The 58,118-nt window shown below is 32.5% G+C and overlaps 6 non-coding genes and 2 pseudogenes across 6 annotated transcripts; all 8 read left to right on the top strand.

Moving 5' to 3' along the window:
• Positions 1-11,340: 11,340 nt before the first annotated feature.
• LOC121392097 lies at positions 11,341-11,458 on the top strand. Its single transcript, XR_005960416.1, has one exon. It is a non-coding gene; the product is annotated as a 5S ribosomal RNA (ribosomal RNA).
• Positions 11,459-21,813: 10,355 nt separating this feature from the next.
• Positions 21,814-21,932, top strand: LOC121392091 (annotated as a pseudogene).
• Positions 21,933-22,692: 760 nt separating this feature from the next.
• Positions 22,693-22,814, top strand: LOC121392092 (annotated as a pseudogene).
• Positions 22,815-23,258: 444 nt separating this feature from the next.
• Positions 23,259-23,376, top strand: LOC121392090. The gene has a single exon (XR_005960412.1). It is a non-coding gene; the product is annotated as a 5S ribosomal RNA (ribosomal RNA).
• Positions 23,377-37,036: 13,660 nt separating this feature from the next.
• Positions 37,037-37,155, top strand: LOC121392094. The gene has a single exon (XR_005960413.1). It is a non-coding gene; the product is annotated as a 5S ribosomal RNA (ribosomal RNA).
• A 760-nt stretch (positions 37,156-37,915) lies between these two features.
• LOC121392096 lies at positions 37,916-38,034 on the top strand. Its single transcript, XR_005960415.1, has one exon. It is a non-coding gene; the product is annotated as a 5S ribosomal RNA (ribosomal RNA).
• Positions 38,035-38,167: 133 nt separating this feature from the next.
• On the top strand, positions 38,168-38,286 carry LOC121392089. Its single transcript, XR_005960411.1, has one exon. It is a non-coding gene; the product is annotated as a 5S ribosomal RNA (ribosomal RNA).
• Positions 38,287-38,756: 470 nt separating this feature from the next.
• Positions 38,757-38,875, top strand: LOC121392095. The gene has a single exon (XR_005960414.1). It is a non-coding gene; the product is annotated as a 5S ribosomal RNA (ribosomal RNA).
• The last annotated feature ends 19,243 nt before the right edge of the window (positions 38,876-58,118 follow it).

Below are 58,118 nucleotides of genomic sequence, written 5' to 3'. Positions count from 1 at the left end.
GTGTATATTATAAATCAGTGATTACACTACAGTGCTATTGCTAAAGGGTAAGAGGAATACATAATAGCTCCTGTTATAGAATTCAAACAACATAAGCTATTATATATTGTCCCTATTACACAATTACGGATTGGTGCTATGTTCTTTCCTTTATTTAATAACCCATTAGGTCTTTTCTATTGTAAGGTAATGAAGGCATTAAAGGAACAAGAAGATTCCACTTCTGTCGTCTCAAAGCATAACATGGAAGGACATTAGTAACAATTTTTGAACACACATCCTGAATTACAGAAATAAAGACAAGGGGAGACACATCCAACACCCATCAAGCATTATATGTGGTGTTCGTTAATAAAAAATTCACTGATTACTGTATATATTGTAACTATCAATGCCGACATTGGATATTGATATATAACTATTATTTATATAATATTAATTATTGGATTGTATTTTTATTCTTACCTATATATATAATCATTGCTACTATTTTGTAGTGGCTTTACACAAAGTTATATCATACATTTTTAGCTCTTCTTTTTTGTTATTGTTATCATTGTACTTTGTTTAAAGCATACTAAATGTTAAAAAATATGTATAAATAAGTATTCTGTATTCCTGTTGTACATTGTAATATTAAACAAAAGGACCTACACTTTTCACAATCACAACTGTGATCATGGACATTAAAATGTGATACCATTATCTATACTACTACTATGACTGTGCAAAAAATATACTCCCAATAATTTGTGATATTCTCAATTTTATGTCCACATGATGTAGTATTAAATGTTTAATGGCTGACAAATTTCAAAATTAAGAAAAAAATAATTATTCAAAATAATGAATACGCTACAAAATAATTAAAAAAATTTTAATTTATTACTAAAAAAAAAAAATCAAAATTATAATGAAAATATCTATAAAATGTAAACAATAACTTTAAAGACAAAGTTGTAACATACTTAACTTGAATAGCAAAAAGCTACAAAAGTTTTGCATGGCAATAATAATGAACATGATCTAATGATTAACACATGAAAACTAAATTTAATTAACTATGATAATCAACTCATTAAGGAAATCCAAACTGTTAATTAAATGAGGGACAATCAATTGATTAATGTTTATTCAAATTAGCGTTTACAGACAAAGAATTCCATAGCTTTGTGAAATCAAAGTAGATACTTTTGCTTGAGATGGGATTGGTTCTTTGATTGTATACTGCATGAGAGAACTCCTGCATCTTCCAATCAGTCTTTGGATGTCCGTCTGATTGGAGGTAGAGAGCTGAGAAACTCATACCATTAACTTTGCTGAATATGTACGTCGATAGATGCCAAACAAAAGAAGATATGCCATCTAGTTTGACAAGACCTTTTGAGGCGACATAAACCAGTTAAAAAATCCCGTCTTTCGTATCAAAAGCATGTTCCAATTGTGAAATTGGAATGAATACCATCAAAACGGGACCGCTTTCTCCAGAAAGAGGATCAGCATTTAGGTATATCACAAGGAAGATGCGTTTTGTAGGTTTGCTACGAAGCTCATCTTCTCTATATTTATGTGCATTTTTCCATCTTTTTCCTCTAAGTGTCTGAAACACACTACCTATAAAAGCACAAAAGATTGTCAAAACAATGTTGGTAAATACCACTTAGAATGCAAATATTAGTTACTATAACTAGTATAGGTATATTATATACAAAATGCAGAATACTGATGTTATAACATAGATATTTTCACTCATTGTAAACAATACCACAATACATATACTAATTTCTCTGATGGGGATGACATAGTTGTTGCACTTAATAAGATATCATAGGCCATACCTTCATGAATATTTTTATTATAATCTTTTGTAAACTTTTTATGCTACACTGGCACAGTGATTACTGAAGTGATGAATTTTTACTTAGTGTATGTCTATTCAAGTTTATTCTCTTGTTTTAACTTATGTGACCACCACCTCAGGAAAAATTCCCTTAAAAAATGATCTCTTATTACTCAAATCAATGCAATAATTACAATGGGGGAGAGAGATATGCAATCCCCCCCCCCCCCCCCCCCCCCCCCCCCCCCCCCCCCCCCCCCCCCCCCCAGTATGGACCCCCCCCCCCCCCCCTCCCCCGGTATACTAATATCACACTACCAATGTTATGACACATTAACCACAGGGTCTGCCCATTTCTTCTCGCTTCTACCAACGTAGCCTTATTCAATAGAACAATGCAAGGTACAGCAATAAGTATTGCTAATCTTTGTTATGACAAGAACAGTGTTTTTTATTATAACCATTATAAGCAGTTTATGTAATTTACACAGAATTCATGGATCAGCTTAAGTCCACAAAGTAGTTACATGAGCTAACACATTGTAATTAATTAATCATGATGTGATACCTTGTATCTTATAGACATCACAATTATTAATTAGCAATGTTTTCTTTGAGTAATGGATAACCAGTCAATAGATTTTCAGATGATTGATTTTTATTAAAAAGCACATGAGTGTCACAGTATAAAACGTGAAAATATCAAGTGAAGTCTTTGTCAAAACTACAAAATTATTTTACCTCGTCAAAAAAAACAATATACTATTGTCATTGCAGAATTTAAAACTTTATGTTTATTTGTTTCAACTTACTTGCAAGTATGGACTCCAGTCGTATGCATCAGGTTCATTATCCTCCATAATTCCACTTCTCTTCGAGCCACAGAGATGTATTCAGCAAAGCAGATTTCGTTGTAAATGTGTTGCTGCGCTTACTAAGGAATATAGAGCAGGGCCTCCAACCAAATTCCAAAGTCTTGAAGATCGTCTGTTCAATCTGAACCCATTTAACTGATAGAATCATGACACCTAACACTTCAAGTAGAATGGTAAGTAGCTTATCCTTTTATCAAATGTTCCATCAAAAGTGTCCTAAGGTAGTTCTTGCATAAAATTCAGTCTGATGGTCACACACATCGAGTGAATCGCCATTAGCCATTGTATATATATATATATATTGTAAATTACCATATAATAATAAAGTTGTGAAACTCTTGCTCATAAATATTATCTTCTGCAAAATTTAATAAGGAGAGAAGGGTCAATCCACAAAATGGAGTGACAATTATACACATAGAAGCTGATTAACTTACCACTACAGCATCTGACAATCAAATTAATAAAATCACAGGGGGAAACAATTTCCTATAACACTACATATTGCAAGAATGTGCAAAAATTAGACTTTAAGAGCTAAAAATAGGTCAGAAGTGGCCTTAACTGCCATCTCAATGACGTAAACCAGCCGACCATTATAATATAATATCTAAGTAACCATTAAGTTTGACATTACTTGAGATTACAGTAAACTATAATGACAGTAATAATGTAATCAGTAAGAATAATTGTTACAATGTCTTTTGTCCCTTGACCAAAACAGTCGTACATGCCGTCTCCAGTAAAGTGGTTTTTGATAACCATATACTAATAAACAGTGCTGAAATGCATAACAAGAAATCTTCATCCGTATACATTAACCATCTTTACTTGCGCTAAAGCGACAATCAACTGACGGACTGCTTTTATCGAGAAATAGATTTTGCCAAGTCAATTCACAGTACGCATGCGTAAGAAATATCGCTAGTTTTTACTTTTAAGATCATACGGTAAGCGAGCGCCATGTGTCCTCGTATGACAACAAAGGTCAACGGTAAAACTAGTTTGGCGTGACCTCATTGTTCATTGATGATAGAGGCAACTACTTACTTGAATGTAGACTGTAGTTTTCTTGAGCGAAAAGTGCAAATCTGTATCACAGAGGGTATTGTTATCACCACTTATAAATCGGTTTCCTCCACAAAGAGAAGGTGAACAATCAGTGAAAAGTAATTGCGATGTAGGTGATGTGTCCGTAATGAATAATTCATAAATTAGTACTTTTATGTAGTCTTTTGCACGTGAAGAACCAGACATGACACTGCTGCGCAAGTTAAACAGGTTATATGTGGTCTCAGCACTTTATACATCCTCTGGGTATTGTCAGTTATTACAAAACAAAGCAGGACTAAGAGTTTGAAGTAAGTTAATTACCGAGGGACCAATGTACAGTGATTTGTAACTTAATACTTTTTCATAATGACCTATTATCTTTGTATTTTATTTGTGGGAGTTTATATTAAAGCTGGATTAGTTTGGGATTATGTGTCAGTCATTTTTTATAATTGATCAGTAAGAAAGTTAACTGAATAAACACAAAATAAGATGTACTTGAACTAATCAAAAAGCTGTACTAGTTCTCTAGTATTATAACTACGCTGAACTAAAATGTAAAGTTAAAGTTTACTCAAAAGGTGAACTGATCAGTTTTAAAACTGAGGCTATTAAAATCTTCAAGATCTGTATTACTAACTAGAGCTTTATGAACTACTAAATGCTATAAATGAACACTAAGTTAATAAATAGCCAGTGAAAGTAGTATTAAAGGACTATAAGAATAAAATTTCAACTAAAACTAAGGTAATGCTAAAATATGGGAAGTTAGTGAATTTTATCTGTCAATGTAAGCTATTTGGTAGAATATTATTATATATATATATCAGTGTGGTAGCAAATAATTAGGTTTTATTGTATGTGTCTTTTCTGATCTGATCCTGAAGTGAAGGGGGGATACCTGTACTACTAGTATACATTACATAATTAGATTATACTTCCATAGCTATGCACTCATACTTTATTCTCATACATTAATTTTGTGTTCATAGTTTTCACACCGACAAAGAAACTACAATGTATTACATTTATTGTTTTTTCAATAGAAACAAAATGGCAGTATCTAGTACTTCTGCTGCTCATCAAACAATGTTTGATGCTAAGAATTATCTCCAGACTAGATTCAATGGAGAAATAAATGACAAAAGAAAGTTTCATGGGTTTCTATCTTCAAAAGCTATTGTCAGTGCTATAACAAGTACAGTACAAACTGGGACAACTCCACTGCTTCATTACTGGAATTTGGAGGAGGACCCGCTATTTATTCACTTATTAGTGCTGGTCCACATTTTTCATGATATCACATTTGTGAATTATACCTGCTGCAAGAAAAGAGGTGGAACCTATGGAGAAACAATGACTTAGAGGCTCATAATGGACTCCATATTTTTGAGTAAGTAACCATTTAGATATGTATGTCCACCTTACAAAAGTCAAACGATTTATTAATAATTTATAATGATAAGATGATTGTAGTACATACCTCTTCTCATTTAATGGGAACATATATTTTTTCTATAGTTGGTTACTTCTAAAATCTGATTGTCCACTGTTAAATAATATAGTCACTAATAATAATTGTCATAATCACTTCCTGTCTACAACTTCCAATTAGTAGTATTGTATAGTGGCTAAATGTTGTATCTGAATGCCTACCGAATAAGTAAATTGTTAAATGATCAGACATGTGGTAGAGTTAACTGCAGAGTTAATTATGGGTGTCTCATGATTGTTATGATATAATTTACCAAACTATTTTTTTCATCACTACTATCAAAAGTGACAAAGGACTACGCTCATTTGAATTTAACTAGCTTAATCTTTTAAGACTCGAATTTTGTCTATTATATCATGATCATTAATGGAACTATATACTACTAATAATCAAACCTGACTGTATGAAAAGGTTTACATGTATAGCATTGAAACATCATAAAACAGGTTGAACTGTAATTGAATTGTCATGACATGTGCACAACATCCTCTAAGGGAACAAACACAGTAATGTGTAGTATTTATTTAGTGTGTAGGTTTGTGGTTCATACTTAGAAGGTCAAGATGTCACTCCTGAAGTAATAAAAAAGAAGAGAAACAAGAGGTTACGTAGTAAAATTAAGTCTGTTCTTCAAAATGTGAATATTACGTCTAAAATTTTGGTCTTCCTGAAGTGTCTCGATGTTTTGATGTCATTCACTCAAATTTTGCTCTTGAATGTGCTTTTGATTCTAAAGATGGGCTATAAAAATGGCATAGCCCCCCAACTGAAGTCACTACTAAAATCTGGTGGTTATTTAGCCCTTTTGATCACAGAGGAAGTACATTTATGTTGTTAACAAGAAGGAATTCAAGACCGCCATTTGACATCTGAAGAAATCCATTCAATGCTTTTGCGAGCTGGTTTTTCAGTAGAGATGAGTTGTCGTAAGCCAATACCTCAAGAGAGCACTTACATATCTACAGGGATTGTAAAGCAATGGAGTTGGTTTTAGCCAAACATGTAGACTGAAACACTAATATAGTTGCCCTGTATTTATTCATAGTTTTTTTTTTTTTTTTTTTGTTTTTTTTTCCTTGTGTTGTATTTTTTTTTTTTTTTCTATACTTTTTTTTTTTTTTTTTTTTTTTTTTTTTTTCTTTTTTTTTTTTTTGTTTAAAATTTTTTTTTGTTTTTTTTTTTTTTTTTTTTTTTTTTTTTTTTTTGTTTTTTTCTATAATATAATTAAAGAGTCTGTATGTGCCTGTTTAGTGGAAGCATTATTCCTGATGAATTTTGTCAAGAAAAAGGAAAGAGAGAGACCAAAAAGATTTTGTAAGAATTTTGTTAAGAAAATAAAGATATTGCATCCTTAACATCCATGATCAAAATAATACATTACATAGCTTTCTTGGATGTTATTTGTGAAAGTGAAAGAACATTGACCTCAAGCCATATGTACAACAAAAGTATATGAAACTCTATAGCTACTAACAAATAGGCACTACATTTTGTAAACATAAATCCTTTTAATCCAGCATGTGTCACCTTTCATACAATACTTAGTACTTTGTCTTCAACAAATCACATGTGATGTCTACAAGATCTGTTTGAAATATACATGGATGTAATAAAGTAAATCATGAAACATGTATTTAGAATGGATTTGAGGAAAATATGTTAAAATTATACATGCACAACAGTTGTTTCTTTAAATTTTAGTTGCATATGACTTTCCAAAAAGGACCAAAGAAATTACTGCCTGTAACAATAAGTTTACTTTTTTTTTGCACCTGTGAATACATAGATAGTGACATGCAGGGACACTCACATGGGCTCTAAAACATGAACGCTGAAGGATTATACAAATTAAACAAATGAAGGTGACATTATTATAATGTACAAGATACCATACTGTAATGACAATCACGTATGTATGCGTTAATGTCTTCAAGTACCTTTTCTCTCCATTTACAAAATCTCCAGAGATAAGGAAGTCATAACTAAAGAGAGTAGAATCACAGGATTATGATTTAAACTTATTATATTAGTGAACTATAAAATTATGTTTTGAAATAAAGTACACAAGAAACATTGAATATTATAATTATATATATATAATACATACTGTACTTATATTAAACAAGAAAGAATAGCATGAATAAATAAAATATATTACCATCTGTAGAGACTAGATGCTGTTACTATATCTAGATACAATCCAGTAGACTCAAATGCAATATCGAGCATCCCATCCCTAGAATTTATAATGATGGTCAATAATAAAGTCACATGATACTTAGTGTCAAATATGTGACTTAAATGCAAAAGTGTATGTATATATCACTAACATTATGGAAAATGACATTATAGTGATTGTAAAAAATTCTTTGCTATATCTAGAGTTACATCTTGTTTTTTTTAAATGAGTATTACTAAGTTACAACACAAACTACATACAAACCACGAGCTTGTTGTTTGGTTTTTGACCAGTATCCAAAATTACAAGAAAAATGACATGTTCCTTTTCATTTCATATTTATGGTCCACATTATTTCCCAAATTGAGTGTCCCATATTTTACAAATACTATATGGTACTATAATGATGACTAACAGAGGTTAATATCATCATAGTCTAATGTTTTATACCAAATACAGATGACAATAATAGTGCCTAAATCCTTATCAATATTTTAAACTATATATGCAGAACTATAGGGACATAATTGAAGTTGGCATCATTGCAAAGAAAACACATCATAGACATTCTTTCTTATTAACCACACTAGGGTAAATCTTAGGCTGAAACATGAGATGAACTTCAGCAGAGTGTACTGGGGGGAGGGGGGGGGGGGGGGTCACTTTTTAAGAACCAGAGAGAAAAGCTCCTTCTGTAGTGAACTTTTAATAATTCTGTGGGTGTGAACAAACATGTTGCACTCACTACCTAAGTTTTATCAAAAAATAAAAACAAATTAACAAATTAAAATATCAAAAAAAAATATAACTAATAAGTGTTAGTCCAGCAGTACCATTGTGTATCAATTAATATCTAATGGGCGTCATCATGGTCTCTTGTATTTTGTTTTCACATAATAATCAAATTGAGGTTTTTTGGCCAGCCATTGCCTTATTTCATTGCCTTTGTTTTGACAAGAGGTTTTTTTTTGACAAGAGGGGGTCCTTCCACAGCTTCTAGAATCATAAACCAAGTAGGATTATCTGTATCTGTATACCATGAATTTATAAACCGAAGTAAGTCGAACCTATTTGCCCCAATTTGACCTTGTAATCCAACTAAGTAATTTGAATTCTACATTCAGGGCAGTCCCAATTTCATGCCATTTAGCATCAATATTGGCCAGCAATTTTATAACATGATTAGGATAACGCGGCTATTCTATCTGAATTAGGTTGTTGGGCTAGCCATTCACGTATTTCAATGCCCTTAGCCCTGTTTTTTTGACAAGAGTCCTTCCACGGCTTCTAGAATCATAAACACAAGTAGGATTATCTGTATCTGTATACCATGAATTTATAACCGAAGTAAGCCGAAAACACTATTTGATCCATTTTGACCTTGTAATCCAATTAAGTAATTGAATTCTACATTCAGGGCAGTGCCATTTCATGCCACTTAGCATCAATACTAGCCAATTGTAGGCTTACATGCTGAGGGTTGAACATGCTTGTTTCAACGAAACGGGCAATATTATCTGAAAAATGTAAAGTACAGACTAATAGTAACAACAATAATACAAATATATTTTACATATTATATGATTATCAAAAAAATGCAATTAAGAATTGAAATCAATGATTATTATAGCATTAATTTAGTCAACACTGGCTTCTGTTTCCTTCACGTTGATGGTCAGTAAATTAATGTATAATTTTATACAGAGACAATACACACAAAAAGTTTATGCTCACCTTTTTTCCGCCATTTTTCTGGAGATGTACGAAATTCCACCACCAAACCCATGCTCTCTGCACATTGAGCATGCTCAGTATATCTTCGTGAATTCGACAAATTTTTGCTAGCTAACCTTTGCCAGAAAATGGTGGCTTACTTACGGAAGCCTCAGACGGACATTCCAATTCCTATTTCCAATTTCAATATAAACGGGCTATACGGAGTTTTCATGTCGTCCTCGGCTTCTCTAAATAATCGAACTACAATATACAACCAAAGTCAGGGGACCCAAACCTAACTGGAACATCTAGCTGAGCTCGATTCTAAGAGACGGCTCGTGGTACTCGCGCTCCGCATTTAATTAAGTAACAAGAAAAGCCTAGAAATGGCGCGCATGCCAAAATTGGAATTAGGAATGAGAAATTGGACTCATCAACTGGATCGTTAATTGGAATTTTTAAATACGCCAAGGTCGCGGAAGAATAATAAGAAAGATGAATGGAATGTCCGTCTGCGGCTTCCGTACTTACTTTGATGATACTTGCGCGAGCATTTTTGAAATAAGTATTTCTTATCTTTCACAACTTGTTGCGCACATAAAATGACCAAACATTTATGAATTTCACGACGCCTACCTTTGCAGTGATATCTTTGCCGACTAATTCTTTCAAACGATGAAAGAAAAAGATAGCTCACCGCTAGTAAATGGTAAGTATAATAATATCAAAGAGGTTTTTTAGTTTATGTTTAGCAGTGAAAATGAGAGCGAATCTATTCACGAAAAGCCGCCGGAAGTAGCTAATCTCACGAGCCAGACCAAACCATTGAACGACTCATCTTTTACCGTTGTTCAATCGTCGGGTTTGCGAAGCTAAATATATAGTAGCTCGGTAGTGGCAGCAGTAGTAAGTTCATGATAAGGGTGAGCCTACCGCTAATTTAGAGGCTGATAACTGTTATAAATATGTTTTCTGTAGATGTATGCGACGATACTACAGCAATGACCACATATAGTTTGCCAGTTACAAAAAAATTATGCTAAAAGAAGGAAAAACTTACTAGAACACTATGGGATTAATGCTATACTCTAGATCTTAAAACTTAACAACCTATAGATACTTCTTAATATTAAGATGTATGTTGGACCATAGATACTTAATCCTATTTACCTAAGTGTCTATGGTTTATTATCACAACACACACACATACTGCATAGATCTATAGTGATTATTGTAGCCTTGCATGGTGTTTCTATAAGCATTGAGGGACTTCAAATAATTATACTATCGGTAATGATATTATTAAATACACTGTTGTAGTTAAAATAAATTTAAACAACACTTACAGGTCCATGTTTATATATAAGCTTGTTACATCCAGCTAGCTGAGAAATTACAAGTGTGTTAAATCATGCATATGTATTATTTGTAGCTGTACTATATTGTTTATTAGATTATAAATATTCTGGTTGAAACATTTATTTCCTATTGTAGTCATGTAGTTTCTATCTGGACAACGAAGTTAAGCAATGTTGGATCAGTGCAGTAGTACTGGGATAGGAAACCACCTGAAAATTGTTGGTGCTGCGCAACTTCATTTACTAAATCACTTTTTTGGTTTGTATTTTTCTTTGCCACAATGCTGACATTTTGATGAAAAAACGTGATGAAAAATGGTCTTCAAAATACAAAACATAATAATCAAAAGATTAATTATTAATTGTAAAACTATCATCTATCTACATAGTTTGAATTTCAAATGGCATATATGGCATATTTCAAAAACACGAGACCACAAACTACATGATATATCGATGGAGCCTGCATATATTAGAGGTAGTAAGTACCCTTATAATTAATTACACTGACCAATTATGGTTATCAACCAAGTTTAGCTATATATAGCTTCTAGTCCAACTTGTAGTGTTATACATATATATGCAAGCTGATACTAAGCAATGTTGGAACAACCCTAGAATTAGGATAAGAAACATTCAGATGTACTGGTACTCTAGACGTTTTGTTGACAATAAATTATTAGAAACATTGTTAGCATAGTTTCATGAGTAGATGTTTTAATTGATCGAATAAACTATATATTTAACTAATGATAAGAGCACTGCTTGTTAGACTGATACAATGGACAGTGATATTAAATATCTGTTTTTTTTTCTTTATTGATGTCTGCGGCCATACCACGTTGAAAGCACCAGTTCCATCTGAACACTGAAGTTAAGCAACGTCGGGCCAGCGTAGTACTGGGATGGGAGACCGCCCGGGAATTGCTGGTGCTGCAGACTTACTTTTTTTTTTTCCTACAATCTATTCACTTTTTTCTTCAATTTTTTATGAAAATAGTAATAATTAAAATGTACTTAAAATACAAAACTAAGAGGCAAAAACTAAATTATAATTGTTAACATACTCATAGTGACAATATCATATCATAATGGTGAACTTTGGAAATAATGCCAAATCAACCTACAAATCTGAGAGAGAGATGGGAGAGACATTAACAATTTTGATGTTATAAAATACATTTCAACCAGCTATTGTCAGCAGTATTATATAAACAAATGTCATTTAGTATTTAGGAAAAAATCCATGCCAAATAGCAGACACTAAAAAGTCAATAGAACAGGATTACACCGAGTGAATGTAACAACAGCTGTATTATTGGAAGTACATGAAAATAGCTATAAGAAAGGTACCATCAGTCAATAAAAATAATAAAACAAGTCAACTTGTTAAACAGTTAGTAAATTATCAATAAATTGATAATTAATGCTAATAATATTTTATAAAATTGTCTTTGTTATTTTATGTTTTAGTACCAATTGCATAGTTGTAAGCAAGTTTCTATGACAGACTGAGGACCAGTTCTACTGACACGTAGTAGTTTAATAGATTTAGATTCATATTAAGATTTCTAAAAAACCTGATTGGTAGAATACAATATTTGGATATTTAGCTAATGGACAAGAGTACTGCTTGTTAGACCGATACAATCACAGTGACATAAATATCTGTTGTTTTCATTGATTACTGTCTGCGGCCATAGTCATCGACATGTGCTCTGCACATTGAGCATGCTCAGTATATCTCGTACATTCGACCAATTTTTGCTAGCTAACCTTTGCTAGAAAATGGTGGCTTACTTGATGACACTTGCGCGAGCATTTTGAAATAAATGTTTCTTACCTTTCAACAACTTTTTGCGCATATAAAATGACAAATGGTTATATAATTTCATGACCACGTAACCTTTGGCAGTGATATCTTTGGCGACTAATTGTTTAAAACGATGAAAGAAAAGATACGGTCACCATAGCAATGATAAAGTTTAAATAATAACATCAAACAAATTTATGTTTAGCAGTGAAAATGCGAGTGAAGGAAAACAGAAGTAGCTGGTCTCACGAGCCAGACCCAACCCATTGAACGACGCACTTCATCGTTTTTAATCGTTGTCAATCGTCGGAGTTGATTTTTGTTTGCGAAGCTAAAATAGTAGCTTGGTAGTGGCAGCAGTAGTAAATTCATGATAAGGGTAACCCTACCGCTAATTGATGTTGATAATGTTATAGTATGTTTTTCTGTAGATGTATACGGCAATACTACAGTAATAATCACAGTTTATCAGTTTACAATAAATTACACTAAAAGAGGGGAAACTTTTGAATACAAAATTCCCAAAGTACTAGAGTTTTTTAAACAGGTGCAGAATGTGGCCAACATATTTATCTAACATTTAACATATTTAAGATATTCAACTAATTAATCCAACTACAAAAATAAAGGATTTTATTAGTAGCCTAAAATAAGTCAGTACTAGTCTATAAACAAAAACTACTAACTTTCTGTTGCTCCCATGACCTTTTATCTGAAACATGACTGACTGTATAGTTCAGAGATTTGAAAAATCATTTTATTCCTTTCTTTTCCTTAGGTATATGGCCTTCTCAGAGAGACGTGGTATTTATTAATATATATGTCAGAACTGATGGAGTCTCCTCAATTATTGGTATATCCGTCAGTGAGATTTTAAATACTATAAGATATAATGTAGCACATAGATTGGTACACTATTGATATGTTTGTGGGAAATCCTTATAATTAACATAAGGGTTTTCTGCAAGCCGCCATGCAACAGCTAATTCCAATTAAATCATACTAATGAATATATATATACTAATGCACTTAGTAAATGAATATGTGCTATATTATTTACTAAGATACATAAGAGGATGACATTATAATACCTTGTAATATTAATCAGATAATAACGGATTACTGTATACATCTTAGTTCCATGCTTGAGAATATAAAATTTTTTTTAGCTGATGTTTGTTGCTTTAGTAAGTCATTTTGAGCTCTAGATGTCTGAGAGAGAGAGTACATCTATTTCATATATTTATATATCATTAATCTAGGAGAATATCCTGCTAGTACATGAGGTTCTAACTGAGGTAACGTCCTTCTGATAGACCAGTGGGTGTGGTTAATGTTTTGAGTTTTGGAGATGAAAGGAATTGACGATGAATTACTCTTTTGTGGATGGACCCACCTACAACATGTAATAGGTAATAATTGTCACATGGCAGTCACATGACAACTAACTGAAAAGCACTTCAGAGGAAACAGGTTTAACTGGCACATTGTTGACTTGTGATCTTCTAAAGGTAGCTAGTCTCTCGGATGGATCAGACAAGCAAATTCTTTTCTGACTCTCTCTCCTTAATTTTTTATGTCGCTCAGCTCTTTTCATCATAAGTTCAGCTGTAAGACTAGTTAACAAACACCCTAAGAAATAAAAACTTACAAAAATAGACTGTTGTAGTAGAGTGATTTGTACCATTCATCAACTATCTCATCAAGTTGCCTTGCCTTTGGTTTTGTTGCTTGGTAACATGAGGTTCATGCTCCGCTAAAAACTCTTCTATGGAAATTTCTTGCTCAATTGCACCTGGTAAGGTAAATGTTGGAAGTTATATCTTTAGATCCCACTGAACAATAATAGAAAACTGGTGAAACTAGTCAAACCAGTTTATTGGATACAGATGAAGCAGACAGCGGACTTAATTTGACCACACCCACATTTTATTTTACTAATAAAGACATTGATGATTTTGGATTACCTACCCCTTCTACACAATCACAGAAAGAACGTCAAAGACTTGCTCGTCAATAACAACTTGAGGACATGAAAACAAGTGAACAATCTGATGAACGAAGATGGAAATATTTAAAACAACAAATAGATTTATACATGAGGAAAATATAGACGGAGCAATAGTGGGCACCTCCTGTTGAAAAATCAGATAGACATGTTCAGTGGGTAGATGATGTCAAGTTCCATTGTTATTACTCTGAGCCACCTCTTTACCTCAGTTGTCCTTATATAACATATTTTTTTTTATTGCATTTTTAAAGAACAATATGGACACATATGTTTCGAAAATCACAATTATATTTATGAGTTAGTACGGGTTCGCTCCGGGTTCGCCTACTCTAATTTTAAACAAAAAAGTACGGTACGGATACCAGTATTCTAAATTAATAGAAGTTTTTGAATTTTTTATTGAATTAACATTTCATAAATTTATTAAATCTTAGTTGTTAACCGTTCTACAGTAGTTGTAATCCCATCCAAACATCTTCGAATGTGGGTGAGTAATTTCAAAGAGAAACAAGTCACCAGAGGTTTCGATACAGTATTGCAGCAGTGCACGTCCACCTCGTCAGAAAAAGAAAGCTATAGAGAAAGATCACACATTAAGGAACTCAAAGAAAGATTTAGCATTAATGTAATCTCTTTATCAGACTATGTAGTAGGCATGTCTCAACAACATTAACTTATAAGTTCTTTAATCTTCTACTTTTCTTAACATTAAATTGTACACTCTTTTACTATTTTACCTTAAACTACTTCCTAATTATTTACCTTGTTTCAACCCTTTTGGTCCAGTAGCTCTTGATTGTACAAAACATATTTGTTTAATTAGATTCGTAATCCTCCAAAACCAACTTTTGTGTTCACCTTGAGTTATATCATTTCAAAAATAGAGGTGTACAAAATTTACCTCACGTTCAATAGCTGCTACACTTTGACAACCAGTTTGCCAATATTAGCTCCTTTGAAGAGTGAAAAAAGGCATCAAAAATGGAGTCAAAACTATCAAACACTAATTCTTATATTGTTAGCTTCCCCTAAAGAAAGACAAAGCGCTGATATAACTAGTTCACAAAGAAACAACAATTCCATCATCCAACCTCTTGGATCCATTGTGTCATTTGTTTAAAGACATCAGGCCACTGGTCCAACCACGAGTAACAATAATCCCTTAACTGTCAACTGTTTCCATAAAAAATAATAGTTATCACTGGATGAACTACAGTTGTAAAGATAATACATGTACTAATATAATTAAATAAATTACCTTTAGGAAGTTCTAGAGCACCACAAATGGCAACTCTTCCAAAGTGGTTTATTTGATCAAGAACTGACTCAAAAAAACTCTCCGCCCACCTAGTTTATTTAAGAATCAATCAAAGGTTATATATACTTGTTATTACTCACTCACATTATCAAAGAACAATCAATACTATTGGGACAGCTTTCTTTTTAAGAGCATCAGTAATTGTACTAATAGTTTTATAGTTATAAGCAGCATCAAATCCCAGGCTCTTTATTTAAATAAGATACTTTCTCATCTGATCCATAAAACCAACCACTCGTAATCCTTTGATTTTTGCTATTTGTCCAACAGCTGAACCTATAGCACCTGCCGCTGCATTGACAACTAAAGTCTCACCTGGTTGGCTGACAGATATCAAGAAAACCAAAGTATGCAGTAGCTCTGTTAAAAATGAATGGAATTACAATTGAAGAGAACAGAAGTACATTACCCCGGCATTCCTAGTATACCCAAGGCAGTAAAGGTGGGACAGGATTGGAAGGATCTAGTTTTTCGTAGACCATGGATATGGCAACTGGATACCATCACAGATGATATGACTGGACCAACCATAGTATCCAAAATTAAATTACCAACTGCAAAGTCATTATTTTTTGAGACTGTATAATTCTATGAAGGTAGCAGTAAAAGATGATACATGTTGGATTAGCAGTTTGCTACTTTTCCTACTTGTCCTCCTTTTATTACATACCAACTCCAGTTGTAATTCTACAATCAAGAATCAATAGTTTACTTCGGACAGTTTTTATGTTACCTTTGATAAGGATTCACTGTAATCCATTGCGCCTCCACTAAGGCACTCTGTAATATAATTAACATATGATAAATCTCCTAATGCATACGATGGCAGCCTGCCTGACCTCCATCTTTTAGTGGAGGTAGTTGCTTCTTCAATAATTTCCCAATCTTCTCTCTTTTGTATCCCTTCATAGTTTTTCTTCAGTAACCATTTTCGAGCTATGACAGATGACATAATAATGCAAAGAATAAAACTAGTGGGTTTGCTGTTAGCGGAGATTCTGCTCAATATGATGGGGGCGAGGACAAGGTTGTCAATAATAATACTACTAATTCATTATAACTCTTAATTTACTTTACTCTAAATTGCAACTCATAATTCTTGAATTTACCATAAATTGCAATCTACTGATATAATTCATAATACACTATAGATGTCCTCATTATTTTTAAAAAATATCTTCCAATTATAAATATACAAATCATACATCCATATTAATTTCCTAATTAAATACAAACTATGAGATATACCATAATTGTAAAGACAATGTACTGAAGGCATTTAAAAAATATCTTCCAAAACACTCCATCTCTGTCTGCGTATCTGCCTCTCTATACTATTTTAGGTAATATCTAGTAGCCATTATTAAAGTAATAGCAAGTCCATTAATGCTCCCTTTATCACATACCTAATATAATAACAACTAAATTCACACCAATGATAATATCCTAGATAGCCATTATATAACCATAAACAAAGAATTATTACCTGTTAGAAGGAAGAGACATCTTTATGATAACTGAAAATAATGAATGCTTGCCTAGCAAATATGCGAGAAACATCTAAAAAACAATGGAAATATATTCCACTAGTCAATGTTCATTCATCCATCTATCTGTCTGCGTATCTTATAAGCCTCAATCTATCCATTTTATAATCGTCATGTCATTTAATAAGTCTAATCCCCATCCTCCATTACCTAACAATGAAGTCATGACGTAGCAGTCCATTAATTCTCACCCACTTTATCAAAAATCACTGGACTTATTATTAACAAACGATGTTATAGCAAAATCCACACCATAAGTAACTTAATATAACCAACATTCACAGTAAACAGTGTATAACCCATAATTAAAAAGATCTATATCACAATTGATATGATAACAGTTTAGTGATAATATTTATGAACATAACTATCAAGAGTTGTAAAAATGAAATGCTAGTGGCAAAGGAAGTGTGAAAATATGTTGATCATTGTCATTAATAGAAAGTATTGATGGACCCCCTCTTTCACCTCTCAATCCTGAAAAAAAAGTAAATTTAAAAAAAAATATGGAAACCAAACCAAAAAAGGGTAAAAAACGGATAACGTAAAAGGGAAGTAAAAGAACTCCCACTCTGCTCAAAGATATTCCCAGTTCGTGATAAAGAATCCAGACCTTCCTGTTAAAGAAATGACAACATGAAACTCTCCGAGGTAATGTAATGTTCGTACCTAGGTAACCAGGAGTAGCCACACCATAAAGAGTAACCTCAAATCCAACCAAGACAGCAAAGGGACGTATATAACAAAATAATTAAGACTTAATCTGGTCAAGGATTCCTGAAAAAAGAGAAAAGAGAGGAGAGAGCTAAGTATAAAATATGATGAAAATAACGGTTTATCCTTGAAGAAGAACAAATAAGACTTGAATTTTTAAAAAGTCTTTTATAAGAACCCTCCTGAAATGAAATTTTATTATAAACCAAACCAAGTAAAATTTGTTGTTTTCTGTTTATTCATGATAAAATCAATCTCTCATGATCATCTCTTGATGCTCACTCTCTCCTATCATCATTTCTCAATCAATCTCTCCGATTGCTCTGATTTAGGAAACTCTCTTCTTTATATCCTCAACATTCTTTTTCATCTCATAGTATCAAGATCAGTGTGGGTGTGATTGGCATCTGAGATCTGATGTCTCTCCTGATCAGAGAATTGATCATGTGGATTCCCTTTTCCTCATATGATCTACGCTTGTAAAGTATATAGTCCAAGACAAATATAATAAGTTGAAGTGTGGGTGATTATCATTTGTAAAAGTTTCAGGAAAAACAAGGTGATGGATAAACTTTCTGGCAAGAATGCACCCAAAAGAAAATTAATATCCCAGGAAAGAGAATAAGGAAATTGTTTAGAGAAAATTACAACAGCTGCGTCTAAATGTATTAATAATAATAATACCATTCATTCCATTCATGAGTTCATCCATCCCATCGATCCTACCATTTATGGTAAGAAAATTGAGGTTAATATTGTAGATGGGCGTCAGCAATACACCAGATACAGTTGGTCCTCCTGAATCGATTTATACCAACACCAAATGCAGTTGAGGTTAGTATTGAGTAAGCCAATGGGCTGGTCTCATCAGTAGAAGACTATGACAAAACAGCTTTATAGTAGACAGCTAAAACCTATATAATTTGATAGTCCATGTGCCTGAGTCATGTCATAGTCTGTGACTTTACCATTTGTGAGTCCTACCTTAAAACGCGTACAAAACTGCCATGGCAAAGTTAACACTGAACCCCTAAAACTAAAGACTGATAATCCTAAACAGAATTGAACCCAAATAATAAAACCTGGAAACTCTGACGAGTCCCATGAATTGTACTGATAACATCTGGACCAGATATAAACTGTGTGTAATATAGAAGATAGAGATGATTAATGGATGATGAGCGATAGATGACAAAACAAACCCTTCCAATAAAAATTCCAAAGAACATTGATGAAGCAATAATTCCAGCATATTTTCCTATCAAAGCAACAATGTAATCAATGATGTCAGCCAATTATGATACTGAACATAGAGGCTGGATCTATTTGAGGGACTAAAATTACTACCATAAATGGTAAAAAGGGGAACACAATTGTAATAGAGAAGGCACTAATTAAACTGGAAATGAAAGAATACATTACAAAATATACCCAGTAACCCGCACGCTTACTATACTGCACGATAAATATTCCTATATAGTATTTTAATTTTTTTTGTGTCAAACGACATCTTTTTCTCCGACAACAAAGACCACCTCCATAAAAGAGTGTCTACGACAGTTAGTACTGCTGGGTGATGATTGTTATTTTCTGAAAATATTAGAGGAGAGACAATTTCCATTCTAAAGCAGAGAACAATATTATTGACAGATGAGAGACAATACACTGACTACAACACTTGATTTGATTTTCTAAGAAAACAGCTGCTTTCTTTTCATTTATAGCCATTCTATCGATAGTGACTAGTGAAATTAAACGAGTGGTAGGAATGTTTCATCAAAAAGTTCATGAAGATAGGCGTGGCGATTACAGAGCCATGAATAATATAAGTTTATTAAGATATATGAATAAAACATAAAGACGCGATTGTGCAACATTGAAGAATGGATGACGATGAAGTTCCTGCTGCTTGTGAAGGTAGTAAAAAGTTTCCTGAAGTTGGACACCTGAGTTCTAGGAAATACATGTTTTGCAATGCAATAGTGCAATCACTGATTCATTGCCCAGACTTTCACAGATATTTGATGTCACATAAGGACAGTGGTATGTACTTTTATATTTTTGTCAATGTGGACATTGAATTGTCTGTCTTTTTTTTCAAGAATGCACAAGTATATTTTGTAGGTATGTTAGCTAAAAAAAACAACAACAAGAATTACAAATAGTTTCACTCAATTGCTCCTAAGGATTGTACAAAAATATTAATAGTAAGTCATAATATACAATATTACTATGATCATCTTTCCAAAGAAATATTACCATATTGTCATTTTAATAATCAAGAGGATGCCCATGAAACTTCTATTGGAATTCTTAAGAGCCTAGAAGATGCAGACATTAAGTAATTATTATTTCCAAACAATAATGTAAACACAATATTAACATAATGTTCTATGTAGTTCTCAAATAAACATTGCATTGAGACTGGCAGGTGAGTAAATGATTTATATGTTGATGACATTAAATCCTTTAAAAAATACAGTTCGATGTGTAGATATGTAATGCAGTAAAATAACAGAAGCGTATCAGTCTCACATTCAAATTGATACACAGTTGGTTAAAATACAACAGCTAGCTGTGTTGAAGTAACTGTTTTTTCAGAGTGAAAATGTACATAAAGGTATTAGTAAAAATCACAAAGAAGAAACGTTGTCTCTTGATGATCTTGTACGGTACATTTCCTAGCATTTTCAGACTGATAGTAATATTAGATGTGGAGAAAGATACTCAAGCTGTTTTGAAGCATGACATATCCCACCTGCCATCAACGCTAATAATTCATATCAGAAGGTAATAATTTATGAAATTAGATGACTAGTGTTACCACTAAATTAAATGTAAGGTTTACTTGGGAGAGTACACATACTAAGAAGATAGTCGGGCATGTACATATTACTGAGGTCAGTAGAAGTCCATGATAAAAAGGTGTTTCTATCACTGAAGTTACGAGATGACATAATTAACTTGTTCATATTTAGGCAAACACAAAACGATATATTCTGTCCTCCATTATTGGTGCACATTGGCTCTACCCCACACGCAGGTCATTATGTGTCATATGGCTCGTACAGCTGAGGATGGTAATGAGTTTGATGATGCATTGGTGAGTTTTTTAATTCAGTATCAATATCATAAAATTTCATGATAGGTGACACCAACAGACCTGGCAAATGTTTTAACAAAGGAAGCATATATTCTATTCTATACTGAGGTTTTGTGGCTGAGGTTTAAGTATCTATGGTTATTATCACAACAAATACACATACATTATTGTATAGATCTATAGTCTGTTATGTAGCCTTGCATGGGAGAACAATGTTTGGAGTGTTTTCTATAAGCATTACAGGGACTACAAAATAATTATACTATCAGTAATAATATTACTAAATCTACTGTTGTAGTTTAAATAATTATTTTTAACTACAACACAAACACTTACAGGTCATGTATATATCAAGCTTGTTACACACAGCTAGCTGAGGAATATACAAATGCTTGTATTTTTGGAGCTCTACTATATTGTTTTATTAGATTAAATTTTTCTGTTGAAACATTATTTCCTGTCTGTAGCCACACTGTGTTGAAAAACACTAGTTATCAACCATGTTTAGCTATAGCTTCAAATCAACTTGTAGTGTTATACATATATATGCAAGCTGAGCTAAGCAATGTTGGACACCCTAGAATTAGGATGAGAAACATTCAGGATGTACTGGTACTCTAGACGTTTGTTGACAATCACATTGTAAAAACATTGTTAGCATAGTTCATAATAGAGTTGTAATTGATCGAATAGACTATTTGGATATTTAGCTAATAGATAAGACCACTGCTTGTTAGACTGATGCAATGACACTGGTATAAATATATGTTTCTTCTTTCGCGTATATTGTTGTCTGCGGACCATACCACGTTTGAAAGCACCAGTTCCATCTGAACACTGAAGTTAAGCAACGTCGGGCCAGCGAGTACTGGGATGGGAGACCGCCGAGGAATTGCTGGTGCTGCAGACTTTCTTTTTTCTTCTACAAACCCATTCACTGTTTTCTTTCTTCAATTTTTTATGAAAATAGTAATAATTAAAATGTATTTAAAATACAAAACTAAGAGGCAAAAAGCTAAATTATAATTGTTAACATACTCGTAGTCACAATATCATATCATAAAGGTGAACTTTGGAAATATGCCTAATCAACCTACAAATCTGAGAGAGAGATGGGGAGAGACATTAACCATTTTGATGTTATAAAATACTTTTCAACCAGCTATTGTCAGCAGTAATATATAAACAAATGTTCACTTAGATTCAGGAAAAAATCCATGCCAATAGCAGTGGTACTATAAAAGTCAATAGAACAGGTTTCCAGCAATGTGAATGTAAACACAGCTGTATTATTGGAAGTACATGAAAATAGCTATAGGAAGGTACCATCATTCTAATAAACAAATAATAAACCGTCAACTTGTTAAAGCCAGTTAATAAATTATCATAATTGATAATTAATGCTAATAATATTTTATGAAATTGTCTTTGCTATTTTTATGTTTGTAGTACCAATTGCATAGTGTTGTAAAGCAGTTCTCTATGACAGACTGAGGACCAGTTCTACTGACAGGTAGTAGTTTAATAGATTTAAAGATTCATATTAAGGTTTCTAAAAAACCTGATTGGTAGAATATAATATTTGGATATTTAGCTAATGGACAAGAGTACTGCTTGTAGGACCAATACAATCACAGTGACATAAATATCTTTTGTTTTCATTGATTACTGTCTGCGGCCATACCACGTTGAAAGCACCAGTTCCCATCTGAAAACGGAAGTTAAGCAACGTCGGGCCAACGTCCAGTACTGGGATGGGAACCGCCCACGGGAATTGCTGGTGCTGCAGACTTTTTTTTACCAATACATTTTTTTCGTTTTTTAGTAAATACAATGTAAAGAGTCAAAAGCTAATGATTTAATTGTGCTCCTTGATGTTTTGATGGATCGTATACACCATTTTGTTTTTTAAGACCACAGACGGCTTTGTACTGGGATGGAGACAACCCGGGAATTGCGGGTGCTGCAAACTTCTTTTTCTAACATTTTTTACCAATACCTGTTGAAAAATGTATTAATTAAGATGACTTTTAAAAAATTACAACGTAAGAGGCAAAAGCTAATGATAAATTGTGCTCCTTGTTTTGATGGATCAATATGCAACAAGAAAAACATTTCACCAGATATATATCATTTTTTAGACCTGTAATTTGTTAGATAAATGTCCGTCCATTAGATCACCCATAACCATGTACACACAGTGACATAATAATATCTCTTGTCTTTCCTTAACCTTGTCTGCGGCCATACCACGTTGAAAGCACCAGTTCCCGATCTGAACACTGAAGTTAAGCAACGTCGGGCCAGCGTAGTACTGGATGGGAGACCGCCGGGAATTGCTGGTGCTGCAGACTTGTTTTTTTTTTTTTTTTCTTCTTGTAAAATACTCTACAAACCCATTCACTTTTTCTTTTAAGCTTCAATTTTTTATAAAAATAGTAATAATTAAAATGTAAAAAAGTTAAAATACAAAACTAAGAGGCAAAAGCTAAAATTATAATTGTTAACATACTCTTGATGCATAGATAATGCCTTGATAGAAACAGTCATGACAAAACATCTGTAATCCTTGTACATCGGTTGAAAGCACCATTTTAAGATACAGGTTATGGAGAGAGCCGCCCCGTAATTGCTTCTAGAAACTGACAACACTTTTTTCTTCAATTGTACTGTGACTAAAATAACACTAAGAAAAACTTTCCAAAATTGAGGCATATTTTGATATCCAGAGATATATCGTGTTTACAATTGTAACTTTACGTCAAATACCAGTTAGTCATGACCTGTTTTATTAACTTACCAAAACATGTAAACATGTAGAGAAACTAAAGGATAGAGTACAAATGGTTTGTTATTTTTTTGTTCTTATGTTATAGTCTCTTAATAGTCAGAACTGTTGGACCTCAGTGATGTATATAAAATACAAATATTAGTGTTATGGAACAAGTATCTACTAATTTGGATATTCTGACACTAGCCATATCACATGTAGTGTTTCAGTTTTTGAAAAATGTTATTAATTGTGATCTTAAAAATCAATGACATACCTTTCTCACCGTATATGACTCTATTAAGGCATCTATTTGTATCCTAACCTCATCATTTACCATCAATCATCATCAGTCCCATCATTTACTTTGGTTCTATTTAATATTATCATATAGTAATGTGTGTGTTTCTGCTTGGTGCCCTTAACACTAACTAATTGCTATTGGCTATCATTTTGACTTTAAAAAATTATTTTATTTCTGATAGTAGAATTATAATAGCTAATGAATTACTTGATGAATGTTCAATATAATGAAAATAATTATGTCAACTTAAAAACTAAAATCTAGCTGCAATAAGTGAATCCTTCTATCCCTCTTTAAATACTCACTGTGGAGTCCCATAAAGTGCATTTGTACCTACACAAATACCTACTGGACTGTGACCATTGACAATCTGAGTAAAAATTACATTAGAATTATATAGAATTTATTGATGCATTAGTCAGTAAAGATAGATGTACTATCACTTACTTTTGCTACTGCATACATAGATATATGGGTGTCGAATTGTATTCCCTTTAATAACAGTACTACTGATTAGTTAAGATATTTTTGTCACTTATTTGGCATCATCTTTGTTAAGAATGTACAATAGCCAATAATATATGTATTGAAATAATACCTTTTTAGGAGATAGAGAACAGCTATTTTCATGAACTGCATTCTGGACTACAATCTTACTTCATAAAAATCTTATCTGTAAGTCTCGATCTATTCTCACTGGAGCTATAACAATTGACAGTCTGATCCTCTTCACCATCTGCAGGCAGTGTATTTTTGAGAGCTATACCCACTCCCTTTCTAGATACTTCCTCATCTATCACTTCTGCTGTTCAGGAGTGTGAGGGTGTTTCTTCTTGACTTCATACTATTGTCTGTAATGTCTATGTTGAGAGAGAGGAGTATTGTTGAATTGATGAGCTGGAAATAAATGTAAAAGGAAAACTATTATTGAGTGAAAAGTGGACATGACTGGGATGTTATGGTAATGAAGGTGGTGGTAATGATAGTTTTGGTACAGTAATTGGTACTTGTGGACTTGGAAGTGGGATATGATTTCAAAGTGAAGTGTGATGTCAACATTATTGTTTGAGAAAATCTTGACTATTATTAATTTTGGAATGTAAAGGGAAAGTGCCAAGTGTTAGAGATCAATTCATATTGAAGTAATCATGTAGATAATGACTTCCATTGATCGAAAAATTTCTTTTATAATAATTGATTCATTAAAGGTGATATATCCTTCATTCTGTAAACTATTGACCTCACTGCACTCTATATAGTTTCCTTTTCTTTACTGTATAGTTTAGATAATGAGGTGGCATGTTCTCAATTCTCAGTATACGTACTATTATATAGTTTTCATTGTTATATATCATTAAACACAAAACATGTCAATCAATGTGGCCCAACCATTTATTTGACAATATACAAGGTTACAAGGTCAAATCAGTAAATGCATACCAATACACACAACACAGTTAGTTATATATAGTTTAATTTATATATATAAGCTTATATTAGTGTAATAATATAAAAAATGTCTTCATAATGAGGATTGCATGTATCTAGCATTAATAAAATGAATCATTTTGTGTTTCTATTAACTAATTTAGTATAGCCAAGAAAAGTAAGGTATATATAATTGTTGAGTGTGACCATTATAATAGAGAACACAATTTAAAATTATATAATCATGTATTAATTTTTATTAAGATTATCAGAAATAAATTTTCTAAGAATAGTGTACAATGTATGCATTTACAATACATTAGAGTATTCACTATCATTCTTGTACATGCACATATTTGTAGTGCTAATTTCATTCCTATTGATTAACTCAAATGTACACATTCTTAATAAATAGATATACTATCTATTGTTTAGGAATTCATAAAAATATAGTTGCTATTAGGCAACATTAATGTAACTATATAATCTTTTAAGATTAGGATATGAGATTGTGTAAGTATAAGGATATCTTTAAAATGGATGCATTAAAAAAATAGCAAGTAATTTACCTTATTACTATAAGCATTAATCACTGGCTAAGGTGTTTCAAGAGAATTCTGTTGATTTTCCTTTGCATCAACGGTTTGATTCTTTGTCTTGTTCATATTTTAAGTGAAGGGGCTGGTCAATTTAATGAAATTAAAGCCATATTACTGAATGTAATGTTAGAATGAAGTATCATGAAGGAAGCCAATGTATACACTGTATCACCAGTGTTTTTACATATCAAATATGAACAGTGAGAAAGAACAATCATAGTGAATAAACACACACATCATATTAACTTAAGATGGCAGTGTCCATTTAATAAAGAACTACACCCATTGTTGTGTGACTTAACTATTTAAATACTATTAACATTATAAGTACTATTATCACAATACAATAAATTAATGAATCAATGCAAAGCATTACCATTAGTACAATTAAATTATGCTTGGGACAAGAATGTAACTAATATGATCTGTTGATGTTACCATCATCTGAGCACAAAGCACAGCATGAGTACAAAGTTTTGATATCTACAAATTTTAGGACTAGGGTTGAGTTCAACATCTCCTGATATGATGATGAGAAGTAAGAGAAAGAGCGCTAATGAAAGATTAGATCTCTAATTCTCCTTACTACCACTGTTGTCAGCAGGTGGAGCATCTTTAGTATGAAACACTACTGTATGATATCAGATGACAAGGCCACACACTGCAAAAATAATATGGTTATTTAAACAACAAAATTTGTACCTAACATAGATTGATTACTATGAATGTTGAATTTTTGGTCAATTACTCACTGTATAATTAGTTGGTATGTTGTACTTTTACAACCAACAAATTATACAGTGAACAATTCATGGAAATTCTATATTCCATAGTAATCCACACATGTAAAGTACAAAGTAGTTCTTATTCTAATTTTTACTGTGGCAGTCTTATACTAGCTCTCCATTGACAGACATCAGTCATTACTATATCGTTAAATAAGAGAGATTATCATACAATGATAGCTATTAAAATGATACATTCAATTGAATGTTTTCTTTTCTCTGCCAGTATATCAAAAAGAATAATATAGAAAAAAGTGCTTCTAATGCTCCAGTGGTTGGACATGAAGAGACTTAAAGAGTGATGTTTGTAATACATGCCACTGCTTAACTCAGTCCCTATAGAATGGAAATAGATGTAACCGAAGCAGTCAAGCAATAATCAATAGTAACCACTCTAGCATGCAGAATGTCAGACTATATATGAAGTCCTTTTCATGCTCATTGAAGAAGATTTTTGAAGACAATATTGATCATGTGATGTATTTATGATATATCCTCTTAAAGATGGTATTGAGATTTTCAACAAAATGTAGCATGTGTCAATTGACGAATTAAAGCTATATTATGTGATGTAATGTTAGAATGAAGTGTCATTGAAGGAAGTCAATGTAACACTGTATCATCAATGTTTATAAACTTACAAGAAATAAATATAATAGGGTAAAAACACCCACATCATATTAAGATGGTAGTATCTATTAAAATTTGATTGTGTCAGAGGACCTGTGTCAAATAAATGAAGTAGATATACCAATAAATATCTATAAGTATACATCTGCTAATATGGGAAATATAACATAATTTTCATTGCTGTAAGCAATGGCTGGACCAAGATAGCTAAGAAATATAGCAAGGATTATAAAGGAAGTAATGAGGTCTTCATTTATTGGATTTGTGCATATCATATTCATAGCCAGACCGTCCCAAAGGTGATTGTTCATTATATAATAGACTTGTAGTTGTTATGGTCAGTTTTGAGCTATATATTCATAGTCTCATAATTACATACAGTTAAACAGTATTATAACAAATGATTTTTTTTGTCAAAGGGCATAATGAATATTGGAATTATAATAATAATGTCAACAATTCTTCCACTGAGTGGTTTATAGTACTTGTTCCAATGTGATCACACTTGACAATATTCCCCGAAGCATTTATCACATGCTAAATGTAAGAAAGATTTGCATTTTATAAATATACAATGATTGATCAAATTAGTACATTATGATAATGTAAACTTATATTTATAGAACAAACACTATGTTAATAAGACATCCAATTTATACTAGATTATTGCAATACAACGAGTATAGTGAGAATGATAAAATTAATTAATTTACAAAATAGTCAACATACCCGAATGGGTGCCACTTGGAGAACAAGGTCCATTACGAGCCAAACAATACCTTGTGCACTGTATAGAAAAAGATAGGTCATAAAATTAAATATTGACTTACTGTAGTGTTTATATAATAATCCACACCACAAATGTAAGATATATAGCAAGAATAATATAAAGAAGCTGCATTGAGAACTTCATACTTCTTATGCCGTATGTCCTGAAAGTTGTTCAGTATTGATTACGTATGAATTATGGTCTTGAGTAGTTTACAATGTCCTTTTTAAATTCAAAGAATGTGAACATCATGTAATTATCCAAAACTGATGCTATGTAAACACTTGTTAGTTTACTTATTATGTGTATGCTTAGTTGCATTAGCAATATGGCTGCCTGTGCTGTTGGCGTTGTTGTTGCTGGTAGTAATATCAAATGTAATGTTTTTTGTTTGGTCATCTTCAGTGATCCTTGTGTTCTTCCTTGTCTTCATACATATCATATAAAGTGTGTACTAAGTCTGTAAGAGATCAGAAGAATGACTTGAATTGTCCTCTTCACACTTGTCAAGATTTAGCTGGAAAATCCGAGGGAGATGATTAATTGACAAAGCTTTTCTTTAAGTGTCAGTGAAGAAAATCCATATGGAGTCAGTGCAATAAGAAAAAATTAGGGAAAAAAACAGTAAATTTTGTAATAGAGTGATGAAGAGCAATACTACAAACCTGGAAGTGAGAATTGGTAAAATGACAAATATTTGTAAAATAAAGTTTAAAACGATTGTTGGCACTATTGCAGATAGTTAAATATATACAGACTCGACGTGAGCAATTAAGGATTATGAAATCCTGTCACATTACCCAACATCAGGACATATCAGGCTTAAGAAACAATTGGATGAATCAATGATTGATTCATATTGAACGGCATATGATATGATTTTAAAGTGGTAGTTTTGTTTAGAATTTATTGGTTTTTTGTATTAACACATGTAGGTTGTTACCTGATAAGGAGTCCTTCCACAGCTTCTAGAATCATAAACCACATAGGAATCATCTGTAGTTGTACACATGAATTCATAACCGAAAGTAAGTTGAATATTATTTGACCTAATTCGATCAGTTAATCTAGTTAAGTGATTGAATTCTACATTTAGACCAGTACCAATTTCATGCCACTTAGCATCAATACTGGATAGCCAATTGTAAGGCTTACATTCTGAGGTTGACACAGCTATTTGAACAAACTGGGCAATATTATCTGAAAATGTAAAATACAGATAATTAATAACAGGTGGTAACAACAATAATGCAAATATATTTTACATAAATATATGATTATCAAAAATGTATTGAAGAATTGAAATCAGTGATTGGCATTAATTTAGTCACACTAACTCAGTTCCCATCAGCATTGATGGACAGTAAATTAACACATTATATAGTAGACAATAAATACAAAAAGGTTGTTTATTTTGTTTTACTGACAGCTATTATCCAGAGAAAGTTTTCAAATTTTAATCCTTCTTTTAAAGTTATTTGCATTCTCTCATGTGAGCAGATGTTGCATGTTGTGAATTGATTACCTTATGGTTGTTTGGAAGATCTAAGGAACTAAAAGAAACTAAATCATTATTATCAGTCCTAATGAAGGACAGGGGGGTCAACTACCCTTCTGGAGGCAGAGATAAGGAGAGAGGTGAGGCTTCATTTTTATCTCTCTTCATTAGGTGGTAGAATCTTCAGGTTTTTCTAATATTAACTTCTCAATTGTACACTGATCTTGTGAAGGGACAATGCCCTAATTTGGTATTTTGTTAATGCCTTTGCCTTTAAACCCTTCTTCAATTATACTAGTGCCAAAAACAAAACGGACTGTCACATCACAAACTTCTCTAGGTATTATTAACACAGTACAAAAAAATTCTGAATAATTGTGGCTGTCCAGTACAATGTAAAGAGAGTAGAATTTTGTCCCTCATCATTAGTTATTCACCTTGTACAATGAATACTGTAAACTGCTATACTTAAAAAAATGAAGACAATTGAGAGACATCTAGATGCTAGTAGCACTATAATGTCAACAAAAATATCCTTTATCAGCAAACTTTATGAACTAGAACTATTAGGTAAGCACTATAAAGACCTCATGTCATATCTACAGCTAATAACCACCTTCAAACAGCAATCACAGTCATAAAAGCTATCACACAATATCTAAAAAGTCTTTACCAGTTAAAAGGATACTGTCACCAAATGAACACTGCAGACCACCAAAAGTTTTCCAACTAAGAGGAAAACAACAAATACAACAACTACACCAAAACCAACTCAATCACAAATATTAATACAACTAAGAAAACACACTTGCAAAAGATGCAACGTTTGTGGAGGCTGTTTTTAAAAACTGGTCAAATACATTGTGACTCCTATCTATTATGGATGTACCTTACATCCATAGTGTAACACTAAATAGTATAGTTGTCTGCTTGTGTCAAAATGTGTTTTTATTGAGTTCATTCATTTCATATTACTAATGTAAATATCATTATGTCCCTTTTTTTTTCATGTTACAAAAAATAAAAATCCTTCACTCTTCTTCATTATCTTTTTGTTCTTTCTATCTAATTTTATAACAGTTCTTTTTGATTTTCCAGACAACTGTACCACACCCACTCCTACCCTAAGCTCCTCCCTCATACCCTACTCGTTTAAATGACTGTAGGACCCACGTGGAGGACAACAGTAGAAGGTATGGCAGATTCTGTTGGAGTATATAAACCTGGAAATGAGATGATTGTAGCTGAATGTCCTAAAGGATGGAGGGATTTGGTCTACATAGAATATCCAGGTACATTAGGTTGAATAATATGTTCTTATTGCTGCTTTGTGATTGTAGGAAATTGTTGAAAATGAGAGAAGTCTTTTGAAACACTTGGAGGTATGGAGACAATTACAAAAGTGAGACAGTTATCAGAAAATTTATTAATAACCATCACTGTAAAATAGCACTAATCATGTACACTGGTTTTTATAATTATGTAAAAATCATTCCCAATATATAGTCTGTACTGTTGAACAGTATATTATATCTGGTACTTTTCCTAAATAGTTGTGTTTTCAGACATCCCTTCCCAAATTGATGTAAAATCTTTGTCATACAATGAAAATAAGTTACATTTTCAAATCACTTTTACGCCAAATGTCTCATCTGTCATTTACATGATTATATCTTAATATTTTATTAGGTTTGTCAATAGGACTATAATTGTCTTGAGTTGAGATATCGTCCCAGATAATATCTATTGTAAGCCAGATGTTGTCAGAGCTTCTAATTTCTAACAGTACAGTCAGAAGAATTAGGACAAATAGATCTAGTAGTTCAAACGTTTCTGATAGTAGTTGTAAGGATGACAATGAAGGAACAGATTATCTTATAATGCTGAACTGTTGTGGTCAGTTTGTACTTGTTTTTGAAGTAAGTATATAATACCGTATTTTCTTGATATGAATAGTTAGACGTGAATGTATAATATGTGTGTATGTGTGTGTGTGTAAATTATAGCCTTTTTCTTATGATATCAAGTTATTCAACCTGGTCTAAATAATATACTCATAAAGGATTACCACTTGAACCAAATCCTAAACTATTAATGACAGGTTGGTTCAGTCATTTTATATCGAATGTAACACAAACTACTTTTTGGCTAGAACTCATGGATGAGTCTTGTTTCTCTGTGATTGTTCCTGTGTTTCCTTCTCTCTTAAAACTGAATGAACCTTCTTAATTTGCATTAGTCACTAATCTTATTACCTTAATAGCTTATGATTGTTACACTCATTACTTTTATATTGCAGATATCAGAGTCTTTATTTCCAAGTTCGTAAAGCTCTTGAGTCTACTGTTGTACCTTTGTCAAGGCTATCAAGAACATGTATTATGACCTCTTGGTATAGGAGGAGAAGTGAAGGGGTGGAGATACAAGAAAGTCCACGTATCAGAGGAAGAGAGTCTTAGACTAGCAGAAGAGAGGCTCAGAGATACTGTTGGTAAGAACAATGCTCCTGAAATCTGGAATGAAGCACTTAGACAACGTCTGTAATAGAAATGACATCTGGTTGTTTTTTGAGAGAGGATAAAGGATATTTGTCTTGTTTATTAATGTATTTATTCTACTTGTGTTAGTAGTTCTTTTTCTTACAATGGACATTGATGAGTCTGTGTATATATATAGTACTGACACATATATATCCACTTCAGAGACAACAACTTTATCAGTTATGTGATCTACGAGATGACACACTTCAAACTATTATACATAACAATGATGGAAACGAGAAATGTCATGTAAGCATTTATTAATAATACATTATGTCATTGAATTGGAATAAAATAATACTTAATAATACTTGTTCTGTTGACGTAGTTTTCCATTTGATGTTAAATGAATCTTATTTCCATATTAGGAAATAACTGGATGGTATGAAGAGGACGCATATGATAAAATATGCAAAGAACTGATTGACCTAATAATAACTAAAGTACAAAGAGAAGGTGTGTCTGGAGACCCAATCTACCACCTATTTAGTCTGTATGAACACACCTCCTTGATTTAATATAGAAATTGATAAGGTAATGTTGGGCTTGTAGGATAATTATTAAAATTAAGGTAGACAAATGTGGGTCCCACATGATTGTAGAAATAAAGGCCAAATTGGATATTTTTATTTACGGATATTTTCTTAATCGTTCAATTTTGTTATATATTAGGACATAACATTGAGAAACCAGTTGCAAAAGAGAAAATGGATCCAGATGTGTCTGGTACAGCATCAGAAAACTGAATCTAGAATCTCTATAACAGTAACATTCATGTATAAAGATATTTAGATCATGTTTCATATAAGAATTTCTTGCTACAATGTAACTAGACTTCATTGAGAGCAATGTTAGTTCACATTCTTCATTGTTATATTTTTTGTTTGGTTGATCAGTGGGCTGAGTCACAGAATTGCAGACTGTCAGCTGACCAACAAAGCAGGTTGGTACAGTTTATCAAAAGGCTACATTGTCAGTTGTTAAATTATATTAATAATTATCACTGAATTTATATAATTCTACTTTCAATTATGATCATTTGTTTTAGTCAACATCATTTGTGACATTACATTTTTAAGATGAAGCTGTTATACTTGTTGTTAATAATTGTGGGGCTAGAATACATAAAATACTGTAATATTGCATGTATTTAGAAGACATTTAATTAATTATTAATCAGATCAATAAAAATGAATTAATATTGGTCACGTGTGGTGAGGTTTTCCCCGCCAAATCGTCACGCGTTTGTATCTTGTGTCTGTCAAAATAAAGTATGACAGAGATGTCTTAAAAATATAAAATAAGTTCATTTTACAAGCTTATGTTAGTACACAGACCCCGTGGGGTCTTCTTCGCTACGACTTGTCTCTTCGTTCGTCACTTCCCTGATGTTTTCACTGTTGTCAGTTCTCTGATATTGGATTGTTCGCTGATATTTTGACTGTTCTCAATTCTCTGATATTCATTGATATTTTAACAATTATCAGTTCTCTGATATTTGGATTATTCACTGATATTTTGACAGTTCTCTGATATTTGGATTGGTCACTGATATTTTAACAATTCTCAGTTCTCTGATATTTGGATTATTCACTGATATTTTGACAGTTCTTAGTTCTCTGATATTTGGGTTATTCATTGATATTTTGACAGTTTCTCAATTCTCTGATATTTGGATTATTCACTGAAATTTTGACAGTTCTCTGATATTTGGATTGCTCACTGATATTTGACAGTTCTCAGTTCTCTGATATTTGGGTTATTCACTGAAATTTTGACAGTTGTCTGATATTTGGATTATTCATTGATATTTGACAGTTCTCAATTCTCTGATATTTGGATTATTCACTGATATTTTGACAGTTCTCTGATATTTGGATTATTCATTGATATTTGACAGTTCTCAATTCTCTGATATTTGGATTATTCACTGATATTTTGACAGTCTCTGATATTTGAATTATTCATTGATATTTTGACAGTTCTCTGATATTTGGATTATTCATTGATATTTGACAGTTTCTCTGATATTTGGATTATTCACTGATATTTTGACAGTCTCTGATATTTGAATTATTCACTGATATTTTGACAGTTCTCTGATATTTGGATTATTCATTGATATTTTGACAGTTCTCTGATATTTGGATTATTCACTGATATTTTGATAGTTCTCAATTCTCTGATATTTGGATTGTTCACTGATATTTTGACACCTCTCAATTCTCTGATATTTTGGACTATTCACTGATATTTTTGACTGTCAGTTCTCTGATTATCTCTGATGTTCTCTGGATGTAAAAGGTGAGTTGCTGTCCTGTCTGGTCTCTTCTGTCTTCTTCCTTCAAGCCTTCTTTCCTCTTCTTTTAATTTTTTTTTCAATTTTTTTGGGCTATCCAGCCCATACACTATACACACACTCATACAAACCCTATTAATTATTTTCCCCCCTGCCGCCTGGCGGCCTAAAAATTTTTAAAAAATATCCTAGGCCGCCAGGTGGCGGGGGGAAACTCTGATCTTCTAGGATGCGTATGTGTGTGTGTGTGTGTGCGTGTGTTTGGCTGGTCCTTTTTTTCACTTCCTCTGTCTCTCTCTTCTCTTTCTATCCACTCATTGTCACCATCAGTTCATAACTACTCTCTTTTTTTCCCGCAGGAGCAGCACTGGTGAAAAAGGTTAGCTGTCTCTCCATTCATCCATCCACTTTTCATCCATTCTTTAAGAATCCAGTTATTAATTTTTCTTTCTCTCCCTCTATGTTCTCAACTTGTGGACTGTCTGGACTCTTGAAAACTCTCTATCTTCTCTTTCCTACAATTGCTGGATTGGAGACCTTCATTGGACTTCTTGAAGACTTGTCAACTACAGAGACTGTCTCATTTTATTTTTATTTTTTTTGTTAAAAATATTTAGTTTCTATTATAATTAGTTGTCTTTACAAAACATTTTTCACTGAAATTTTCAAAGTCAATCTTAACTTTAGTTTCTAAGTTATTTAAAGTTAAAAATTTAATTTAACTTAAAACTTCCGTTTAGAATTCAAGCTTTTATTGAATTCTTTTGAACTTAGACTATAATTATATTGAATTCTTATTTTTCTTAATTTTTTATTAAAATTAATTTTTTTTTGAATTTGTTATTTCTATAGTATTATGTATAATTATGAAAATAATTTTCTATTATATTAATGTTCAAAATTTAGAAAAATAATTTACAAAACTTATTTACAGAACTTAAAACGAGAGTTGGTCACGTGTTAGCTGTTACTTGCTATGTGTGTGTTGATAATATTTTTTCGCCCTGTCAGTGTGTGATTAACGGACTCTCTGTAGACTATCTTTGATTGGATTCTCAAGATCTTCACTATTGAGACTGTTTGTGTCTTTTTAATTTCTATTTATTTTTAATCATTAAAATAATATTTATTTTTTTTCTGTTTATTTATTTTAATCATTAAAATTAAATGTTTAATTATCATTTAATTTTTGTTACTTTGTTAACTGACTTAGAAAGTTTAGGGTTCAGTGTTGTCTTCATGTTGTCATGACAACTATGCAGTGAGCAGTCCCTACTGATTAAAATCAGATGCAAATTCATTGCTAACTTCAATCACTTCACATGCATCAAGAGAAAACTAACAAGTAGTATAATTAAAATACTTAATAATATAATTACAACAAAAACACTTATTTTTAATGAGGTCTTTGTTGTCGTTCTATCTGCTGAGCTATCATTCAGTGCCTGCTTTTTCATTTTTTCAGGTTTTTTATCAGGCAAAACGAACACAGCAAACAATAATGGTATAACAGGTAGATAATAAAAGTAACTGCAATAAAAAGGATATAACATGTTGAAACCCTCAGACATTGTTTTAAGTAACACTTTAATACATCATACAGCCATTTTAATTAGAATACTAACTAATCAAGAGAGCTTCCAAGATTATCAAGTATGAAAAACTAACCTCCATATTAGTACATTGTTATCCTATAACAACAGAATAAAAGAGAGATGAGCTAGTGTTCTAAGTACAATGGTTGTCGATGTAGTGACAATATAATATGATGAATAATGGTGAACTTGATGCCAAATCAACCTACAAATCTGAGAGAGAGATAGGGAGAGACATTAACAATTTTGATGCTATAAAATACATTTCAACCAGCTATTGTCAGCAGTATTACATAAACAAATGTCACTTAGTATCCAGGAAAAAACCATGCCAAATAGCAGACACTATAAAAGTCAATAGAACAGGATTCCAGCAAGTGAATGTAACAACAGCTGTATTATTGCAAGTGCATGAAAATAGCTATAGGAATGATACCATTAGTCAAATAAACAAATAATAAACCAGTCAAACTTACTTATTAAACCATTAGTAAATTATCAATAAATTGATAATTAATGCTAATATTATTTTATGAAATTGTCTTTGTTATTTTTATGTTTGTAGTACCAATTGCATATTTTGTAAGCAAGTTATCTCTATGACAGACTGAGGACCAGTTCTACTGAATACTTAGTTAGTGGAACACTGCTTGTTAGACCGATGCAATGACACTGATATAAACATCTGTTTATTTGCAGTGATAACTGTCTGCGGCCATACCACGTTGAAAGCACCAGTTCCCATCTGAACACTGAAGTTAAGCAACATAAATATCTGTTTCTTCGCGTTATTTGTTGTCTGCGGCCATACCACGTTGAAAGCACCAGTTCCCATCTGAACACTGAAGTTAAGCAACGTCGGGCCAGCGTAGTACTGGGATGGGAGACCGCCCGGGAATTGCTGGTGCTGCAGACTTTCTTTTTTTCTTCTACAAACCCATTCACTTTTTTTCTTCAATTTTTTATGAAATAGTAATAATTAAAATGTATTTAAAATACAAAACTAAGAGGCAAAAGCTAAATTATAATTGTTAACATACTCGTAGTCACAATATCATATCATAAAGGTGAACTTTGGAAATAATGCCTAATCAACCTACAAAATCTGAGAGAGAGATGGGGAGAGACATTAACAATTTTGATGTTATAAAATACTTTTCAACCAGCTATTGTCAGCAGTAATATATAAACAAATGTCACTTAGTATTCAGGAAAAAAATCCATGCCAAATAGCAGGTACTATAAAAGTCAATAGAACAGGTTTCCAGCAAGTGAATGTAACAACAGCTGTATTATTGGAAGTACATGAAAATAGCTATAAGAAAGGTACCATCAGTCTAATAAACAAATAATAAACCAGTCAAACTTGTTAAGCCAGTTAATAAATTATCAATAAATTGATAATTAATGCTAATAATATTTTATGAAATTGTCTTTGCTATTTTTATGTTTGTAGTACCAATTGCATAGTTTGTAAGCAAGTTCTCTATGACAGACTGAGGACCAGTTCTACTGACAGGTAGTAGTTTAATAGATTTAAGATTCATATTAAGGTTTCTAAAAAACCTGATTGGTAGAATATAATATTTGGATATTTAGCTAATGGACAAGAGTACTGCTTGTTAGACCAATACAATCACAGTGACATAAATATCTGTTTGTTTTCATTGATTACTGTCTGCGGCCATACCACGTTGAAAGCACCAGTTCCCATCTGAACACTGAAGTTAAGCAACATCGGGCCAGCGTAGTACTGGGATGGGAGACCGCCCGGGAATTGCTGGTGCTGCAGACTTCCCCTTTAAACCTTTTTTACCATCATAAATCATTTTTAGACCTGTAATGTTGTTAGATAATGCCCAGTCCATTAGATCACCATGAACATGTACACACACTGACATAAATATCTGTTTCTTTCCTTAATCCCTGTCTGCGGCCATACCACGTTGAAAGCACCAGTTCCCATCTGAACACTGAAGTTAAGCAACGTCGGGCCAACGTAGTACTGGGATGGGAGACCGCCTGGGAATTGTTGGTGCTGCAGACTTCCTTAACTTTTTTTTTACCAATACATTTTTTTCGATTTTTGTAGAAATACAACGTAAGAGGCAAAAGCTTAATGATTAATTGTGCTTCTTGATGTTTTGATGGAATCATATACAACAAGAAAGACATACCGTTTTGTTTTAAGACCACAGGACAGCTTTGTACTGGGATGGGAGACAACCCGGGAATTGCTGGTGCTGCAACTTCTTTTTCTAACTTTTTTTTACCAATACCTGTTGAAAAAAGTATTAATTAAGATGACTTTTAAAAAATACAACGTAAGAGGCAAAAGCGTAATGATTAATTGTGCTCCTTGTTTTGATGGAATCATATGCAACAAGAAAGATACACCGTTTATTTTAACCAGAGATATATCGACCTGTAATGTTTGTTAGATAATGCCCAGTCCATTAGATCACCATGAACAGGTACACACACTGACATAAATATCTGTTTCTTTCCTTAATCCTTGTCTGCGGCCATACCACGTTGAAAGCACCAGTTCCCATCTGAACACTGAAGTCAAGCAACGTCGGGCCAGCGTAGTACTGGGATGGGAGACCGCCCGGGAATTGCTGGTGCTGCAGACTTTTTTCTTTTTTAAACTTTTAAAAGATCATGGCTGCACATGTATTATCTACTGACCAATCAATTGCCTGCACAAGTGTTGGGACACAGTCATATTGAACAATGACTTTGTCGAATCAGACTGATTTTATTTCTTTTTGCCATGAAATTCAAGTGAGCTGTCATGGAAAATTTGTTCCTAGTTAAAATTGGACCTAGGTCCAATTTTTGCATGCAAATTTGGACCTAGGTCCAATTTATGCAAGTTAAATTTGGACCTAGGACCAAATTTTGCTGCCTAATTTGGACCTATATTGCAAAATTTGTTCCTAGAGATAGGTCCACTTTTTGCAACAAAATTTGGACCTAGGTCTACTTTTGGCAGCAAGACTTGGTCCCAAGTCCAATTTGATCTGATTATAATAAGATTTAGCATTTAATCTAAATAAAGTCAGTACAAGTTATGTAATTATAGGTTATATTATATAGGTAATGTTACAATTAATTAAGAGTTTTTATACAAGAGTCACATATCCATGATATGTGACTGTTGGTCTGCCAAATGACACTTGGGACTTCAACACACATCTTCATGATACCATTCTTTGCAGTCTTTGCACTCAATCATTCTACCCTCTTCTGGTTGACGACACTTGCAGTATACTCTGAATTTCATATCAGCAACATATTGCTTTGCTTTCTTTCTTTGCTGCTGACAAGGGAAAGGGGTAATTGTCTTATTTTCAGGACAGTGACAAAGGTGGTCCCTCAATTGATGTTGAATGTAGGTTATTTGTGTTGGGGTTTGTCCACCGCAAAGAGATGTGGCAAAAGCCAATGAAAAAACCCCACAATCACTTGTACCATGTTGTAGTTGAACTGGCTGAAAACGCACAGTTATTTCAGTTGGTCTGTGAACAGCATTGCTGCAATCTGTGCCTTGGCTCTAAATGATAGTCTAGTACATCGCATAGAGTCAAATATATCAACAGTTGCAACAGGACAGCCAATATTACTAGCAGTGACCCAGTGATTTTCATTGATGTGAAGTACTTGTACAAATTGTTTCCTCTGCACTTCAAATGCCAATGTCATCCCCAATATAGTGGGTTGAAGTCCACCAATGTGTGGATAGGCATCTTTCAGAAGTTTCTGTCCAGCAGTGATGAGTGCATCACTCAGCCAGCTACCATTGATCAATGAATTTTTGTCTGATGGAAACAATGTTAATTCTTGTATCCAATATATTGTGGGGACATCTTCCTTGTTTGTTAGGTCCACACACTCTATTGATAAAGAGCTAATAGTGAAGCAAATGATAAGCTTCTTTTATCATGTCTTCCTTTACCATCTTGTTTATTAGTCTGCTGTGACAAGTTTATTGGAGGTGTTTGAGGTGAATATGGTGATGAGTTTGAGTTTATTGGAGTTAATTGAAGTGAGCAAGTTGAAGACGAGTGTGATGGATTTGATGGAATTGAATTGGAAAGACTCGATGATGAACCTTCAACTGGCATTTTATACAGCCTTAGATGAGCTCCATTCACTCTCTTAACAATGACATTGTCCTGACCTAATACAAAAAAGTCAATAAGTTCAAACATGGCAATCATTATTACTTGAAAGTTTTAGCTTATAGAAACCTTTCCCAAGACAATCTGTTATTTCATAAGGTCCTTTCCACTTATAATCTAGCTTCCCTCCCTTCCTCTTTTTTCTTCTGAAGTCTTTCATAAGTACATTTGCACCAACCTAATAATAGTAAAGATAGTCCACTGTTTACATACACAAAAATGCATACCTCAAATGCAATGGGAATGGCATGTTTTTGGTCATAAAGCCTTTTTTTGCTTACTCTGGGCTTTACAAATATTTTCCTTGACTTTCTTAAAGACACATAATCGTTCCACTGTAAGCTTACTAACAACTTCTTCCATATTACACTGCTTGTCTAAATCTGGTATGTCTGCTTTGGTCTGTTTTTTTCGTTTATATCTATAGGCAAAACAGGTTTACGACCAAACATTACTTCAAACGGTGAATACAGTGAAGATTCATGCCTGGATAGAAAGAAAGCAGTCAATATCAAAACAGTTTGCTGATGATTCTCAGATAACTGGAAGTGTTATAGGCAAAAATACAGCTATTTAGATATTCATCCCAGGTATTTTTGTTTGTTATGGCAAAACTTAATAAGCATTCTCTGTAGAGTTTGGTTAAATCGTTCATCTAAACCGTTAGCCTAAGAAACAAATAAATACAGAATCTTAGTTAATTATAGTTAACTTAAATGTGAATTCTGACCTGTGGGTGATATGGAGTGGTTAAGTGATGTTTGATGTTGAGTTTTCTCATTAGTTCTCCATTTAAAACATTTCTAAACTCTCTCCCTTGATCTGATGTTATAATTCTTGGGAGACCCATTGTCATAAAAACCTAGTAAAGGAATGGATCATTACCACTGTTTAAAATATTGATCTGTCTACCTTCAACAACTCATAAGCCACTCCTACAGCCTCTTTTGTTGGTAAAGCAGCTGCTGTGACCCATTTTGTCAAATAATCACTAATTGTTAAAATATATCGATTTTCCTGATTGAGACACAGGCGACAATGGTCCAATAAAATCAATTCCGATGTGGTACCATGGGGAATGAACTGGTATAGGGGTGTAGCTCTGGTCTTGTAGTTGTCAACTTGTCTCTTGTTCTTTGACACTCATCACATGCAGATACCTACAATAAGTCACAGTACAACTTATAATTAAGAAAAACACATCACTTACAACTTGCTTCACATCTTTCATGACTCCTTTCCATGTAAATCTCTCAATAATTCTATTATAGGTCTTTTTTTTCACCAAGATGTCCAGATGTTGGGTCAGCATGGCAACAACGCACAATTCGTAACTTTTCAGTCTCTGATCGTAGATACCTCACCCACTGAAAACAGAAATATTATCATAAATTATTTTAAGACAATAAAAAAAAAACTGAGAAAATAATACAAACTTGTCCTGGTTTCTTCTCATAGTACACTTCTCCTTCTTTCATTGCTAGTTTGCCAGCCTTTTTCCTAATGCTTCTCTTCCTGTTAGCGGAACAATCTGAGCCATAAGTTCCATTTCTATGTAGTTTATTGCTTCCTCTGTCAGGTTCCCATCTTCTCTCTGCTGTGACATCGCTTTTTTGACACTTTGAAAACTTCACCAGGTGGCTAAAGCTCTCCATTTAAGTACATACAACATAAGAAGTGATAAAATCAATTTGTATGTGTCAATTCCACTTCTCTTTACCAAGTTATACAGTCTGAGACGCCTGGGTCCAAATATTGCAAGGCGGAATTAATTTTGCAGACTTTTTGTTGCCAAATTTGGTCCTAGGTCCAAATTTTGCACCCGGACCAAATTTTTCGTGACAGAGCTATTGATACAGTTTGCATTGATAACTAGATATTGCTCAATGTCTTTAATATCTAGGAAGAACTCAAAATGGATTCTGTATACATAACAGTTCTGAATATTAAAAAGCTTACCATGCATTTTCACAGAAATCCCATTCGGCACATGCAATGATAGTGACAAGAAGAGAAAGGAACGCTGCAAGCTCTGATAGCATTATAATGCCTGTTTCTATGAATGCAGATTGAAGCAACCAACAAATGTATGTTACTAAATATCTATAATTATTGTTTCCTGTGCAAGGTTAATTTTTGTCTTAACAAATTATGTTGGGAGTCAATTAACTATGTCGTGGTTACATGCAGTAGTTTAAACAGCTATAGAAATAAAGAAATCAATTGTTCTGTTCTTTCTCATTATAGTTATAGACTTTTGAAAGCAAACTGTTTTGTTATATGATTAAATCTGTAGCATGTTGTGAATAGCTAGTAATATTATTTACTTATATCTTATAGATATTAAAACAAGATTATACTACATGTACATGTAGATAATGTAGTACTAATACATGTAGATATAAATTATATAGATGATGATTGGCATATGATTAGACATCTATAGCTATTGATTTACTATGATGAGCAAAGAGCAATATTTTTGTAGAAATAAGAATGTCTATCAGTTGTTTTGTTGTTAATTTGAGAACAAAGTTAACATCATAAGATTATATGTAATGGCTTAAAGACAATAGCCTGTATCTATGAAAAAAAGCACATCAAAAATGTAATTATAACTAATCTATAATTTTTATAAAAGGTCTAGAGATATAGGATAACAAAACTTTATTTTCACTTAGTATTATTATTAGAAAGTTATAAGGCTGGGAATAATACTGTCTATGAAGGCTGAACAGAGGTAGCATCAACTGTTCCATTCAATACTTTGCCATATGAAGAGGGAAGAAACCAATGGTACGTTCCTGGATCTGAAAAATGATGAAGAATAGGAAAAATGACAAAGAGGCAATAAAATTTTTTTACATTGTCATAGACATATTTCTCCAATGCATTGTGATTGTTGGTGTACACCGAGTCCAAATGGAGCACAAAATAGATATAGTTCCACATGTTATGATCATTAAGAACATGATCATGAAATCCCTGTAATTTAACATTTACAATAAATTATAGACTATCTCAGTTGTGAATACCTTAGCTTTGCGTTCAAACATGTCATTATCAATTCCACATATAAAACAGTATTTCAGTTTGTCCTTTTTTATCTCATCCTAAAAAAGATATTAGTTACCTTCTAACCAGCTTGATCTTCTGTCCATCTATCTGCATGTATCTATTATTTATCTATTCATCCATCCATTTTTCCATATCATTTCTCACCCTTTCACTTCTCAATTCTGAAAATCGATCAACCAAGATGGCTACCACAATATTCAAGCCCAGTGTAGTCACAATAATGAAAAATGTAACATCAAAAATAGTTCTGGTCCAATAAATCGTAAAAGATGGATCGTTACTTTGACCAACATATCGAAGAGGTAGTGTCTACAATGACAAAATAACAAAATTATGTGATAGTTGAAGCTGAAGTTATTATGACTTAAAGCAAACATTAAAAAATCTACTTACAGCTCCTAGAGTATCTAGTAGTCCTTCACGTATGACAGTGACAGAGCATTGTATTAATGTATTACAGAATAGGTTGTAATCCATGTCATAGGGGTTGAAAAAGTTGTGCAAGAATGCAAACGACAACACAGCATAGATCAAGAAGATGGCAAGTCCAAGTAAACCAACAGATATTACCTGAGCAGCTGTAGCATAAAAGATAATATACAGTGTCCTATGTCTGTACTAAATCCACATATAATAATTCCCCTATAACTTAGTGGTATTCATATATATTCATAATGATGACAATACCATGAGATTGTAGGTTCAAAATTAACAATGGTTGATACAGAATATGTCTACAATTACTGATACATGTATTCATACAGAAAAGAGTATATTATATTTGTAACTTGGATTATACATTATATATACTCAAATCTAGTTTGCCATGCTTAGTACTTGCTATGTACATGCACATATACTTGTGTATACCATATACACATATGAATAATTGGTGAGGGTTTGTTATTTTTCATTGTCACACCCACAATATTGTCTTCATTCATTTAGCATAAGTTTATGATGTGATGCCTAGGAAATACTGCAATAATGGGAATGGCCTCACTACTATTGTGCATTGTATGTTCAAGTATATAGGTTTCAGGTTTTGGAATGAGATCTAGTAACAATACAAAGGTATAATATAATGCTAATAATGCCACTCCTATAAATCTATCACTGTGTACAAGTACATGTATCATTATGTACATGTATTTCAGAGGACCTACCACTTCGTCTTACAGCAATCAGTACGTGACGTAGGACATCATTTTTCATAAACAAATATAAGATACAACAACAGTATAAATATCCTGAGGTTACCAAAGCCAAAAGGGAACAAAGCACAAAAAGAATACGATACAATGGACCGAAACTAATAAAGTAAACTTCAAAACACTGTCTGCTAACTGGTTTCTTGAATTCAGGCAGTTTTCCTTTGCACAGATAACAGTTGATGTCCTCTTGTAATCGTCGAAGAAACTCATAACGATCCAGCCATTTCTTAAAGTTATACCTGAAGGAGTGTGGTCATATCATATAATATTTATGTATTAAAAAAAAGTTAGTGGATAGTGGTTGTGTCATTGCAGGCTCAGACCTATGCTGTTTAAAAATGTAGTATAGGAATTTGTCCAAGACGTGTAAGAGTATTGCTGATACAGAAAAATATTAAAACTAATAAAAACATTAGACTCATACCTGAAACTAAAGCTTAGGTATAAGTCTGTGTTTAAACAACTTACAGAGTATTTGATATAAGTGGAAAACTTAACAAGATATTAGGTTTTTCACGGACAAAGTATTCAATCAACATCCAGACAGACAATATGAAATGAAAAGTTCCCATAATATAGATAAAGTACTGTGAGTACCACTTGGGGATATCAGGACTAGTAATAACTTTAATAGAACTATTAGTAAGTTCACTAGTTTCACTAGTTATTTGATACCTGTAAATGACAGGATAAAACTGTTAATAAATGAATAAATAAATAATAAAGTTAATTGATATATGAAATAGTAGACAAGACAGATGGATGTATAAAAAAGAGATGGATGAACAAAAATTATAACACATTAGATTGCAATCTAAGAGATAGACAGACAGATAGACAAATAAACAGACAGACAGACAGACAAATAAACAGACAAACAGGTGGATATACTGAAATGTTGCAAATTTTTAGAAAAATAAAATAATAAAAAAAGAAATATATATATAAAAATATATGTTAACTCACTCTTCAGGTATTTCAAACAGAGCAAGTACAAACACATTCATTAACAAAGTCAAAAAAAACAAGAATAAAGTGACGTATATCACTAAATAAAAGTACAATAAAGAATTATAACACTATCAATACAAAGACAAACAACTCACGATCCAAAGAGTACCCACCGTAAATACCATGTCCTTTTAACAAACATCTAAAAATGACAAATACAAATCAATAATAAGTTATATTATATTACTCAATTGGGTAATTATTTGGACTTTGGACTTCTCTAGGCAATTACATTACATGTCAATTAGAATCTACCTGTATCTGTATCTCTCCACTCCATTTCTAACAATTACCACATGGCCAATTTCCTTGTTCTATGCTGATACATAACATTCATAATGTATATATGTACTTCTCTTAAGAAACATTAGTGGGAATATCCAGATTATAATAAAGTTGTTATTGTTTGTAGTACATTACTTTCCCAGATTATGTCCCATAAAATCCCAAAGAACCAGTACAATCATGATACAGAAGTGGTAAAATTACAAAATAGTAGTACAACAATCCAAGAAAGTGGTACACTTATATGTGGCTAAATCACAATATACAATGCACCACAGATCATATTTGCACAACTGTTTAATTCTTTAATTAAAAAGACTGACCTTATGTTGGACATTTTTTCTAACAGATTCCATCCACTCAAGAATATCTTTGACTTTATCTTTGGGTGAATCACGTTGTATATTATCCTTAATAACACTTTTGTCATTCTTTGTTAATTCTCTCTAAAAATGAAAATTATGATTTAATCTACTTGTATTATTTGTTCTCTCATTCATTCATCCAACTGTCCATCAGTCCATCCATCCATCCATCCATTTATCTATTTATCTATCCAAGTACTCACAGATGGATCAAAAGGGAAATAGACTCGAGTCAATATTTCTTTATTATCTTTAGTTTTATAGTTGATCTCAATACTACGAGAGAAGTCACTGACATGTTTCCATACATCATCATCACTTCTATGTTTAGATTTAAATTCAACTGTATATAGCAATGACATAATCAAATATTTAACATAGAGATGATATACCATAACTATCAACTGATGTTCCAAGATAGTCAGCAATCTTTTTAAGTACATGATAACATCTATCAAAGAATTTTATATTACATGTTTCATCTATTTATCTATCAATTCCATTCGTCCATCCATTAAATATTTATCAACTTTAATTCCATCCATCCATTCATCTATTTGTCAATTTGTCTGTCCATCCATCCATACTTACCTGTACATTCCTCGTTTTGCCTCAGTCTCACTTTGTTCACAGTACTGTGCTGTATTCTAAAATAAAAAAAATCATTGCTATATATAATATAATATATAGTAATCTGTGCATACATCATTACTATATATAATATAATATATAGTAATCTGTGCATACATCATTACTATATATAATATAATATATAGTAATCTGTGCATACATCATTACTATATATAATATAATATATAGTAATCTGTGCATACATCATTACTATATATAATATAATATATATGCATACATATAAATCTTTCATTGTTTTCAAAACAGCATCAACATCAAGATCTTGTGAAATATCCTTGGCTAACACCTTGCTATTTTCATGTGTCTCTTCCAACATAACTTCCAAAAGTTCAACTGTTGATGCACGAACCTTTATCAGTTCCTCAGCCTAAAAATAGAACAATGTAATGAGTAGTACACTATTATGAACAGAGTACATTTGTTAAGACAAACCTTCAGAGATACTCTTGTACTAGAATGAAGAATGATATTAACTGAGTCAACAATTTGACCTTTGAATGCTACCTCCTGGTTTGTAAAGTTTCCAGCACACATCTCAATAAGAGCCTGGGAGGAATGGAAAGAAGGAGATCTAGTTGTCAAAATTTAAAATGTCTTCTTACCTGAATTGCTTTTTGTACAATTCCAACTGTTTTTTTCACTAAAATGTTCAGCTAATGTCTGTAGTAGGACAGATATGGCACCTACTATGTTGATATTCTGAAAGAGAAAGAAAGAGAGAGAGAGAGAGAGAGAGAGAGGAGAAGAGAAGAGAGAGAGAGAGAAAGACAATATCACATGACAATTGAATTGAACAACTGTCAACTCACAGAGAATGTCATTTCTTGTTTTCTCAATATATTCTGCATCTCCTTGTTCTGTCCATCACACATCCATGCCACAACATCAAGAACAACACTAGCTTGTTTCTTAGCATCACCCTCACTAGTTACCTTTAATATTATAAAATGTATAAAGTTACCTTTATATATAAATAAAGAAATAACAAATTATAGATTGAATGATCAGTATTGAAAATTTAAAACACTTACAAGTTGACCAGCACTCTCAATTGTATAAGCTCTGATAGTCGCTTGATATTACCTGAAAACAAAAAATAAACAGTAGACAAAGGAATACAAAACAACAACAAAACAATAAAACAACACAATAACATGACAACAAAATAACACAAATAATATAACAATGCAACGACAAAAACAAGAATATAACAACATAATACAGTAGTAATTAATAAGACCTACCTCCAAAATCAGTTTCTTCAGATGTTATGTCAAAATTATCTTCATCTTCATTGGAAGATACTAAAAATCTATGCATCTCAGATGTTTGCCTGGGAATCTGTTGAAGAGATTACAAAGTTACTATACTTAAGAGTTCAATAAACATGAACTCTTAACAAAAAATAAACAATAAACACAAGCTAAAGTATATTATTATTGTAATTATATGCCTTCTCCGATTTCATTCGAGGGGTAGAGCAAGAGAAGGAGGAGGTAGAGGAAGTGACATCTGTCTCTTAGTTTGTAGCGTTAACTTCTGGAAATGACAATAAAAATGTGATATTCATTTGTCCATATATATCTATCCATTTATCCATATATTCATCCATCTGTCTATCCATTCATCCATTCATTCATCTATCCTTTCATCCATCCATTCATTATTATCTTGATCAATCCATATATCCATCAAGCTATCCATACATCCATACTTAGATAGAGGCCTGCCCAATACTTGATATAACACTCTCTAATAGTTTGTTGTTCTTACAAAGAAATTAATACTGTAATGTCGACCTATGACAAAATTTTTAAAAAAATAAATTTCTACAAAGATCTTTACTTATTTCATTCTGAGCACCTTATATCCAAAATAAAGTAGAACTCGAAGGAAAGCTAAAACTTCGACAGCTATTTCATCTTTAGGATGTGCTAAATGCAGCATGACCTGTGAAAATATATGTATAAATATATATAGAGAGAGTGATATGTATGTGAAACAAGATACTACTAATAACATCAATGATTATTATAATATTCTACTGTAATGAGCAATGAATGGATGGATGAATAGATTGTGGATGGATGGATTGATGAAGAAATGGAGAAATGGAAAAAGGTAACAGATGTATGGAAGCCGCAGACAGACATTCCAATTCCTTTTTCTTATTTCTTTTGCGAACGTTGGCACATTTAAAAATCCCAATTAACGACCAGTTAATGAATTCCAATTTCTAATTCTTATTTCAATTTTGGGCATGTGTGCCATTCTAGGCTTTTCTTGTTACTTAATAAAAATGCGGAGAGCAAGTACCACGAGCCGTCTCTTAGAATCGAGCGGCAGCGAGATGTTTCCAGTTGGGTTGGGTCCTGATTTTGGTTTTATATTGTAGGTCTATTATTTAGGGAAGCCAAGAACGGACATTCAAAACTCCATATAACCCCGTTTAATTGAATTGAAATAGGAATGGAATGTCCAGCTGAGGCTTCCGTACAGATGTCAATAGTTACAATATCCCACCTTCTTATGTGAATTCATTTTAACAAGAGCTTCTTGGAGAGGTTTTAACTTTGTTTTTATACTTCTGAATAGAATACAATAGATTAACATACATGGTAGTTAACAGGACTCACTCTTCAAATTTGCTGGATTGTTGTGTTGTAATTGTGGGTCAATACTCTTGATTTTTTGATGAACCATACCAGATAAAATTTGCAATGTAGTCTGTAAGGATTGTCAAGATCAGCTCTCTCTTTACTAGTGAGAGGTTGCTGCAATCGACGATAAAGAATGCTACAGAACGGAGAAAAAATAGAGGCATGGATAGATGAATGGATGAATAAAAACAGATGTTAGTTGATGGATTAAATGAATGGACAAATAAAGGATGTGTACAGTTGGATAAACATACTCTAGTAAATCCAGTAGAGCAAATGTTTTAGGTAATTGACTAGTAAGTTTCCTAGAGAGTTGTCATAGTAATATATTTCATGCAGATGTACAATAATATTACCTGTCAGTAGTACAAACTAATTCATCTGTAAATAAATTAACTGTGCATTGAAACTAGTACCACATGGTAAGAGATCATCATCATTAAACTTCATCATCAATCACTAGAAAAATATTGATAACTAGTTTAACTATTGTCCAAAAACATCTACTACTTTTACTTTTTTTTTCGCCTATTGGTCTTATTTTCCAGACTCTCTCACTCTCACCTTGTCTCTCTCTCCTCTTTTCCTTCTATTCTTTCTCTCACAAAAAACCACTCAATCACTCACTGATGTCCTTTATTGGTATGGATGATCCCTTCATATGTAGTCTTGTAATTACGAACAAAAGTTGAAATTCATCATTCATTGATCTTTCCTGTTCTAATTCTTCTTCATACTCCTTCATAGCAGGACTGGTGAAGAATTTTTTATCTAACATATTAATTGTCTCTCTTGCCTACAGTCCCCATGGGAAACAAATGGTTTAAGTAACATTTATTTAATACAATGTTAAATGAACTTTTTTAAAGTGTTTATCCGCTCCCTCCCTTTAACTCAGTACCTCTTGATAGCAACACCATCTTCAAGAGGTATTCTAAAGGCCAAACTATCAAGGCAAAGATTCCAGAGATGAACTTGTTCCTCTGTTGTCATTAACATATGTGGATACATATTTACTAAGTTCTACAAAGTGACAGTCACAAGTATTACACTTCATATGTCACACTTACAAGCTACTGCATCTCCGACTGATTTTAAGACAGCCAGTACTTTAGGTGTTAGCAAACTAGAATAGACTTTACTAGTTGGTCCAGAGCTATTGTGAGCAGACAATTTAGTACAGAATGTTGTAATTAATGGTACAAGACCATCAACTAAATATAGTAATAGAGATGGAATTAAGATAAATTTGTCTTCAAACTCCAATTTTGTATCTAAAATATTCTGTTATTTCTTTCCAAACCTGACCATATGAGTAAGAGAGAGAGAAAGAATTAACTTATTGTACTTACTTATCGAACTTACAGGTAGACTTAGATGTTGTGAGAACAACAGTCTCAGTTTAAGTTTTACATCCTCTATATCAATATCACCTTGAGATAAACTCTCATGCAAAGTAGACATCAAAATAGAGCATTGTTCCAAATGAGCCCAAAATGATCTAATTTATAAGTTGTTCAGAATAATTTCAATATGGTCATGACTCATTTTCTTACTCATTATTTGATAAGACAGCAATGGATACAAATGAGTCTTTTCTGTATTGAGGTAAGCCCAGTTAAGAAGACGAGCAAATGGTTTTTTTCTCTCACAACTGGAACCTCTTGACTACTAATAATACTATTGAATAAATGGATGATGAATAGGTGGGCTAGATGCATGACTAAATATAGAGAACATTAAGACATACCTCACTAATTCATCAATAGTGTAGATAGATTGACAGACATTTTCAGCATATTTACATTGTCCTTCAGATGATGTAGCTAACAAAATCTGAGAGAGCAAGTAATTGTAACAGACCATCATCATCATCAGCCTAATATAAAGAGATGACTCAAACTAAAACAGAGTATGTTCTTTGTTTCTACACTCTTTGTTTTTGACTTTTAAAGTTCATTCATAAATGTATGTATTAAAAATAAACAAACATTTCACAGACAGACAAAAGATGTACAAAGAGACATACAGACAGTATATGTGTACTACTACTTACATCTATTAATAACTTCAATCGTTGTTGACAACAGTCAGACAGCATAATTCTACCAAAAATTCATTTCTACCCGTTCAGCAAACAACCGTGCAATTAATTCCTGGTAGTTCTTTAACATTATGGATACATGGCAGGATGATTTGTGAGGCTATTATGTGATAATGATGTAATAAAAATGTAATAATTGATGTAATATATTATTCTACCTCATGACAGCCTCAAGTGTAGTGAAGAATTCATAAATTGATTTCGAAGTAGAGGATGTACTGCTAATGTAAATAGTGTCTGATGTCAGCCTCAGAGAGTTTACGACACAATATTCAATTGTTAGAGACAGTCTGAAATAGAGAAGAATAAGAATTGATACAAAATACTCTATAAAAAGTCAAAAGCAATCGAAAAAACAAAAGACCATATAACATACAGACAGAGAAAGAAACCATCTATAAATTAACTAAATTTTGTTTACTTCAGTTAAAACACGAGCCCACTGATGACACAGCAATCTTAACATCAAGAAAATCCACAAAGTTAGCAAAAAATTTTAATCTGGACCTACAAAAAATTGAATTCATACACAATATAAAAGAATGACTGCATTTACTTGGTTTGTTCGTCGAGCAATTCTTGTAAAGTATGACAAGCCAATATTAATAATGCTCTTGTTCTTCATTATCACCAGAACACGAAGTGTAGAACATATGTCAATATGACATTAAAAATACTATAAGTGAAAAAGAAGAGAGAGAAAGAGGGAGATAGAAGAAGAAGAAGAAAAGGAAGGAAAATTCACACTACATACAATTGATGCAAGTAACTTATAACCAGTACTAAAAGCAATGCTTTGGTTACAAGCATGAGGTTGAGTCTCATCATCTTCAATAATACAGACATTGGCAACATCATTTAAACAATTTTTTGACATTCTTATTAATATCACCTAGACATTAAAACATAAGACAATCATAAATTACTCAGTAATCAATATAAGACCTGTAATAGCTACTCCTTGTAACATACGAAGCAACAACTTGTTATCATCAGAGAATGAACCTTTGTCTACCATCTCATCAAAGACTTGCTTTGAAGGAGGTGTTACAAGGTAAGAGATTTTAGCATCATGAAAGATGATGTTCTCTTCCTGGTATATATTCATATAATAATATGTACTACTTAATCTTAGTTCATCATCTTCATAATTCAATAAGTCAACACAGGGATTTGATGAGTGTTGAACCTTCACTTTTGTCATATCAAAACATTTGTAGGCATTCTCAGAAAAGAGGTTTGACGAAGACGTTCTCGAGCGATTTCCACAATCCTGCAAAGGAATTTTTATTAAACAGAAAAAAAACCCTAACATTCAATCCATCACATCCATATTTTATTTATCCATTAACCCTGGGTCCTGATCAGACAAGTGATAGTCCTCAGTCATCAATGCTTTTAATGCCTCATTGACAGGAGTGTATTTATTACAGTGATGATAAACTTGAACATTAGATTTGAGGACTTTTGAAATCATATATAAATTTCTAAAATACAGGAGAACAGACAACAGTAAAGATTTGGTGAAACATACATTAATCATCTAGCCCCTCCCCATTATATACCCTCATTGTTATATAAGCCAGCAGTTTGAAAACCAAAGATGAAGTACACGAACAGCTCTGTAATGAATAAGAATTGTAATATAACAAGTTGATGTGTTATACTTAGTAGCCAACCTGTTTTTGCTTGAAAGTATCTTTTTAGTCTCTTCTTTAATTTGAAAAACATTTCTTTTGTGACAGTTGACAACCTTATAAGAATTAACATCTAATTATTAATTAATTAATTAACAATTTATTAAGAAGAGAGAGAGAGAGAATAAAACAAAAAAGTGTTGATATAAATAATCCTTACTATGATGAGTTTTGTTCATGCATACCATTGACACTATCAGTCAAAAATCCAAGTAATTTCATTAATTTCAGAATCTTCCCTGTAGAATCATATGATAATAGTGGCTCTATTACTGATAACATCTGAGCTTCAGTTCATTTCCTCAATCTTTTTTTAGCATTTACCAACTAATGAAAATGAAAATAATCAATAATTGCAACATGACAGATTTAAAAAAAGATATAGCAGATATATTTAAACATATATATATATATATAATTATAAAAACATACATATATATATATATATAGATTATAACATATATATAATTATATGAAGTATATCTAACTCTTTTTGATATATATCATAATAAATATCATTTCTATAGACAGACTTGTTTTACTGAGAAAATATCTGATGCTGTGTTGTAATTCTCTTATTTCGCTTCATTTAGGAATAACAGCAAATGTATCTTCAATACATTCCATTGGATTTGAACTGATTTCATCCCAATACTATAAATGTATGAAACTCTTGTCAACCCACAATAGTGCTGTTATATACCCTCACAATTACACACACACACACAACACCCACACCAAAGATACCACTTCTATTTACACCCTCTCAATATACACAGTAGATATTTAACAATATCTGTTACCCACCGAAAAAACTTAGATATTTCTTTCACAACATTTATCCTATTAACAGTCACTTATGTCACCCCACAACAGTCACATATGGTTATCTCACAAAACAATCACATATGCCACCATCAATGACTTACATAAGAGTGCCAAATATTGTCAATATCTGTGCCACTCTCTTCAACATTAAGGTCAAACATAAGCTGAAACAACCAAAGTCCAAATATGCTGACTGAAGAAGTGGGTGGAGTTCTGAGTCCCTGATAACATCAGAGCTTCTTGGAAGGTAATTACTTTTTCTCCTCACAAAGAAATGAATTGAATCCAAATTGACTCCTTATGTCAATCGAATCGAGCATTAACCCACATTACATTCCATGGCTACATCAATCTTTATTCATGAATCTTCATAGTTACACTAATAACTTACTTTACCAAATTCGACTGAAGAGTTTAAGCGGAGCAACAAAAAAACTCAAAAGCTGTTTCTATTGTCTTTGGCAGTCTCCTTGCAATAAAAAAAATGTGAATGGACATATAGTATGGGTGAAATGGACACATAATATGGGTAAATGGACAAATAATATGGGTAAATGAATGCATACTATGGGTGGTGACATGGAGGATGCATAACTGATGACCCAAATGGAAATATAACTTGGCAACTGGATGCATAACAAAACAGATGAAAGGATTGATCTGGCACAAGAGATGGATATCTAGGGTGGGGATACATGTATAAGTACATATTAATTTGCCTCTTATTACTAAGGTAACAGGACTTACTTTAGAAATATATTATAGAATTGGTCCTTGTTAAATTCTTTTGGAGAGGAGAAGCATAGTTGTACATTTTTGTCTTATTTCAGTTCATTAAAAAACACATATCTACAAACTAAAAAAAAAGAATTTAAAAAGAGAAGAAGACATTAACTTAAACTGACTTTTTCCAAATGATAAGATTTCTTTTCGAGATAATATCTAAAAAAAAGAAAAGAGAAAGAAAAGAGTGGTGATTGTCAAAATATATTTTGTGCATTATTGAAATATAAGGGATTATACAATATGAAAATTATTTAATTTCTAAATAGTAAATCAACTAAATAATGTTTTGAGAGTTGTAGTTCTCTACTCTGTACACTTTTGACTGGCTTCCAGCAGTAAAACACAACATGCCTAAAAGTCAAGAATTGAGCATCCTAGAAGAGAGAGAGAGAGACAGAGAAAGAGGATAATAAATTTTGAAATATTAGTATTAACATTTCTTACCAGCTTATTTTTTAATAGGGTCAGTATATTCAAGATTTTCAGTAAGTGTATGTACTACATTTTTTGCTATAGAGCTGATAATGTAATATAATAATATGTAATGTTTTTTTAAAGATAATTGTCTCACCTTCTCATTGCTCTCACTAAAATACTCAAGACCTTTTCTATATCCCAATACCATGACCATCTATCAAAGAATTTTAATTGATTATCAACAACCGTTGGTTCTTGTCTATTCATTTGGTCATCCTCTTGTCCATTTGTCTGTCCACTCCTTCGCAGTTTTTTGTCCCATTTTTATGTAATCCTATTTGTCATTAATGCCTCAACCTTGCCAAATAGGCGTCTCCATAAAACCTTTTCCTCTGCTAAATTAAAGATTTGACCTTTTTGTTAGACCAGACTCACACCTATCGCTGTAGACACCACTGATATTCTTTTACACAATTTTAACACTCTAAGACAAAGATAACAATCATAAAGATAAATATAAAAAACATACTCTTTGTTTTCAAGATCATCATTATTCACAGATGGAATCCAACAGTTAGGTTACCATACCTGCAAGAAAGAGTCAAAGCACAGCCTAAATATTATGTCTCTTATGGTACTTGTGTCCCACTCTGAGAATGTTAGCTCGGACTCTTCTGCTAAAATTCACCCACTAAGACAGTCAGTTTAATTTGACAAAACTTCAATAAGTTTCATCCAAGACAGGAGGAAATGGTACAGGTTTTAGAATCAGTTTGTAAACTGCATATAATCCTATCAGAAAGTCATTTAAGCTAGCTGTTAGTATAGATCCAGTCATTTATCCATCTACCTATATATGGTATCTCAAGTCTACAATACTCGTCTCTATTCTTTAATACAGCATGCTACCACCTGACGACATGATGAGACTTCGTGATCACGGTCAGCATTTACCTCAAAAGACATACCACAAGAACAATACGTAATATAATGTTAATGCTCAATATTTAAACAACAAATACTAGGACCATTCAAAGTTTACCGCTTCAACATTGACCGTTATTGTTTGATGTGTTTTATTACTGTCCTCTAGTCCACGCTACAAGGAGACAAGGAGTTCATAAAATACGATAAAGAAAGTTTTAAATGAAATTGACAAAACATACTGTTAACCAATTGTTTTTGTTATAGTTTCTGTAGCATTTTATATCAGACTATTGCTCATCTCGTAAAAAAATGACCCTTGGCCTATTATTAGAAGAACATTGTGTTCCATATATCTATTATCTTATCTGATAGAATTTACTTTGAAGTACTAAGTTCTGCCGGACGTTGTACGTTGTCGAATCTCAACATAACTACCTTTAGTTAATCATTCGCTGTTTGCTTATGAGAGAGAGAGGATTTCGAAAGCCCCCAGTCACTAAACACCCCTTCAACTAAACAAGATAAGTGACTTTCAGATTCTTTGGTTGGCCGCAGCTCTTCTTTAAGGTTAACTAACAGAACAATTACATTCAAATGCTCTCTTGTTAATCTGTCAAAGAACAATACTAGCACGATGTACTTTTGTATAACAGCTAAATACTGTGAGTTATACCTTGGATTTTGTCATCTATTCAAAGCACCTGGAGGAGGGGTTTAGTTATCAAACACAACAAAATTTTCAACTTCTAAACAAGATTTATAACCTTTTTTACTATGCCATTGATTTCATAATAAAAAATTATTACCATTAAGAGGTTTGCAATTTTTCCTACTGCCAGAAAGCAATCCCGGAAATAGGTGGAGCTTTTTGAAGCCCACGAAACCTCCCTCTTCCTTCCCCCCAAAGATCCAATACCAAACGTATTTTTACTTGACCTTTCCCCCCCCCTATATCACTTTTCTTTGATTGACTAGGTAAGATGTCAGTTTATTGAACCTGCCTGAAACGATCCCTCAAATTTGTATTAAAAACATGACCACATTGCCCCCCAATGATGTAATGAAGACATTATGTGACCAATTAAATGAAGTATTCCTACTCTTAGGCTTGGGTGAGGGTATGGGATGAATTTGGTTTGTGAATAAATAAAAAGAGAATCGTGACACCTCTTTAATTCAACAAAAAGAGGACCCATTAATACTGTATTAATTTATACTATGGTACTTGTTAAGGGCCTACAGTTTAGATAGGATAATAGGGGACTTTAAATTGGGGCAAGTAAGACAGTAACATATAAAATAACCACATATTTATTTCCATTATACCTTATTGATAGCATAATGCACATAATATATGAGCCCTTTTATACCGACTCCCGTAATGAGATTCAGGTAAAAACCCAAAGAAAATAAATTTTATTAAACTGTTTGCGCGTGAAGAATTTGTTGTATAAACAAAACCAAGTTTGATTTTGTCTGACATTTTATTTCGTTCAAGGGGAGACCCAAATTGTTTTCCAATTACTAAATAGAAAACAGTATTGATATAGCTTCCTATAAATGTTATTGTTATTTTAAATTACATTTCTCCTTGCGTTCCAGGTCCAGCAGGAAAATGGAAAGGAAAGTTCTTTTCAAAATTTTCAACCAATTAGTGTTTACAAGAGAG

Source organism: Gigantopelta aegis, unplaced genomic scaffold, assembly GCF_016097555.1.
Source record: "Gigantopelta aegis isolate Gae_Host unplaced genomic scaffold, Gae_host_genome ctg3380_pilon_pilon, whole genome shotgun sequence".
In the NCBI taxonomy this organism is placed as follows: domain Eukaryota; kingdom Metazoa; phylum Mollusca; class Gastropoda; order Neomphalida; family Peltospiridae; genus Gigantopelta; species Gigantopelta aegis.
This window is presented reverse-complemented; position numbering and strand designations above follow the sequence as displayed.